The 72089-nt window shown below is 42.3% G+C and overlaps 2 protein-coding genes, 1 long non-coding RNA gene and 1 pseudogene across 3 annotated transcripts; 1 reads left to right on the forward strand and 3 right to left on the reverse strand.

Moving 5' to 3' along the window:
* Positions 1 to 8116: 8116 nt before the first annotated feature.
* LOC133274811 (uncharacterized) lies at positions 8117 to 9342 on the reverse strand. Its single transcript, XR_009745287.1, has 2 exons — positions 9266 to 9342; positions 8117 to 9136 (listed from the first exon to the last, which is right to left on the reverse strand). It is a non-coding gene; the product is annotated as an uncharacterized LOC133274811 (long non-coding RNA).
* A 1442-nt stretch (positions 9343 to 10784) lies between these two features.
* CLBA1 (clathrin binding box of aftiphilin containing 1) lies at positions 10785 to 21459 on the forward strand. Its single transcript, XM_061464158.1, has 5 exons — positions 10785 to 12159; positions 15634 to 15782; positions 17753 to 17882; positions 19155 to 19265; positions 20700 to 21459. Exons 1-5 carry the CDS (start codon positions 11755 to 11757, stop codon positions 20853 to 20855), a joined length of 951 nt encoding a protein of 316 aa, XP_061320142.1. The 5' UTR covers positions 10785 to 11754; the 3' UTR covers positions 20856 to 21459.
* Positions 21460 to 25911: 4452 nt separating this feature from the next.
* Positions 25912 to 39795, reverse strand: LOC133274652 (SERTA domain-containing protein 2-like; annotated as a pseudogene).
* Positions 39796 to 49638: 9843 nt separating this feature from the next.
* Positions 49639 to 54336, reverse strand: CDCA4 (cell division cycle associated 4). The gene is given in 4 exon segments (XM_061464165.1): positions 49639 to 51625; positions 51766 to 51866; positions 51869 to 52034; positions 53876 to 54336. Coding segments are annotated over 4 exon segments (1062 nt in total). The 5' UTR covers positions 53915 to 54336; the 3' UTR covers positions 49639 to 50869.
* Between the last annotated feature and the right edge of the window lie 17753 nt (positions 54337 to 72089).

The raw sequence follows: 72089 nt of genomic DNA on the forward strand, positions 1-72089 counted from the left end.
TTTTGTTTGTTTGTTTGTTTGTTTGTTTGTTTTTGTTTGAGATATAGCTAAAGAGAAGTGTAAAAATAATAGTAAAACCATGATAGAACAGATAACTTTCTTAATGGACTGCTCTGAATTTCAGACTGCTGTCTGGGGAATGAGGTACAAATTATCCATTTAATCCTTTGGCTGAACTACTCTCACGGACAGTTGAGCTTGAGAAGGGGAGCAAGTGACAGGGAATCATATTTTTATCCTCTGCCTATGTGTGAAAAAGGAAAGAACTTCTATTAGCCCACTTGATTGTACACCAACACATGAGGGACACTGGGCAAGGTTTGGGGGACAGAATGATTATGCATGTTCAAATTGAAGTAATCAGGCTGCCCAATACCAGCTGAAGTCTTGTTCAGTTTGTCAGTAGGATGGAGGGATGGCTGCAGGAGTTCTCCCAGCACTTTGGATGCCTGTGCAATGAGGCTGGCAAATCTAGGAATGTAGCTTATAGGACAAGCAGTTTAGCCCCTCTCACCTGCATTGCTAGCTGAAAACAGATCTGAGCCTGAACTCATCATGCCTGATCACTAACAAGAGTGGACAACATGAATGTCATCTTTGCCAGCAAACATCCTGAGACTTACAAAGCAGAGGGTGGACAGGAGCCCAACCAATCATTTGGGTGCACAGTGTGGTGTCGAGAGGACCTGTTCTGCGTGCCTGCTGCAAGAGGAGCAGCACTCATCCTGGCTATCTGCTTCCATGGTCATGACACAAAAGTTCACGGTGAAGCCATGGTGCAGCCCAAGAGCTGTCGGAACTTGGCAATGGCTCAGCTGCAGCCACTGCCAGTCAGAGAGCTGCCACTGCAGTGGCTCTCTGGCTAAGCTGGTGTTCCCTTGTCAGCACTGTGTCTAAAGATCATTTTCAACCTGTGGAACCACCTTGGCTGCTTTTTCCTATTATCATATTCTCTGCTTTGATGCTTTTCTCTTCCCACTTCACTAATGGCCTTTCAAATACTCAGCAGTCCTACAGTGAGACTTTCTAGGCATAAATTACCTCTTTGGGGGAGCAGAGTAAGCAGGATTCTGTAACACACACACAATACACCAGCAGCCTCAACTGAGGGCTTGCTTAGGAAGATTATATTGCTGTCCTCCATGAGGCTTCTGCCTGGAAAACAGCAGCTTGAACCTGACTGTGGCTCCAAAGAACCCCTTCAGCAAATGCTGTCATGATGTGCTGATCCAGATGTGTTGACTGCATGTTTTTGAGACCCAATGCCATTGACTTCCAAGCCACCTTTCAGGACTCACTGCAAGAAAGTGCTTTCTGCTGTTACAGCCCTTCATGAATATGCTGTCAAATATATTCATGGCTCTTACTTACTTGGTGGGGCTTGCATTAAATGGAACTAAATTTAGCTCAGTTATTCTGCATTGAAAGATGCAGTATAGAAATGCAAAATTAATACATTAAAAATTAAACAAGGCAAAGACCTAATATAGTAAATTTACCCCACCATATTCAGTTTAGTCCTCTTTGTATTCAGAATATTTTTGCCATATGAACTGATTTAAATCTAGAAACCTTGGTGTCATTATTTCAAAAGAGAGAACCCAATCTTCTGATGGGTAATCTTTAATTACAGTTAATGAAGCTGTCTTATTGACTGCAGGGAGAACAACATCCAGGTGTTAGCTATAAGCTCAAAACTATGAAGTTTTCAAGTCACCTTATTCTGCAAGGTTTTACTCCTAAACATCCTATAAAGCTTCAGTAGCTTGTAAGTGGAGAGCAACCAGTGAATAAACAGACTAGTAAATAGGTATTTTACAAAATCTAATATCTCAATAAATTTACTTTTAAAGAGGTATTTGGTTAACAAAATGCCTTTCTTTGACATGTTTGTATCTGTATAACTCATTTTTCCCTAACACATTCATGCATCTGTAAATCATGTCCGTATTCAAGTTAATAATAAAGTAGTGCCCTTTTATATAATATTTAAAATGGAAAATTAAAATAAGATGTGGCTGTACTTCTCAACAGGACCTTTTAGAAAAATAAACCATCAGTGTGTCTGTGCATCTGAAGTTTATATTTTGCTGTATTATTAATTTACACAAACTCCATGCTTTGATGTGGCCTCCATTGAAAAGCCTTTTACTGTAACTGTTTAATGTAAAATGTGTGTGGCATCATTCTTATCACTAATTGCGACCTTATGATATTATTCTGCAGAGCCCTGCTAACCTCATTTACAACAGCTTAGCAAGCCTAGGCCAGCTCCTAATAGATGCGTGCTAAGCTTTTTCTGTTTTGTTTTGGTATTTACCATAAATAGAAATGAATAAAATCTAAATCTTAAAAATTCAAGTCCTTAGGCATTTGTAGGAGAGTTTGGATCTAGACCCAAACTTTGAATTTCCAAGCCAGACCCAGCTGCCACAGCAGAGGTTCGCTGCTTTTACAGCTGATTTGTTTTGCTCTCAGAAATGCAACCTTAGCAATGGAGCAATACAAACCATTAAATAAAACACATGCTGCCCTCTTTCCGCTTCAGCGTCGTTAGCAAAGGAGGAATTGGTTGCGTGCTCTCGCCTGCCCTCTTTTGCTCTTTTCTGTAAATTGTCCAGTGCTAGATTTATGGTGTTGCATGGAGCTGGAGAGCAGCCTCCTTTGCCATCTAGCTCCTGATTGTTTGCTCTAACTTGTGGGTTTAAACAGTTTTCTCATTTTAAGAAAATGGCTATGTTGTGATGCATTTAGTTGTATTTAGTTTGCCACTTGCAATACGGCAAAATCATAGAATCCTAGATTGGCTTGTATTGGAAGAGACCTTAAAGGTCATCTAGTTTCAACTCCCCTGCCAGGGGCAGACACAGCTTCTGCTAGAATGGAAATTGAGGTTAAGGCCTGCCTTCTTACTAACTGCATGCTGCAAAGAGCATCTGGAAATACGGTTCAAGGAGGTGGTTGAATAAGGTTTAAATTCAATCCATATGCCATATGTACATTTTTAAAACATTTGACAGTGTGGTACACACTGTATTTTTAACTATGATGGGAAGGAACAAGCTGAGAGCACACGTAGGATGTTTGCCGTGAAGGTGGGAGAGAAGGGCTTGTTCCCTCAGACCCTTGCGCTGAGAGCCTGCCCTGCTGCTTTGGGCATGGCAAGGGTTTGAAGTTCAGTTTGCCGTTTACTTCAGCTTCAGAAACTGTCACCTATTTTATCCGATATCTGAGCTCTTGCCTGTTGTCTGTAACACAGTCATAATGCTCTGCCATGGCACTGTCCAGCAGGAAAGGCAGGTAAGTCCCTTGCACACATACTCAAAACACCCGAATTCTGCCTTTTTGCCATTTAATTACGTTTTTATTTTCTTGCAAGAATGGCATGTATTTTTCATTAATACTGCAGTGCTACAATTTAAGCAGTAGAATGACATCTTTACTGATCATTGATTTCATTTAAGGGGGCTTGGGATATGAAGACATCCAACAGGGCCTTGGTATCTTCTTTTGGGGGCAGATAACTTTAATTATGTTTCCACGGTGCAAGATGGAGTGGTGATGATTCCCCCTTGCAAAATGCAGTGGTGACCACTGCTCTGCCTACACTGGAGCCCTTGTGAAGCTCACTTGGAGAATGAAGAAGCAAGATCCTTGTAATTCAGGAGCTACAAAAGTGCTAATTATTATGATTCAGTGTTCTTTCAAATGCTGCTTGAAGAGGGGACTTGAGGCTTTAAAAATATTTTTATGCTAATGATTTATTTGATTTTTTTTTTCCTAGAGGTTTGTTAAGTCTCAAGTGCTGTGACTTAAAAATGAAGCACAACACTTCTAGTGGAGTGTCTGACCTCTCACTGAACAGCACTGGCAAAATTTCCAGACGAGCTAATTAATAAGACTTACACAGCATCAGTCGGGTGTACCTCTAGAAGCTTAGCTCTCAGCCAAGAGGACAAAATCTTCCTATCCTCCCCCACACCCACATCTCGCTAACAATGATGGATTTAGGACCTAATCAGCATTAAACTAGAGGATTAGTGAGCTGCAAACTGCAGCTATCACGACTCAGTTTACAGTGCATGCAGGGGAGTGGCAAAAATTACAAGGTATGGTTTCAGTAAATTAAAGTCTATGTATCTGAAAAACCCATGTGGGCAGCCGGAACTGTTGGACTTATATTCAATACATGTAAATGATGATTTTGAATGATCACCAGAAAAAGCAACACAGAACAGTAGCTTAATAGGAAATGATAATAGAGCAAGGAGCATGTATAAGTAGATGACCGTGAAACACCAAATACAATTCAGCTATGGTACCACACACACAACTGCCAAACAACTGCCTTTTTCAAGTTTTAGGATATGTTGCGTCCTTCTACAAGCTTTAGAAGGTCCAGGGAGCTCAGGGCCCACTTTCACCTGTGTTCAGAAGGGGTACCTTAGGGGAGACCTGCTCTGACTACACTCAGGGCAAGGAGAGATAAAAGTAGGAGAAGAAAACAGCAGCAAGAGAGTCAGGAGTTGGAGGTTTCAGAGATCAACAGATGTGTAATTGTCTGCCCTGAGGATCCTTTCATTGGCCAGATGGATCATGAGAAGCAAAATCTTCATATGGCCATTGGTTATGCCTACAGTAGCAAATAACTTGGTGCAAGACGGTCTCTCCCTCTCCAAGGTCTGGACTCGCATGTCAATTACTGGAAGGTGCTGAACTCCCTCCGTCTCCAGCTCCTGACACAGGCCCACCTGCAGGATGTGTGTGCAGCAACTGGGTAGCTCTGGAGGGAGACAGTGATGTGGGGCCATGACACCCCTCCAGAGCCTGTGTTTCCAAGCAGAAGTCTGCCATCTGGAATAGCTGTCAGCCCTGCTGAATGAATGAAGGAGCTGTTCTTCCATTTTTTTACACATACATTACTGTGGTTGTTGCACAGCTTTAAGGCAAAGTCATTCATACTGAGTCAGGACTGGGAGGGCAGCTTCCTATCATTGTTTATAGTTTCAGGTAGCTGCTGTGTGAATGATTTCTCCTGCAGCTCATAGCCCCTGTGTTTGTTTTTAGAGCTATGCCAGCTCTTCTGTGCAGCCTGGTGGTATTTATCACTTCCCTGCAGACCTGAGCACAAAGCTGTAATTCCACTTACAGAAAAGCAGTACTGTGCTGGAAACAAGAGTATGCATAGGGGGTGTTGATGCCAGCTACGATGTGGAGGAGGTAAAAAAGGTACCTTATGATACTTTGAAGGGATCTTTTTGGGGATACAAGAATAGGAACCCTGAAGCCATGTCAAAGCACTGCCATTTCTCCAGGCTTTCTACCATGATGAGAGAGCCCATGCGAGCAGCTGCTGCCATGTTGTACTCATGTAAGAGGTACATGTCTGCCATGCTCTCGGTGAAGTGTAATGGGACTTCAAGAGGATGACCTTTATTCTCCTGAAATCTGTGGATCACTGCTTGCCAGTGCTCTCATACCAAGAGCAGTCGTGTCATTAGCAACCTCCTGCTTCTGCCAGAAAATTACTCTTGCTACCCAGGAAACCTTTGTCCTTCTCTTCTGCCTCTCATGTTCTCGCAGAAAAACAAGCACTATTACTTCCACAAGGGGCCCAGGTTACAACTCTCTCAGTTTTGGGGAGGCTAAAGGCAGAGGAAAGAACAGTTGTCAAACAGATAGTAAGAAAAAGATCTGATAATAGAAATGAGGTGTTCAGCAAGTGAGACTATAACAGAAGGGAGAGCAGCTAAAGACAGGGAATTATTTCAAACTAGAAGTGTCTGTGGATGATGGAGTGGTGGTGAAGAGCTGAATGCTGGCAGAACCTGGCAAATAGGAAGGTGCTTATGGCACTTGGCCCTTTGCATTTAGCACAAGAACAATTTCAGGAACTTGTGGAAGCTCTGAGTGGTTTGAGAGTCTTTTTTAAGCTCATGTGCTATGTAACATGCTGGAGGATCTGAAAAGTAGTGCAGCCCATATAGGAACTTGGAAGATGATGTTTCCATGAAGTGCCAAAGTGGAATAGCATTTCACAGAAGACACCTCGTTTGTGCTCCTCAAAATCACTCTGAGAGCCAGGCTAGCCATAGACGCAAAAATGAGATTTGCTTCGAAACCACACTACTGGGCTAGAAAAAACTGCTAAATGTAGCCACTTAATCACAGAACCATAGAACAGTCTGGGTTGGAAGGGACCTCAAAGGTCATCTGGTTCCAACCCCACATGTTCCACTAGACCAGGTTGCTCAAAGCTCCATCCAACCCTTGTCTTGAACACTACCAGGGATGGGGCAGCCACAGCTTCTCTGGGCAGCCTGTGCCAGTGCCTCACCACCCTAATAGTGAAGAATTTCTTCCTAATGTCTAAACTAAATCTGCCCTCTGTCAGTTTAAAGCCATTCCCCCTTGTCCTGTCACTACATGCCCTTGTGGAAAGTCCCTCTCCAGATTTATTGTAGGCCCCTTTGGGTACTGGAAGCTGCTATAAGATTTCTCCAAGAGTATTCTCTTCTGCAGGTTGAACAACCCCAACTCTCTGAACAACCTCAACCTCAACTGAGCCAAGGGCACACACACCTCTTGCACATTAACTTTTTTGAGAGGTGGATTACAGCTTCCTTAAATTATACACCTGAGAGAAAAAAAGAAAGGCACCTAAAGTATATCTTCTGCCTCCTGGCAAAGGATATTGCCTTTTTATGGGTAGGTCTTTCTACACTGACAGCCCATCAATATAGGAGTCATGTGAAATGTCTTTTCTGTGGTCAGGTCATAGAGCAGGTGGTCCAATACCTTTTTAATGTAGTGTGTAGAAGGATTGAATCACTCCCCTGCTCAAGAGAACTGACAATATTGTGTTCACGGAAGAGACAAGGGAGAGCTGCCATCTGCTGTTGGGAAGATTCTGGTTCGCCTTTCATCCCAGGCACTGCCAGCTGCTGCAAGTGACTCATTAGCGCCGGTGATTCCCCTCACACTGCGTTAGCACGCAGAGCAATATTTCACGGGGGTCCTGGAAATCCACAGCTGCCACGTACTGAGGGGAACGAAAGTTTGCCCTGAAGTGCTGCTATTCTCGTAGCTAACTCAGGGAAAAGATGATTGATTTTACTGACCTTTCTTTCAAACCATCCGTACCAACAGCTAAGGAAAGCTGGAAGGTATGGTGAAAACCACTGTGTCTCCAGAAGGGAGTTTAATGGAATAATCAATGACATTTTCAAATTTAAGCCATAGGTAGTCACTTAAATCAGTGCTAAACCCGATATCTGCACTGGGTATTTTTTAAAAAAGCTGAGCATTATTACTGTGGAAATGAAAATATTGCTGATGTCCTGCACTTCTAAAATCTGGACACTCATGGTGAGAAAAAATTATTAATTATCCACTTAGAAGACAGCTCATCAAATGAAAAGTTGCTTTGAGTCAATCAAAATCATTTATCGACTCTGAAAACATGTTTATTCTCACTTTCTAAGTAGCATCTTAAGCCAGCTTAGCTAAATGTAATTATTTTTACAAGAAAAAGGCACCCAAATATTTAATATGAATCAAAGAAAATGTTTAATTTAAATAGGAAGCTGATCTTGCTTAATGTTTCAATTGAAAAACAACCTAAAAATTTTGTATAGAAAGGTACTGCTTGTTTATAATATTTTTCCAAGAAAGCAAATGAAGGAAATAAAAAGCCATCCATATTATTTACAGGGGAACCACAGAATTCCGTAATTGAGGACCAGATCTTTCACAAACATATAATTTATATTACAGCAGTGTGGTGGTGATTTGCTCTGAGAGTAAATACTTTTCAGTCATCCTGTTGAATATTTTAATTACAAATTGGAATTCTTCCAAAGGACAAAATGAAAAAAAAAAAAAAAGAGTAAATCTAGAGTATATGCACTCAAGTAACTTTCCAGTAGGAATGGTGGCAGGAGTAATAGCAGCTGCAGATGAGTGTTCAATCAATTCAGTTGCTTGTGTTGGTGAATTTTTGAGTAGTGAAGTTGCGTTCTAGTAGATGCATACATTTATAGTCCATATTTGAAGCTTTTAGCATATTTACCTTCGAAATAAAGACTGGGTTATTTTAGAAAAATAAAAGTCATAATTCACTAAAAAATATTGATTTAATGCTGTAATTATGGGGTAAATCCTAAGGCCTGGTATGTATCAAACAAAATTGTAAAGACATTGGGGATGGCCCCAAACAGATAATATTTTTTTTTTTTCCCCCAATATATTTCAGAGGCAAAAATCCTTAATCCAACTGTGATCATGCATTTAACATGCAGTCTATGGCAGGGTGTCATTTAAAACAGAAATTAGGGATCCCAGCAGTAGCTGTCACACTCACACTCACCTGATCTGAGTCACAAGAAGTGAATTCAGAGGAGGGCAGATGAGATCCAGTTTACAGGGAGACTGTACCTCATGCTGACTCCTTCTGATTTGAAAACCTGCACAAACCACACCAGTGCAGATTCTTCTGGAGCTGGTTCTGTGGGGTTTCAGCTACGTTTGCCTTAGAGTGGAAGCAGCAGTAGGTACATCTCACAGATAGTGCAGCCCATTGCCTCCTCAGCATGGACTTGGGGTTAGCAACTTGTTTTTCCCAACGTGGGTTATAGGGTGTGCTGGAGAGAGAAATAAACGCCATTATGTGGGAAGCCCTTAATAAAGTTACTGATGTTACCCTGGGAAGAATGCACTACAGTTTTGTTTTCCTGCACTGTGGTTTCTAAAGCCTGTGGCAGTTTCTGATGCTCTCTGCTTTCCCATCACTCTGCTTGCGCTACTGCAAAGACAGTTTGAACTTGGCAGGACAGAGACAGGTTTGCAAAACCCGCACAGCCTTTCCTCTCAGGATATAAAGCATGGTCTGGAGAGCTGCATCTCAGCCTTCGCGCAGTCTGTAGCCTTTTCCTTTGAGAAGACAAAGGTGAAAATGTGAAACAATGTCGGTAGCTGAAACAATGCTGAGCTCCCTTCACAACTGAAAAGAGAGCTGAAACCCCTGAGGTCCCCGCAGCGCCAACTGCGGGTGATGACGCTACCTCAACAAGTGTCAGATGCTTTGGGGCTGAATCACAGTCCCGCTGAGCTGGTCGGACATCCTCAGAGCTGCAGGCTGCCACAGGATAGCAGTAAGAAACTGCTCCAAAGAGAACGGAAACGAGTTGTAAAAATCTGTCAGAACTTGCCAGTGAAGTTTCTTTGGCTCTGCCCCTGGGTATGGCTCCCAAATTCAGCCTCTCACCCTCAGATAAAGCACTACAGCCTGGAATGAGAGTCAGATGTGTGGGAGTGCATGTATCTGTGCCTGGACTGGAAAACATGCGTCCTGTAAGTAATAGAAAAAACTTTTTTACTTCGGCCTTGCTCCAGAAAACTTCCCCTTGCTTTTACAACTGTCCCCGTTGCCAGGGGCTATCTGAATGTTTAACCGAGCCCTGAGGACAAGGAGGCTGAGGACATTTCTTTGACCTCTTTCGCTCTGCCCCCAGGGGCAGAAGCAGCCAGCCTCGGGCAAGCCACCTCCAGCCCACACCTGTGCTCCTCAAGAGGCGGGCAAGAAGCGATGCTCACCCCCAGCTGCGGGGTGACCCCAACACAGCGACCGGACACACAGCTCCTGCATCTACCTGCTACAAGTGCCTCAGCAGAGAGGGAGGAGGAGCAGCCAAACACCTTGGGGAGCAAAAGGAGGAAGAGAGGAAGAGGAAATCCTGAGCAGCTGTTGGTGGCGTGTTCCTACCGTTTTACCATGAGGTTATGTTACTGGTGGATTGATTGTTACTCTTTTTAAGTCCGTACCCTGGAATTTTTAATAATAGAATCATAGAATGGCTTGGGTAGGAAAGGCTCTTCAATTCATCCAGTTCCAACCCCTCCTGCCTTGGGCAGGGACGCTTCACCCTGGACTATGTCACCCGAGGCTGGAAAGAAGCAGCTGGAAAAACGTGAATACTGTTCACATCAGGGCTTTAAAATTAGTCTTTCCCTTCAGGGTGGCAGCTGACTTCTGGCTGAAGGCAACAGGGCAGTTTTAACCCACGGGAGGTGCGGGTGACAACAACCGTAATGACCGAAGCTCAAGGACAAGGCCGGAGAGCCGGGGAAGTACTTGACAAAACAGAGAGCGGAGCCATAACGGGGCTTCCGCCGGGGCCGCAGCCCCTGGCTGCTCCCCGGGCAGGGCGGAAGCCGAGCATGGCCGCGGAAGCCGGTCCCACACGGGGAGCTGTCCCCTCCACCCGCCAGCAGGGGCTGGGGGCGCTGCTCCGCCCCGGCCGGTAGCGGCCCCGCCGCCCTGCCCGGCACACCTAGGCCCCGCCCCTAGCGACCTGCCTGCGCGACGCGGCACGGCGCGGGCCGGGCCCGGATCGGCGGTAAGGCGGCTTCCTCACAGGCGGCGGCGCGGCCCAACGGCCGGAGTACCTTGGGCTCCGCGGGTGCTTCGGCGGCGGCTCAGCTTCCCCCTCACCCTGCCCGGGCCCCGTGGTGCGAGGGGCCCGCCGTGCCGCTGTGAGGAGCGCAGGTGGCAGCGCTCAGGCGGGCGGTGGGAAACCCGGGTGGAGGAGCCTCTTCCCTCGGGTGCAGTCTTGGCCGGGTTGGGGACGGGGCTCTCGACCCCCGTGGCCCCGTGCTCCCGTGCCCTGGCTGTTCGCTCCGAGCCCGGACCCCTCCAAAGCCCTAGCGCGTCGCGGCAGGGTGTGCCCGGCCGGCCCTGAGCCACCCTCGAGATGAACTTTGGAGAGAAAACCCCCAGATTAACTCGGTCTGTTAAACACGGAGAACACCTAATAGCAGACGGTCTTTCCGAAGTGGTTTTAGTGAAGCTACAAACCCTCCCCCAGAACAGCTTCTCAGTGCCTGAAGTGCTTGAGGAGACGTGATTAATCTCGTATGATAAATGCAGTATTGCCTGTATAATTTACAGATGTCAAACTGAATTTTTTAACTCTATCTGAATTGCTAAAGTAGTTGCGGCACTATGTTTTTCACAGGATTTAAACGGCCAGTGCCCGTGTCGCTGCAAGTCTCGTTCATCTTTTTAGTAATCGCTCGGACTGGAAAAGCCCTGGCAGGCAAAAGGAGCGCTGCTCGAGTATGCATGATGTGGATGAAATAGTTACAGTAAAAAGTAATAGTTACAAAAAATACTTAATATCTGTCAGATACTGCCTATAATTATTCTTGTTTCCTGTATACTCAATCAGTACTCAATTAATATCCAACAACTTCTGTTAAGTGTTTGCTGAATACTGTTCACCAATTCCATGGCTTGCTTGTGGTGTGGGCAGATAGCTCAGTGTGAATTTTAAATCATTTTGCCTACATCAATTTTCAGTTGTGTAATACTGGAATGTGTTTATTTTAACCTGAGCATTCTTTCTCCTTCCTCATCACATATCTTTCTTTATTCCGACACAGCCCTTATCACAGAAGTATTTATTTGTAATTCTTTCTTTGCAGGCTAATAACCTACATAGAAAATGAGACTGAATAACATGCACATGCTGATTACTGGAGGAGAGGCTGAAGGACGTCCTGTTTTAATTTAGCACTGTTATTGTTCTTTGGGGTGAAATGAGGAATTTGATTCTGTTTTGGAAATATTCATATATCTAATGCAACTGCACTTCAGTCGCCTTTTTTTGCAGTGCAGATATCAACAAATTAATTTTTCTTAAAGACACAGAACCTGTCACTAGGACAAAGTCTTACTGATACACATCGCACCAAATGTCTCTAAAAGACCTGGCAGTTGAAGTAGGTGGTACATCTCTGGGTGAAAGTGACTATAACTTGAATGGAAGGACAATTAATGAAGAAAGTACTAATCTTGAAGTCATGCAGCAAAGCCTTCCTGTAGTGAACAGCAAAAAGAGAAGTTGTGAGGGATTTTCTGAAAGCAGTTACAGTGCCTCAGAACCCAGTGGTTCCTGGGGTGATTTTGAAGGCTTTGGGGAGTCCTTGGGTGAGTCAGAGAGATTCAGTCAAAATCTTGACGTTTTGGTGAAGTCAACAGAAACTTCTGGAGTTGATAGAGACTTAAGCAGTGGACACTGTAGCACTGATGCTGATCACTTTTATTCTAAGCCATCTCTACACAGTGTGATACAGGAGGCTTCAAGCTCTCTAAATGAGGTACGTGTTAACAGTAAACCAAAGAACAGAAATGTTTGTGTTACTGCTTCCTACATCTCAAGATTTGTATCTGAATGTCTCCTCTGTAAAGAATAATGTTGCACAGGGAGAGAAACTGTCAAAGTACTTTGCAGCTAACTTGGGTGGAAGAAATGCAATTCCTTTATAGTGTTTGACAAATACTTAAGTTATCCTGCTGGAGAGCTTTAAAGAATGTAATGTACTATGTTGCTTCTAGGCACTAGGAATAAGTAAGCACACAGAAGCAATGAACTTTGCCCTGAAGCTCACACAATTTAAAAGCTAGATTAGAATGAGCATAGGAAACAAAAAAATCAGTGACAAAAAAAGGCAGGTCAAAAAGTGTATGACTTGCTTGCAAGCTGATTGAAGTAAAGCAACATAACACTGAGTTAGAAATTGGCAAAACCAATAACTTCTGTTACTTAATATACTGCCAGAATAATCTAGTGGAATTTTAGACTGATTGCAAGTGGAAGTTAATGACAAAAAGGTGAACAGAAGTTATTTAGTATAATTTTTATTTATTTTTTTTTTTTTTTTTTTAGCATAGGATGTTACATTCTCTTATACAATATTAGAACTAATAATCTGAATAAATACTATAATGTGTCCTTATCACAAAAAAAAAGGTTCAGGTTAAGGGTTAAAAGGTTAAGTGTTAAAAGATTAAGGTTAAGGGTTGCACCTTGTTGCAATTGATGTGTTTCCATGTTTGCCAAACATGCATCACCAAAGTGAAACAAAATAACAAAAGGAAAATACAAATATACAAAACTAAACACCCTCCTTCTACTTCTATCTTAAACTAAAACATTTGAAAAAGAGCAATGATTTAAGGCTTTCATGGGGTTCATGAGGAGCAATAATAGCTTACTACTTGTAGTCTGCAAGATGAGTTTTAGCATCTGTATGGAACTGAGAGTTTTCTGGGGAAGGGCTGTCTTGCTCTTGCTTGGGAACTTTACCTGTGGTAGAGGTGTTAATAGGGAAAGCACAAAGATGCACATGGGGTAAGCTGTCCAGCACTGGCAGAGTGGAGATCACAAGGTCACGAACAGAGAATTTAAATTATTTGTAATGCTGGAAACTGGTGTCAAGAAGTCTTATGTTGAAAAGAGAGCGTATGTAACAACTAGAGATGAAATAGAATTGCTTTCTTTCCAGGAGCCTTTGATTTATTTTTGCATGTATTAAAGGCAAAAGGAAATGTCCAGTATAAGCTAAGTAAGTTAACAGTGCCTAGAGTTTCAAGTTGGCTTTTCTTGTCTCAGGGTGGAAAAATATCTGCAGAGCTGTTGGAGATTTCTTTGGGTGTAGGATATAAGTGTAGCTTGTCCTTCATTCCTGTGCTTTCTGTATTGTTTATTTGAGGCCGTAAACTCTTAGGGTTGGTTAGGGCTCTGTTTTCTGTATGATCAATAGAAAAAAGTCCAGATAGGTTGGAAGAGACCTCTAGAGATAATTTGAGGTCAGAGATCTGACCTTCAATATGTAATGCTTTAGTTAATTAAATGTCAGTGTGGACCAGAATCATGTGTTTTAAGATGAAAACAACCACTAATTTCCCGGCAGTAGCTGCATATTTTGACTACATGGTCAAATAACTCTAAGGATTTTTCATGTGTTCTTTAAATACTGGCCTTTGTGAGACTGCACTTCCTTAAGCACTGGAGTATTCTGATACAATAGGATATGGAGGATTTAGTCAAAAAGCACCATTGTGAAATTTGTGCATTCCTGTTTTTATAATTAAAGCTACAAGGTAGATGGAAATATACCCAAATTTTGTTTTAGAAACACCTGCTGAAGTAGAAAGTAATAAAGATCATAAGAAACTTGCATATTTTATCTGGCTTGGCTAAACTGTAAGCCAGTGACTTGTATGCGTGTCAGAGTAGCATTACAGGCTCTAAGAAGACATTACAAATGAGGCAGACCTGTGCTTCCCCCAGTTCACACTTCCGTGACTGTAATTTCACTCACACACACCAAAGCCAAGAGCAGCTGCCTGATTTGTCCTTGGCTCCAATCCCATTCAGGTTTTGGTACCTACTTGGAAGCTGGTTTTGTTTTTCTTGACCATGACTCTCCATGTATGCTTTAGCAAGTGTGCTTCACAGAATTCTGCTTGTCAAGACATCTTTCTCTGCCATATAGTACCCCTGATGCAAGTTAAGTCTACTGAAATAATTTATAAATCAGTTTAAAGTATTAATAACATTTTGGGCAAGATTCAGAGGATTTTACCCAAGAGTCTATGAATGACCCAGCAGTTGCCCATCAGGGTAGGCAATTTAGCCAGGCCTTACTTGAGGAGGAAGCAGTGTGGAGCACCAATTCTATTTCTAGAAGCATGCTCAGAAGTACAGAAGCCTTCTACCAGCTCTGTTGATTTCGACCCCTTATCATTAGATTAAATCAATACCCTCTCAGTATTTACTGCACTTGTTTGAGTTCAGTATAATGAACTTGTGGAAATACCTCCACTTACTTCAGCTGTTTGAGTTACAATTAAATGAAATTGTCAAAATATGGAGCATCCATACTTATGTTTTTCAGTTTTAATTGTTGATTGCTAGATAAAGAAAGCAAACTGACTGGTTTTATTCTCTAGTTTTCACACAACATTGCTACTCTTGGGTTGCAGTCCCTCTGCAGGATGTTGAAGCCAATTAAGTCAATTCAGAAAATGACACTAATTTCTTCTTTGAAGAAATAGAAGGACAAATGTGCCATTCTGGACCAGATGGCATGATAACATTCCTTTAGGATAGGATGTAGATTATGCATGTTTTTCCTAGTATATGTATTTCTTACACTTCAGATAACCCTCTTACTTACCATAGGCCTGTTTGGATCACTCATGTGACTATGTTCAGTACTCCAAACATACTCCTCATCACTGCTGGAGGAGGAAAAAATATATAACTCTGTCTCTGATTTTTAGCATAGGCTAGAAAAAGTTTGCTGCAAATGCAAGTATGCAGAGACATACTCACCCCAGCCTCTCTGCAGACTTACACATTGGTAACTATAGCATTTAGTAATATGTTACATTTGACTGAATTAGGTGTATTTGAATACTAACTTAGCAAAACAAACTTTTGAATTTGTGTACGCATCAGTTTTGACCTGGACTGAAGTAGCTGAGCAGAAGAAGGAGTCTTGAGTGCCAGTAGGCAAACCAATGTACAACTTAGGAGCTGGGAAGCTGGAGACCAGGGTTCATTAGAAACTCTTGGACTCTTGCTTCTCCTCTTCTAGTTCTAATTAGAGGTAAATACTCAAAACAATGAACTATGGGCTAATTCTTTTTGTGCCATTAATAGCAATACAAACTTTAAAAACAATAATACAGTCTCTAGAAACATTGTAGCCTTTGGACTAAGTCCTTCATGAACTGTGCAGATGGCCTGTGTAACATATCTAATAAAACTCTGTTTTTTCTAGGCAAGCCAGAGCTATGAGGATATGTTTAAGTTGAGCTTTCCAGAAGTCTTTGTATCACAGTCCAGCGAGAGCATAAGAAGCTTAGATCAAGTACTTGACACAAATAATGAAGATGTTGGGATTCCTGAACTTACAAAGAATCAACTTTGGTAATGAGCTTAGATCAACAGTTAAAAAAATATTACTTACAAAGTTCCTCAGCAATTACACTGATTATTTCATACTTCAAAAATCAGTGGGACTTGCAGGTGAACTTAAAAATCTTTTTAATCGCTATGCGCTTCAGCAGATAGATCTTGGCAGTTCTGTATTGTATTTTTAAAGGAAAAGGATTGTGTTTAGTCATTGGAAAACAGGGAAGGGAATATATCAGAAATTAACAATTTCTGCTTAGTGTTTTTCCTGCTTGTGATGTGCCTCCTTATGACTAAGCCTTAGGAATGGCAGAACACCCAACAGGCAACCTGTTCTTCCTGTTTGCTTGTCCTTTCTTTACCACACATCTGACTTACTTCTCCATCATCTGAGGCAGGAGAATTGCTGCTGCTTCTACTGAAAACCCACTTGCTTTTTTTTTTCTAGACCCTGCCCAATTTTCCCTGGTGGTAGCTTCTTGTATTTAACCAGATGTGCTTCAGAATCTGTGGTGCATCTGGCTTCTTTCCTTGGGTTATGTTAGCAGCAATTAGTACCATTAACTTAGCTTTCTCTTAAGACTGCTGGAATCCTTTTAGATTTGTTATATCTTTTGGGAGGATCAGTAGCTTCTGAGCAGTATTATAATTGCTGAACAGTATTATAGTTATTTCTGTATACATATGAGGTTTTGTATCTAGAAAGCTGGGTCAAACTATACTTCAGAAATGTCGTAAGAATCACAAGAAATGTAGTTAAAACATTTAATGTGGGCATCCTTTCAGCAAGTTTCTTATATATGTGTTTTTTTAATTAGGCTCAGACTTGTGGAGAAATATATGTATGTAAAAGGTCTCTGGGGAGACCTTAGAGCAGCCTTCTAGTACCCAAAGCAGGGCTAAAAGAGCTGAAATTTTTACAAGGGCATGTAGTGATAGTACAAGAGGGAATGGCTTTAAGTTGAAAGAGGGTAGATTTAGTTTAGATATTACAAAGAAATTTTTCCCTGTGAGGGTTCTGAGGTGCTGGCACAGGTTGCCCAGAGAAGCTGTGGATGCTCCATCCCTGGCAGTGTTCATGACCAGGTTTCATGGGGCTTTGAGCAACCTGGTCTAGTGGAAGGTGTCCCTGACCATGGCAGGGGGGTGGAACTGGATGATCTTTAAGGTCCTTCCAACCCAAACCGGTCTATGTTCCAATGAAAAAGGACTGCAGTATTATAGCAGAGTACCAGCTACAGATACAAAAGCCTTGGTCTACTGTGGTGAATAATGAAGACTAGTCATAATTGCATCCTGTCCTAAGCAAAAAGCAAGTGGATTTATATGAGATGAATGCAATATAAGAATCCAAAGTACTGTGTAGTGAGAACTTCTTCCTGTTTCAGTAGCATGTGCCTTTGGCTTGTTTTGTAGTGCCTGCATGTTAAAAAGCAAGTGGATTTATATGAGATGAATGCAATATAAGAATCCAAAGTACTCTGTAGTGAGAACTTCTTCCTGTTTCAGTAGCATGTGCCTTTGGCTTGTTTTGTAGTGCCTGCATGTCCAGGGCAGATGCAGGTCACCCACCACTAGGCTGCTGCAGTGGAGAGGCATGACTGATAGGAAGAAGGAAGTTTTGAGAGACAGAAGGTGCAAAGTGCAGAAATAATAGGGCTGAATCCTACGCACATGTCACAGAAGAAACTGCATAATGCAAACTGCTGGCATGTAACAATCTCTTAAATATGCTTCTACTGAACTTCTTATCTGAGAAGAGCAAACGTACGGTTATGTTGACTTACTGTTTCTGTTAATTGTCACAAAAGCTTATTAGTGCATTGGGTAGGTAACTTAAATGGATGCAGAATGAGTTTTAAGAGAAGTTGCTTTTTAGATCAAGGTAAGCTAGTATGGCTGTATGTAGTGAAAATAATGAAGTTATATATGTTCACTGGAAACTTTGTACAACTTACAACCTCAAATGGTGTTTTCTTTCCTAGCACTGATTCTGGAAACATATGGAGAACACTTAGAGACTTTTATAATGCTCCCAGTTTGAGACATCCCTGGGGTAAATCTCATTGCCAAGAAAACCTCTTGAGTGTTCTCAGAATAGATGCAAATCAAAAGGTAATTGAACAATGGTTTTCTAGGATGCCAGGATAAACACTTTGTTATGAATCTTATCTTCTGTAAGCTATGCATGGGGATAAATGCATAAGAAACTAGATCTGGGTTGCAAGTTTTTTTAGAGAGAGCCTTTTAAAGTGATAGTCTAGTGTCTGTTCATCATTATGTGTAAGGAACTATGAAGTTGTGCAGGATCGAATTTTGATCATCTTTCCATTGAAGTCTCCACTATTTAGTACCCTGTTGCTGGGTGGTATGTTCAGCTTTAGTACAGATGTAGAATTAGCTTTCAGATATATGTGTGATGTTTTCTTTTTTGCTCAGAGGATGAAAAAATTGTTAGTCTCTAATATCTTTCCAGTAAGTGAAAATCTGATTTGAATCAGAGAGGGCATTAAAGTAATTACTGGATGTTTTTACTGTATGTGAACTGAAAGTGTGTTCCACGTCCCTTTTCCTCAGATTATTCTGTCTGGTTTTGCAAGGCTTGAGGGAAGGGTCTGTTTTAAATTGAATCAAGACCAAACCAACAGTACTGAAAATATCTCAAAAAAGAAATGTTTCTGTTTAATCTCCCTTTTCTGAGAAGATCAAGGTATCATACATGGTTTGGTATTCAACCTGGTTATTTAGTTGGGATGAATAAGTCATATATGGAAGTAACTGTCTCAATTGATAATTTGATTGCCGAAGCATGGGTCAGGAGTCCTGCATTAAATTCTGATTTTATGGACATACTTGATCTTTCATGCAAGTTATATGTAAACAGAATGACAGTACTGAAGGTGTAGAATCTATTCTGCACTTGAAAGCCACTTTTTTGGGACTGTTGCTTAGCAGGAGAGAATGGGAGACATTTCCCCAACATAGTTAAACACCCCTTCTGCTCCTTTCCCATAGATACACTGGCATTAAATTAATGTCCAGGCAGCTTAAACTGAGGTCATTACTTCTTTTCTGGTACAGGAAAATTATATTGCTTTTAACAGTACTGATGAAGATGTATTTCTCAGCTATTTTCTGGAGTAGTTTAAGGGTAATTTTATTTGGAAATGGCTTTTTTATTAATTTAAGTCAATTAAATTCATGTGTATAGAACTTACTCTGGCATAAAATTGTTTTAATGCAAGGAGGGCACATGATAAATCAAAACATAGCTTCAAAAGGTAAAATTTAGTGGTTATTCTTACTTTGAGGGGAACTTCTCTTTAGGTTATGTGCTTTGAGATTAGGTAGGAATTCATAAAGAAAATGTAAATTATGTTTTATTAGGACTTTTCAGAGAGCCAGGATATTGTTGAGGAATCAAATGTTAAAGATACTGAGGACTTCAGATTTGATGGATTCAGTGTTAATGACTGCAAAGCACTGATCCAGACCAAGGTAAGTATTGCTCTGAAAGTAAGTGCTTCAAAGAACCAGAGTGTATTTCATGTGTTCCTCTCTGCTGTTCTAGCCTGCTGTTCTAGCAAGTGTCCTAATGTAATTGTTTGGTCCCAATATAATTGTTTGGATGTGGAGTTGCTTTTTGCTCTTTGAAACGTGTCTGACAGCTTCAGAAGAGGTACAATATAATGTACCAAATGCAGAGCAACATAACATGGGTGATGCTGAAATACAAGATTATTTGTTTCATGAGCTGGACTTCAGGACAAATTATTTGTTGGTTGAGAGACAGCAGCAATATATAAAAAGTAGTCAGGATGCTCTGATGACAAAGGAAGATCAGCATGTGTATGGAAGTACCAACACATTGGTCACTGAGAATGATGGTTGTAACCTACTCCTAAAATACGTGGTAAGGGAGAAATCACATTCAAACTTGCAATTCAGATATTCAGAATGATTCAGATTTAGTTGGTTCACTCAGGGAGAAAACAGGAGTTACTTCAAGAGGAAGGCAAAATTGACGTTGTAACTATAAGGATTTGAGAACATTACTGTTTTGAAGCTGACTGTCACAAAACAGACAGAGAAATGAAATGCTTTGTCGTAGTGCATTTATATTGTTGGTCAAACAGGAAGTAATAAGCTTCATTTCTTTCTTGCTAAAGCAATGCAAGTTGGAAGGAATATTATCATTCCCTGTTGTGGTAAAAAAAGATAAAATCAGTTACATTCTGTTTTTAACAGAGTATTTTTGATGAATATTCTTAAGTCAAGGTCTCTTCTTCAGTTAAGGAAAATAGCCTAAAGCAACTGGTGTTGCTGTGGAGATGCATAGTTTGAGGTGCACTTCCATTGCTCTGTTTTATTCTGTTTACTGCATCAGACAATGAAGATGTGTAACCATTCTGGGAACCTTGTACATAAAAGATATTAGTCTGGAGACTTAGAAAGAAAGCTGAAAGAGACTGTCTAGCTTATTCCTTTGTAATTCAGTTCTGTTTTTTCAATGAGTACATGAGGATGGGATCCCAGTAGCTGACATACTTGAAATGTGTAAAATACAGAGGCAGGGTTTAGGCAAAGGAGAAGTGGTTCAAAGTAGATGAAGAAGGAGAAAGAGTAAAAAGATACATGATATAAAGTTGAGGTAAATGGACAGTATTTTCCTAGAGTAGCCTCTGAAGGGGAAGAACAAGCTCTGCAGCTTGGTGTCTCAAAGTTAAGCTCATCAGGAAGCATATGTTGCCATTTCTACTTCTAAGTAAGTGAAATCATTAGAACAATTTCTATTTATCTTCCTAGTTATGTCCTTTTTTAAATGCTAATTTTATTTTTATGAAAACTGTATAAAAATTAGATTGAAATATGAAAAGTGATTAATTTACTGTAGGATGGAAACAATTAACTTAGTTTTTCTTTTTCACTCAGCTTTCTGTATCACCAGATTCCAGACACAGTCATCTTTTCACCTGTGACCTCTTTTTGAAAACCATATCATCAAATGGAAACATGCAGTATATCACAACCCCAAGGAAGAAGCACATTTTTGCTGCATGCAACCTAAAAATGAAATTTTTTCAGTAGTTATGTTTGAACCAACTGCACTTTTTAATTATTTTGTTTTCTTTTTGAACTGAATGCAATTTACCTTTGTTTTGTTACTGGCGTTGTACTGTAGACTACATGTGTCCTTTAGGAAACTGACATATTACTGTATATGAGGTTCCTAAAGCCACGTTACTAGAAGATATTTAGTTGTGAAGTCAGAGGTGTAATTATGCCCTACTAAGTTTTGCTGCAGTCATGTCGCTTAGAGTAAATCCCACTGCAGTCATGCTTTAAGGGTACTGCAGTGGACCTGAACTACTGATCTTTCAGGCCTTAATGCCTCTGATCAAAAACCTCCTTTTCCTGCCAAAATCTGAAAGCAGCTCAGGTGCATTGTAAGGTGTGCCTTGTCATCATCACTCCTTTTATTTGGTCCAGTTTGGATCAGTGAAGATCTGTTACTTCTCCACTGCTTAACACAATAAGAGGAGCCATCTACATATGGTGGCTTTCACTGAGCTTTAGAACAAAACTGTTTTAACTTATGATAAAGCCTGCTGTGGTGATTTGGGTAGAGTCAGTGAAACGTTTTGCTCTGGCATAGGTTTCTAACTGAAATAAATTGCCTCTCTGAAGCTGACATTAACGGTACTTCTTGGATTCATTCAGGTACCACCCTACACAGCTACACTTGTTAAAGCCTAGCAGGGGTGTAGCTCAGAACTTGCACTGCACAAGGCTGCAAATTGCTGCCCTTTTAAAATTTTATAGTAACTATCAACTACATTGCCCATCTTCCTGCGTGCTTGGGTGCCAGAGGGGATGCACTTCACCTTCATCCATGTAATCTGTGGTGCTTCCTTGCCAACTGCACCACCTTTATTTATTCACTGGTAATAACTTTTACACAGGTTACTACCTATTTACTCCTTTGACCATTCTGAATGTGAGAGTTTTATGTGGCTTTTGAAGAGTTTTTAAATGGTATTTTATGTGTTAAAAGCAGGGAATAAACCTGGATATTCCAAAACTAAGTCAGTTAATTATTTAATGATGTGCCTATTCTGTACTTAGAATTAAAAATACTATAAAGCACTGGCAGACTCCAACCCTTAATCTAGTAAACTGTTCAGCAGTGAAATTACAGTTGCTATAATAATTTACGACTTCAGTAATGTTTGTGATGGCTCATGCAATTCGCATGGGATGAATGGTGTATTAGTTACTCAGTAAACTGAAACAAGCCATTTGGGAAAGCACTGTTTGAAAGTGTCTGAGCAGCTTCTCTGGCCCTAGGGGGAGTTCTGCAGTGCCAGACTGAAAATTCAGTGTGGTTGCAAGAGCAGAGTCAACTTTTTCACTTAATGCTGGATTTGAGTTCATTTTCAATTCATAGAATCACAGAATGGTTTGGGTTAGAAAGGACCTTAAGATTATTCAGTTCCAACTCCCCTGCCATGGGCAGGCACACCTTCCACTAGACCAAGTTGCTCAAAGCCCCGTCCAGCCTGGCCAACCTGAACACTCCCAGGGATGGGGCAGCCACAGCTTCTCTGGGCAACCTGTGCCAGTGCCTCACAGCAAAGAACTTCTTAATATCTAATCTCCCCTCTTTCAGTTTAAAGCCATTTCCCATGTCCTGTCACTACATGCCCTTGTAAAAAGCTGCTCTTCAACTTTCTTGTAGGCCCCATTTAGGTCTTTCAGAGCAGTTAAACATGTATTAAATAGGCTGTAGTCATGAACTTACAAAATAGTAAATGGCCAACTGATGAAGGGGTAGTTGAGGTTGCTAATAAACATTATTGAAATTGATTGTAAGAATAAAATCCCACATTTCTGCTTTCAGACAAGCAGGGTCCAAGGGAGTTGTTTGTGGCATATATGGCACCAGCTGAAGCACTGGGGCATGGAGGTCCTTCTTCTTCTGGGTGTTCAAGTTTGCTTTTGCTAACAGCAGATGAAGCTATTGAAGGGTGTTTTGCAACAGTACATCAAATTTTGCAAATACATCAGCTTTCCATGTAGCAGCAGGCTTTTCAGACCTGTTCAAGGTGCAGATTGAGGGGAAACAAGGGTTTCAGCCCTTTGTAATTCAGTAGGGGAAAAAAAAACAAAACAAACTGGGGTTACACAGGTGACAGGGTCCACAGTTCAGGTCCTTCTGTTTTGGACAGATGCTTTGGGCCACCTGAGCCCTTCCTGTCTGTGAGCACTGGCTGCACAAGGAGAGACCTCAGTCTGAGGTAAACTAGTTCAGCTCTTCAAAGAGACTAGCAGATCTAAATTACAAAGGAATTCAACTCGGCTTAATGGTTGCAGTACCCTGGCAGCCCTCCAGCCCTCACCTGAATTTGGGCACAATCTGTGTATTTGGGGGTACTCACGGAGGAAAAACTGCAGTTTCTTTTAAGGGACAAGAGAGCATGCTCAGGGGGACAAAACAAACCATAGCTGCCTGTCGTGGTTTAAACCCAGTCAGGTAATTCGTTCACTCACTTCCCCCCTTTCTTGCCCTCCCCCTGCTCCTGGAGGGACGGAGAGGAGAATCGAAAAGAATGCAACTCCCACGGGTTGAGATAAGAACAGTTTAGTAACTAAGGTATAACACAAATCACTACTGCTACCACCAATGATAATAATGTTAAAGGAAGTAACAAGGGAAGAGAATACAACACCTCAGCACCAGCCGACCGATAACTTGCCCCCCTCAGCCCAACCAAGCTCCGACCCATACCTCCTCCAACCCTGCAGACTCCCAGCCCTTCCGGCTAACTCCCAGTTACCTCCTGGGCATGACGTGCTGTGGTATGGAATACCTCTTTGGTCAGTTTGGGTCAGGTGTCCTGTCTCTGCTTCCTCCCGGCTTCCCCTCCTCCCTGGCAGAGCATGAGGCTCACAAAGTCCTTGGCCAAACCAAAACATCATTGTTATCAGCTCTGTTCCCGAGCTGAAAGTCAAAACACTGCACTGCACCAGCTACCAAGGAGGAGAAACATGACTGCTACTGCTGAACCCAGGACACTGCCCATTTTCAGGCATGTTGCACAGCATGAAGTAGCCTAGCCTTCTGCGGTTATCCTGGGAAACAAGGGGTGCCAGAAACCCCTCCGGAGCGTGTTGCACAAATGCTGGCTATTCATTTCCTTTAGTCACTTCCTTGTTCCTGCCTTCCCCGGCACCCAGGCCAAGCACACCAGCAACTGCAGCACGCCCACGCTCCTGCCACTCGAGAAGCAGCAGGTGCTTATCCCGTGAAAGCGGTGCATGGAGGAAATAAAACTTTGTACTTTAGTGTGTTTTAAGGTACAAATTTCATTATTTCTCACCTTAGTTGTGAGCTCTTCACTGTAGAACGCTGAGTTTTGATGAACTAAACTTGTTACTGTACTCCGTGTTTGCAGAAAGCAAATATCACAGACTTCTGACATTTGCTTGGGATTGGGAAAAGGTGAAAACTAAAGTAAGGTGAGAGTTTCAGACAGCACAGCTAAACAGAAATGCCTTTTTCGTCCACCAAGATTAGGGGTAAAATATACCCACAGAATAAAGTTTTAAGGAGTTCAGCAGTGTAATTACTGACATGTTTCTTTTGTAGAAATAATACTGTAATGCAAAAAAGCAGGACTACTCTGTGAAAGACTGAAAATACCTCAATGCATAATTCTGTCCAAAAGCATAACAAAGAAGTTTAAGAAACAGCATATTGCCAGTGTTTGTGGACTTACTAGTAAAAAGTCCAAGTAATATGTAGAATTTTATTAACAAAAGAAAAGAGGAGAAGGCATTCCAGAGCCTAGCATGATTTCTAAGTGGACCATAAGTCCACCATTGGTTTGAGATAAGCATAAGACTGATCTCTTTAATAGTGAAGATCTGTTGTAATAGTCATCCCATTAAAAAATGGGAGGACTCTCTGTAGCACTCCTACTCCAGTTAGGATGGCAGAGGGAGTTTGGCTGAAAATGAGTTGCATTAAAGTTAATTCTTAAACCTCAAACTTCTCTGTGGATCGAGTTTAACCTCCACTCTGAAGGGCTCACACACAACGCATTCCGGCAGCAGATGCAACAGGCTCACTTCAGCCACACAGAGTACCTTCTGCAGAAAGGTGGTGTAATCTGCTGGTGTAGCAGCAGCAAACACCCTTCCACTAGAACCAAGCAGCAGTATTTTTGTTCCAGACAGACAATTACATGAGTCTGAAGTGTCAGTGTTATCTGCAGCAAGGATACTTGCATCCACTACTTGGTTTCAAGCACAGCAACTCCTGAAACAATACCGTGAATGGCATGGGCTGGGAAGACTATGCAGGGCAGACAAGACAGCAACCGGAGGACAGGTTAAGTGCTAGCAAACATGGCATGTGTTCACAACAGGAATCCCCAACCCCACCAGCCACCCATTGTTCTATGGGGACAGGACACACAAAGGAATGCAATGTTGTAGAAAAAGTTAGTAGAAACTTAAGAGCTAACAGTAGTAACATTAGTAACAGCTAGAGTAGACACAGGAAGCAGCTTAAATACTAACAGGTGAAGTAGGCAAAACCTATAGATTGTGATATATGAACTGCAGCAACCATATCACAACATGCCAAATGGTAAAATACAGAACTGGCCAAAACCAACCCAGGAGGATGCTGACAGTGTGTAAGATGATGACAACTTGGCAGCTGCTTAGTAATGAGACAGCAAACAAATCAAACTAATAAAAAGCAAGAAGACTCCAGGCTGTATGTAATATTACTATCTGCCTGAAGGGTGGGGAACTTTGACTTAAGGGTGCAATTGCCCAGGGATTTCTTCGTTCAGTGTTACTCTTCAGAGGCACCAAGCTCAAGCTGCAGCACTACTAATATAAAGTACTTTCATAAAGGAGTATCTTTTGTCTTAGGTGGAAGGCACAAAGAAGCTGTGCAAGGTATCTACTCTTTTTGGCGAGAAATGAAGGGGGGTGTGGGTGTGTGTACAAGAGTAACAACCTAGGGAACACATTACATCTTCATGAATGAAAGACTAAATGAAGCGTGGCAAGGTACCATGTTTTCTGGTTTGGTTTTAAAATACAGAAGGCTTCAGAATATAAATGCTTAAACTGCAAAACTGTGGCTTTTATTTCCAAACATACAATAAATAGGTCCACCACAACTAGCCTCTAACTTCATTTTACATGGAAGAATTTTAAAATTAATTTGTGCATATTTAAAAATTAAACTTCCCTTTGCACATAATTCTGTACATAACTGAACTGCATTACACACCAATTTATGGTCTTGGCACTGTGATGCAAGCAACCAATTAGAAACAGAGCTCTGTAGCAAGCACTTCAACAACAAATGCATTCTGCATTGTTGATAAAACATTTACCAACAATTTATTCTTTTTCCAAAGTATACAAAAACCTTCAGCATGTGAATGCTGAAGAACAAGCTGTCTCCTCTCACGTTTCTGTAGGGGCTGCAAGGTGAGTCTGTGGATTTTTAGCAAGTGTTCACTATTTGCTACATGATACAATTTTCATACCAAAATATTTTTACTGCATAGTAACATTCCCTATTTTCAAATGCAAAAAGAAATTGGATGCTGTCTTTTTATCACTCATCACTAAATTTAAAGACATTTTTAACCACAACTCTGTTTCATCACAGTGCAGAAGGCCCTTAATATTTCAAGGATTTATTCAGTCATATCTTTAATACAAAAGAAGAGGCTGAGGAAAAGCCAGAGTAGTCTATACACAATGCACAATCTGTGTACATTCTGAAGCTGTACCTCTTCAAGAACTATTTATACACTCTTCAAACAAATCCCTTTATCCAGCAATTCAAAATACTTTAGATCAGAAGTTTTATATTAGAATCAATACATTATATGCATATAAATACATTTATACCCTTCGGTTGCTAAACAACCCAGATGGCTGCGAGGATGTGACCTGAACTGCTTCTCCATTGGTTTGGGATATCAAACTGTAATGGCAGCTAACTGTTAACCAAAATAGTCACAGTAAAAAAAAGATCTTTGCACAAGGTAGGTGTGCCACAGCATCAGTTAAGACTAGAAATAACTCTGTGACACCCTGGTCCCCTCAGCAGGGCCAGGATTTCAACTTCTGTGAGATGCAACACACAGGCAACGGTTTTTATCTCTGCCCATGCCCCATTCATGAAAAGTCTCAGCAGAATAACAGAAAAACAAACCCTAAACAACAAACCAAAGCAAAGCTTTTACAACTGCAAATTTTTCACAAGACAGATGCTGCAGCTTTCAAGAATGAAGTAAAGGTTTTAGAATTAAAAAATAAAATAAAATTAAAAAACAAACCCAAAAACTAATGTGCAAGTGTATAATTCAGAAGACAATAGCAAGGATCAATACAGACCTCTGTTCAAGCTGAAACATAGTATCCAAACTGCCTTACGGAAAAATAGTTCTCACTGCAAATCTCATCTTCAGTTGATGAATGTGCTTATATATACTTATATACACGCCTGCCATCCAACGCACCCTCCTTCCCTGGGCCAGGCTGCAGCAGCAGCAGCAGCTGCCACTATGATGTTCCAAAGCCCATGCAGGCCCCAGCCCCGGCGCTGTGCCTGAGCGGTCAGACCCTGAGCTCCGTGGTACCGACACAGCGGCACGATGATACTTAGTCATCAGCACTGACTCACCATGCATCCATGAGTATTTCAGGGGTATTCAAAGCAGTAAGCACTGGCGTAGTAAGAAGTGTTCTGAACTTTGTTTCTTAAAGGATACAGCAATGTTGACTCTCTTCAGTATCCTCCAAAGGTGCTAGAGGTTTTAAGTCTGAAGCGTTTCTCTCCACAATGCCAGGTTTACAAATGTGTATCTTTTTAAATAATATTGCACATAAAAATCATCTTAAACTTTGTAGTGAAAGCAGGTTGAAGGACAGTGTTTTCCAAAATAGATTTAAAAGCTACCTGTACATAATAAGTTTTAATTTAAAGAACGCCAAGATTATTCAAAATCTAAGCACGTAATACTGACGGAAAAATGTTAAATTGCACAATCTACATATAAATTACATTTGTAAATACTTAAAAGTTTTTAAACATTGAATACCCTTGATTTCACAAATCAGCTAGGTCATTGCCAAAAGATCAGCTTAATGAGTTAGAAGTACTTTCCCCCAGAAAAATATAGAAACAAAAAGATCTGCAGTCTTAGACGAAGCACTGGAAAGAGTTAAAGCATTTCAGCTCAGAGGTAGTGCTAAACACATCCAACTAGAAGTCCATTATATTTGAACTATGATGAAATAACGTAGTAAAATGTAGAAAGACTATAAAATTTACAAAAATAAATAGTTCTGAATGCTTTAGAAAATGCAAGAGACTTCGTTGATAAGTGCCTTGATCTGCTTTTCTGACCAAAAGAAAGCAGTTTGTCTCATTTTTAAAATATACCATCTCTAGTAACGCATCTGCAATCCACACAATCCAACTATGCAACTCGACAGATGCCAACTTGGCATAGACTCTGATATTAAAAATAAAGTGAGGCTTTGTAAAAGATCATCTCATATGAAATTCGTTTTGCATGTAAATTTCTTCTGACAAATTAAAAATTGCACATAAAAAAAGTTTATTGAAAGAGGCATGAGGGGTGATAAGGGTATGTGCCTATTGTTCCACATACCCCTGGAAGGAAAATGATGATTGCACAGTTGTGATAAATAAATATTTCTTTAAAAAAAAAATTAAATCTGCCACTCTTTTGGTTTTGAAGTTTTGGAATTACTTAGAAAATCCCACTATGGACAAATTATTTCAGTTTGTGTTCTAAAGAATTCTTTACAACTTTTCCAGTGGCTTTTATCCTGAAACCAAACGAAAAGTGGCAGTTGAAAAGTATCTTTGGGTAAAACAAGTATCAGGATCCAACGAGAATTTCCATGATGTGGTCCAACTCACTCAGATCTGTTCTACATATCTGAATGTTGCTTGCTGAAGAAGAATTACAAGATGGAAAGGTTTTCAACGGTTCTTCTGTAGCAAGAGATGGTGGTCTGGGCGGCATTAGTGGAGGGCAACAAAAGTCTGAGTCATACATTGAAGTGTCAATATCTTCAAAAATGTCATCTATCGCCAAATCCTTCAAGTAACTAGTTGAATTCGAAATCTCAAAGGAACCAAACACACATTCAGCTCCCTTCAAATCCTGTCTGTCATCTTCTAGTTTTAGACCAGTATTTTCTGGAAACTTTGGCTGGTCGTCTCCAGTAGGAACCAGACAAGTAGGTGGGCTTATATCTTCTACAAAGTCTAAATCTTTCAGAATAGATGAAATAGCAGATGACATATCATCATCTGAAACTATCAGCAGGCTATTTTCAATTGGGTCTTCTACAGACCGCAAGTCGCAACAGTTAGACTCTTGCTGACTAATACCTGAAGGCAACTGGAGAGAAATCCCAGATGATTCCATCCCTCCGTAGCTGTGAGAACTAGGAGTAATGCCAGGGCAGACATTAATTGGCTGCTGATTACTCTCCTGTCTCATTTCCTCTTGAATTTGCCGTACTGTGTTGGCTATGAGGACAGAGCGGTGCAAGTTTGGTTCCACCAGCATTTTGTATGTCTGTAACTTGGTGAGGCACATATTAAGCACCAACTGCCTCTTAAGCAGGTATGGCAGATTTCGACTGGAATCAAAGGCACTCGAGAGGCCAGCCATGTTCTCCTCATAGTCACTCAGCTTGCGTTTTAGACCTCTCCCCAACATGAACCTGAAAGACAAAAATTATGAATTAATCTTGAGCAAGACTATCGCTTCTGCAAGATCTCAACAGATACTTTTGAAAAGTCTGTGGTGTGCAATGTACAGATTAACTCTAATGCCACAGAATACTGAAAGAGTTTCATTGAGAAGATGCACTTTCCAGCTCTATTGTTTGGGAGCAATTTATTTTTTGTAAGAAAACCTGAAAATAAATATAGTAGCTGTTTTGTAAAAAAAGCTATATACTTTCATGGTTTAGGCTGCAGGTTTAATTTTAACTGTACTATGAGAAAATGAATTTAATTATTCAAAATCTTTAATAGGCGAGCTTTTTAGCCTCTTCTTTAAATTATATAGCAAACAAATTCATTAATGAGAAACATCTGAATGCCCACATGAAATAAACAAATGCTTATAGTAAGGATTATAATAACTGTACAGACTATTTCAATATTTTCATTTTAACATTCATTTCTAGGTCCAGTAGGTAAGACTTTAAAGCTAGTTTCAACACCCATTTTTATCTCTCTGAGGGTCTTGCCCAGTGTGTCTCTGAGAAACCTCTACAAAACAAATTTCTCTCCATTGCTGTTGTTTTACTACACTTGGAACTACACAGCCAGGCCAGCAAGAGGGCCTCCCATGGGATCCTTATATCCATTCCATAGCTTAGTAGTTTATCTAAATGGGGGAGGAAATTTGTCTGGGCCAGAGAGTTCCCAGAATGATGATCAGTGCTCACGGCTGCTGGTTCACAACCTGCTACTGACTTAATGCTAAGGATATCCCACAGCAGACTATCAAATGGCATTTTACAAGTGACCAATTCTGGTAAATAGCTAAAAGAAAAGAAATAGAATGCAGCTGCTTTCAGTCTGCTTTGTGTGCTTTTGCATTGAAATATGGTAAGTCTAGAACACTGGTACAAAAAACCTATATGCACGCACACCTAAAATACATGGAAAAAAAATGAAGGAGTCGTAACTCAGACACGCAATGGCAGATTAAGGGCAGATCCTTCACACACAATGATCCAGACCCTACATGCTGCAGAGGGCCTCCCAACTTCCTTTTCATGTGAGCACTGGATACTGCCAGCAATAGCTCAGCTGATTGCTGCAGCTGCCAGCTGCTAGCCTGTTGCTACACTTTTGGGGACAAGGAGGAGGCAGCAGGATAAAGCCTCTTTTGCTTTTGGGATTTCTCCAGATTTGCAGGAAGCACAGCAGGGCTCCATGGCTACATCCATCTGCCTAGACAAGACTGCTGGAGAACTCAGCTCCTCTGGAGGAAAAGTGCATACTGCTCCATAGAGTATTCAAGAAAAAACAGACACTTGCTAAAGAAGCTTAAGACTTCTTGAGCGTACCCACTTTCGGGGGGGGGGGGGAAGGGGGTGGAGAAAAGGGGAAATAAAGGGGGAGACAGACATAGCTGGATAAAATTAAATTTGTCATAAAAATGCATTTATATATAACAGGTAGTAGCAGTCTGGCCTATAGTTCAGTTTACCAGAGGTTCACTGTTAAAACAAAATAAAAAAGCTTTCATTGTAATTTTACCAGTGCTGCATTTTTAAACATCATAAGGTGGTGTCTGGGTGTGCCTATTTACCTGGATGATCTTACACCTACCACACACTGCTCCCCCATTCCAGCACCCCGTTCAGAGCAAACAGAACCAGACAGTACTGAGCACTCAAACAAAATCAGAAAGCTGAACACAAAGTTCAGACAACAAATATAATAACAGGAAGTATTTTGGGGGGCAGTGCGTGTCAGGCATGTCAGTCAAACTATTGACAACACTGTCAGCAACCGGTAATTTTAGAAACAATCTATGGAAAATCACAATTATGCAGGATTTTACAATAAAACTGTTGCTAAATATACTAACTCATATCATGAAGACAATTAGTGTCTGTAAATCACAGACAACAATAAAATCAACAACTCTCCATTTTCAGTAGCATTTAAATGTTGTGCACTACCCAAGGCACCACCCCATACCATTACTGTAACAAATAGAAACATACATCACAATGGCTATTTGGTCACTAAGCATCATTGCTCCCACATACTGCATTTGGCTTTTTCTATTTTAGCTTTTTGCTTTTTCCTCCACTACTTTAAGCAGACCAAAATTCAGACTCATAAGGGAACAAAATTAACACCGTACAGCAAAAAGCAATTCTGACATGTTATACATTCAGAATGCCTGGTTTTGACAATTCACTGCTTTTAATGTATTTTAAAATATATATTTACACTTCGTTAGACATATGAAATAACAGACTTATCTATGTTAATTATATAAATACTGTTAATTTCTAACATCCCAAAAATGTGCTAGTATTTAAATTCTTTACAGCAAGCTTATAAAGCAAGCAACTATGATATGCAAGGATATATAATTGCACAAAAACAACTTAAAATGAAATGCTTAACTTTTAAACTCATACAGCAGTCTAATCAAGCTAAACATTTCATCCTCACATATGCAGACACCCTCCTTTTCATTCCTTAGAGTTTCTTCATAAAATTTGTCCCAGAGCATTCTAGAAACATGTAACAAAGCCTGAGCATGACAGCACTTTGAACTATAAAAATGAAGTGCAAGAAACATTATTTGCTCCAACTTCAGATATTTTTTACTTAACAGACTTCCCACTCTAAATGTCAAAAGATATATTTTGTTTTAAATACACACAGTCCTAGCTTATGTTGTAAAAATTCTGCCTGTTTAGTATGATTTCTGCCTAATTGCAAGGATCCCTAAGTCTCCCTCCAGAAGCAAGATGACTTCAGAAGTTACGTAAAAATTTGGAACAGGCTAATGAAAGCCAGAGTACCACTGGTACAGTGCATTTAAAAATTACTAGTGTCATAGTTGCTACAGGAGACATTAAATTTCTGTTCTTGTCTAACACTCAGCTGCTGACCTACAAAAGATACAAAGCCCCTTTGTTACCAGCTAATCTACATTTTATCAGGCCTTTTGCTTTATTTTCTAACACGAGAATTTCTGACAGGGTCATATCCTTAACAATCTGCTCTATATTTTTTAAGTAACTTGTCATTTTGTAGCATTACATATTAACACACACATCCCAAATTGAAAATTCACACAGCAGTCAAATGCACTCTTCTGATAGCATTACTTTGCAATGTAGGATGTTGGTCACATTATTATAAAGTGCTTCTCCAATTTTTGGTACCAAGGAAAACAAAAGCAAGTCCACACAAAAATCCACAGTAGCATGCCCAGACAAAACGACTGCTGCACAGTGGTCAGTCCTTCCAATCAGCTGAGAGAACGGCACAGCCAGTTCAAAGAAGCATAAATTGGGCATAATAAAACACAAAGAGCATCTAGAAACTGCAATCTCCTTACTCCAGCCTAATTCCAGGAACCTACTCCAGAAAAAACTGGATCAAGTAACAGGATTTCAGAACATGCCAATCTGATAACTGCAATTTGTAAGTAAATAAACTCAATAAAAATTAAAAGTTTATGCCAACTTCAAATGTGAGGTCTATACACAGCTGTTCAATCATAAGCTGTAAGTCACCCTTCTCCTGAACTCTTTCGTAAAGTTCAACAACCAAATTTTTTTGAGTTCAGATGCTCTTATTTTAGAGTCTTTAGTCATTAAAAACCCAAGAACAAAGAGGAACACCACATATCCATAATTTTTTTCTGTCATTTTCTCATATTCTCTCGTTACAGTAATGCAAACTGAGCCACAAACCATTTATGGCAGAATACTTTTTTAATTACAATTATGTTGCAGATACAGAGAAAAGGAAGCAAAGTGAACTCAGCATTTAGGAGCACCAAATTCATGTAGTTCATGTCACTGAACTACAAAGCAGTCTGTGCGCAGAAATTCTGCCCGTGACACCATGTTCCTAGTTCCTTCCAGTTCTATGGAGGACATTTCACAGAAACTCCTCCCTGCTAAGATGGGAAGAAGCACCATGCACTGTAATCCTACACCGTACCAGGGTTTAAAAAAACTTGGAGGGAAGAGGCACGTCCCTGGGTTGGCAAATCCACGCACAATACCAAACAGGCCTGGTCAGAGCATGCAGTTACTCAGAAGAAACATTCCACGCTACCAAGAAGTGCATTATGGACAATACAGGACTCGTGCCACCATTTTAGAGGGGAAAAACACAGCTCCATCTGTCATAGGGCCTGAAAGTCCAGTGCAGCTGCCACTGACACATGGTTAGGAAGTACATCTGGAAACAGTCACAAAAAAGAATGCAGCATGTGAACCCCCTCACTTACTTCTATTTGGGCAAACTACTACTTATTTTCCTCTTCCTCACCTTCCAAAAAAGGTTTTAAGAGCAAATTAAACAATGTTTAGAACTCTGAACCACACAGAGCTTTAATTTTCAGTAGAGAAAAACTTCAAAAGTAATGAGTATAAAAAATTTAACTGGCACAGCACTGTCTGAAAGCGAACTTTTCGTGCACATAACAAGGCAGTCAACTACACAAGAGTGATTCATTTACCATTACAGAATATGTTTAAATAGCAAGATTATCAGTAAGGTACTTGGCCTGCACTACACAGGTCAAAATAATTTTACTGATAGTGGTCCATTCTGACTTTTCTGTTTAATATGTTATTAAATTCAGACTTGCTTGATCCTTTTCATACAGCCACACTGTTGCATTTTCCAGCCTAAGACTGCCTCAAAGTGAAAACTTACTTTCCCTGTACAACAGAAATACCGGATTTGAACAGGTGTAAGCACTTCATGAGTGAAAGCTGCCTGTCTAGTTTTCAGTAATGCAACTTCTGTATTAAAGACTCCTTGCTATTGTAATTTGGGTAATTCCCTTTCAAAGTTTCCTTTGGCTCCTAACTGTAGAAGCCACGTAACAGTAAAAGCAAACAGAAGTCTCTTCAGATTATACACTTGTGTTAGTGACTGACCAAAGCCTGCTGAAAACCTGATTTACTGCTCTCCTCTTTTCCACAGACACATTTCACAAGCATGCATCTATCTGTAGGAAGTGCAAAGGAAGACAAATGTCCTTATAGTTATCGTTATTTCTCAAAATTACCTGATGTATGTCATATACTATTTTTAATGATAATCTTTCCCCTACCTGACACAGATTTTGGTTTAGGCAGCACAACTTCTTTAGTATTTTTTATTAAGTTGTGGACAGGCTCTAGACTAGTATAAGGTATATAATATATTTTCCATGTATAAGCAGCTGCACGAGAAAAGGGTACAGCTGAAGGTATGGTTAGCAGAGACAGTATAAATCCCTTCCTCCCATCCAGACTTAGCACTGATCACTTAGATATGACTTACATAACACAGTAAGCTGTCAGACTGTACAGAACAGTGCATCTGATCTGGTGTCCTCAGCAAGTGCTGAGGATCCCCATATAACATCACATCTTGACATCGCAAATATTAAGAGGAAGTGAAAGAAGGAGGATTAAACACCTTAGAAAACACCACAGAAAAAAAAAAAAAAGGAAGTAAGGAAGTTGGGCCCGAAGGCACTTTAAAACACACCAAAAAGTGTTTAAGTCCACTGCCTCCCCATCCCCCTTCAGCCCTGCCCCAGTTTAGCCAAGATGAGTAACTGCTGAAGAAGGCATGAGTGACTAGAAGTGTGCACACAGGGAGGAGTGCAGTCCTACCAGCTTACTCCCATACCTAAACTCCTATGTAACAACTTCTTCTGGTCACAAATGACCAGAAAACAGCTGCACAAAGAAGGGAGAATTGACATTAACTTTTTGATCACCAAATCCCACCCTATAATACATATAACTCTGTTACTAATAAAGCAACTGGGACACAGAATCAAGATATGACACTGTTCAGACTTCACAGCAAAACAGAATAACCCACATATGCCCACAGAAAGCAAACCCCAAAACCACACAGAAAAAATCCCCACACCTATGGATGTACTCAACATGTAGGCTGAATAGTATTTGTTAAGTAGAGAAGCAGAATGAGAGGAAGAGTGAGTCTAGAACAGAATTAGTCAGGAATTCATAACCTTCCCACTGCCACTTCACTATTTGTGGAAGCAGAGAATAAGTATCACACAGCCCGGTATTGTAGGAGCTGAAATGATGTTTACAAAGCATTTGCAGTTTAAGTTTTACCTTGATTTAAAAGCTAGTTTGAAACCCCCCATTCCCAACCTGTTTATGTTATGTCTACTGGGATCTGGTAAATTCCTGCACTTAAAGGACATCTTCCTAAATTCCTTACTCCCATTTTACTTCATAAAGCACTGGTAGTAAGAGCTCTGCTTTACACACTAACGCAGCTAGATTTCAGACCGCAACATTTCAATCCGGAGAAGAAACTCCTCTTTTATGATGTGGAACTTCCACACACTAAAACAAGTGGATGTGGGCTCTTTACAACAGTAAACGAACCATATTCTCAGCACTAGTATCTATCACTAGCAGCTAATATAGACCACTGCTCAAGCAGCACCAGCCTTAGTTTTTTCCCTACTTAGGTAGAAAAAAAATTTCATCCTTGAAAGAAAACAAAATCACTATCACTCTTCTCTTTCCCCTCCCCCTCTACGCTTTCGTATTTAGTTCCACATTTACAAATAAAACTCACAGGTATATATTTTTAATGTGAGTTTGTTTAGCAGATTCTTTTTCTTCTTTTTTTTAGTGGAAGAAGGGACCAGAATCATTTAAACCAAGGTTCAACCGTAGTTAGCAAAAGCCAACACATGATGAAGAGTTGCTAAATCTAGGAACTCCCACAGTAAAACTAAACTGTAATTAAATGAGAACATGAAGGAACCCAAACAACAAGAACCAAACCACCACAGCTCCACTGAAGTATCTCACTGGAGAGAGAAATGATCACTAGAACTACAAACTACAAAAGTGATGATATGCCTCTTCAAAGCTTGTTCTACTCAACTGAACAGTTCTCAACCCTTTTTCTTAACAGTAGCTATTTACTTCAAATACAGAGATACTAGATGTATTCACCTACATAACAGTGACATGTGTTTTAGGGTTACAGTGATCTGAATAAAGATCCATTAATGATAAAACTTCTGACTTATTAACTTCATCAGATCAGTACGCCCATACTGTAACAGAAAAATCAGACCAGTAATTAAGGACTGTGCATTTACTCTAGCTCTCTGTATGGGATATTTAGGTAAATAATTTTCAACAGCCAAATCAGAAATCACTTTAAATTTTCTCTAACAAAGTAGCACACCACTTTTCTTCAGTATTCAAAGTGCTTTCTCCTTACAAGACAGGCCTGTAAACTCAATTTCAGCAACTGAGCAGTGGACTTCACTGTAAGACTGAGGCCTTGGATACCAAATTTCCAACAGATATGATATGATATGATGGCAATGTTATGCTCTTTGTGACACAATAGTACTTTATAATGGGGGGGGGGGAAAGGTAAATTCAGAATATACAAATCAAAGAGCTTATCCTATTCAGTAAGCCTAAAGCACTTTATATTACATACTCCATTTTTATTTTTCAGTTTACCATCCTAACCTACAAAAATAACATCTACAGCTGATTATCAGAACTTGCATTATGCACATAAGGTATTGTTTCATAAGAACATACAAGTAGTTACCCTTAGAAAACAGAAAGGAGTCCAGGCAGGAAGATTCCAGGTTTTGCATAAAGTGTAGTCATCCAATAGTCTTGAACTATCCACAAGGCCAAGCCACCTACCGAGGCAGGATGATGTGACTTAAGGGGAAAAAGAATAAAAAAAAACAGTATTTCATTACCATATGATTTATTTTTTTTTAATCAGAACTATTAAGCAAACTTTTAAAACAATTTGTGTTAAATCCTATTAAAACAGTTAAACTGTGTAAGAAAAAGTGAAGTTCATGAATACACAGAAATAAGAGGACCTAACAGTTTCACCTATGAACACAAACCATGGAAATTACCTTTCATAAATGAATACTACAGAATAGAATGCTCATCCTCTAAGTGTTAGGCTTTAGGATAAGAACTTGCATTGATACTTCTTCAGGTTACTGAACACCCATTTACTGTTGGAGTCATCTCAGTAATCACATACCAGTAGAGACAATACCATGAACTGTAAAGAAATACATCTTAGAATTACCCCCAACATTTACAGGCTGCAAAAGGAGTTTGATTTTTCTTAAATTCCCTAATTTTTCTAGTTTCAGCACACAAAGCTAATATAAGAAGACAGCTAGCAGGATATGCCATGATTGCATATAATATTGTCACGTAATTTTCATCAAAACCCTGATATAGCAGCATCTGCAGTTTGGGTAGAAACTGCATGGATTAGATCAAGGCACTGGAAATGCTAGAGAATGTGAAAAGGCTGAAGTGACAGTGAACTATGGACTTGACTACAAGATGCGGAGAGAATTGCATGATCCATGCTCTTGAGGTCTCAACTCCACCTAAAGAAGCAAAGTTTTTTAATTCCAAGAATTAAAGCCCTTATATAAACTAAGGGCCTACTGTCTGGACTATATGTAAGGTTTGTTTGTGTACAATACACACACACACAGACCCCTGCCCCTCAACTACCACAAACCAATTACTTCACTAATTTACCACAAGAGCAAGGATCATTACTTATCCAGATAAATACAGTCCTTCGCAATCAAGGATTAGGAGTTCCTAAGTTATTTTACAGATCATAACATAATACACAGTGAAAGGCGGTCTTACATTTGAATTGATGGACAAGTAAACGAACACAGTTCATCTTACATAGCAACTCATAGCCTGATGCTAGCAAAGGGTTCATCCGCTTACAGAATCTTGGAACTGTAAAGATGCAGTAAACAGCAGTAAAATGCCCATGACCTAAGAATGCCAAATCTAACCCACAGCAATAAACACGGTAATATCTCCCCCCCTCCTTCTAGAAGCTAACTTTTTTCCCATCATGAGGAGATCCATGTTATTTGTGAATGAAAAAATAAAACCAAATACACAAATGAAGATTCACAACCTATCTGCTTTGAAATAGCAGGACTTCAGAAGGTCACTACTGAGGTTTATTAAAGTGTACTTGTTAGGTCACGGGGGGAGGTGCACATTCACTGCATTTTCTACCCAATGAACATAAACCATCAAATGCTTTAGAATATTAATTCTCTTTAGTACTAAAGAATCCTGGAGAAGCTAACAAGCATTCTAATTGTGTTGACTGTGTTAGAAGTCCAACCTTTTGCTAGAAGTCCAAAAAGTTCCTGAATTTAATTCCTTTATTACATACTTTAAAGGACTCTTGCAAAATTAACTGTTGAGGTTATGATTTTTCCACTATGCTTTCACTCGTCCTGACATTAGGACGAGTGTCAGGAAGAGCTACAGATGTAAGGTTACAAGGTTTAGTTTTCACAATCTGATTAAAAAAACTCAAGCAAATCCAAACTACACAAGACACACGGTAGCTGCAAATGACTATAAACTGTATGTTCAGTAGATTCTTTTTTGTCTTTTTCTTTGAACATCTCCCCACAGAGTTTCTTACTACCTCTTTATGGGTCACTTCAGAAATCTGATATTATAGCATTTATTTCAATGTTAACGCTATTTTCCACATTGCAGTTCACTGTCTGAACTAAAGAATATTACCTGAATCAAAAACAAAACAGAAAACTACTGCTCAGGGCTCTTACCTCTGTTTCTGGAAATGAACTGTTCCAACACAGTTTGAAAAATTCCAGGCCTATCTAGGGCAGACATTATTAACTGCATCTATTAGTGAGATGAATTTACAACATGCATAGAAGAGGCCAAGCTTATGCACTTCCAGTCTTACCCACCTACTTGCAGGCCAGACTAACGTACACAGTCGAACAAAACCAGCTATTAAAAACCCGACGGCAGCGAATACACAAATCGTAGCTACCACAGAGGCAGCGGTCACGACTGCCAAAATTAAAAAGCTGCGATTCAAGGAAAGCCTCCTTCCTGCCACCCTTCCTGCAGCCACTCCTGCGAGTGCACACGTACTAATGAAGCCCAAGGGAGCCTGCCACCATTTGGCCTTTGTGGAAGGAGACTAGTTGGTACTTCCTGCAGCGGCCGCCCGCGCCTCCCCCCCCGCAGCAGCGGGCAGCAGTAACCAGAGACAACCTTGGGTTTCCCGAGCTGCGAAAAGTTACACTCCTCCCCCTTCCTCCTCCCCAGCTTACCAGAGACCCCGGCCAAGCTAATTATAACAACTTCTGCGGCAGTCCCCGCTCCCAACGTCCTGCTCCCCAGCCTCCCCAGCCCCGGCCGCGCTCCCCCCACACTTCTCACCCCGCCGCCCTCCTCCTCCTGGCCCGCCGTGCCACACTCCCTCTCTCGCCGTCCCTCCCCACCTGCCTCCGCTCCCCGTCCCCTCGCTCCTTCGGGCCCCCGCCCGCGCCCTGCCCCCACCCCGGGCAGGGCCCCCTGCCCCCTCAGGGGGCTCCCGACGCCCCCCGCCCCGCCCGCGCGCCCGGTCCAGCGGTCCCTCCTCGGCGGCTGCTGCCCTCCCCCGCACACCGTGCCGTCTCCCCGCACGCAGGCTCGCCGGCTCCACGGCCGCGGAGGGTCGTGACTTCCCTCCCGCCCCCTGACCCTCACGGCACCTCCTCCGGCGCCACCGCCCAGCCTGGCCCGACCCTGCCCGGCACCCCCACCTGGGAGCGGTGGAGCCCCCCCGTTCCTCCGCAGCCCGCTGCGCCCTCCTTAGCCAACCGGCCAAGCTCCCTTCGGCGGGGCTGGCACTCCGACCGGGAGGAGGCGGAGGCAACGCCACCCCCGCCGGGCCCCGGCAGCGTCCGCTCCGCCCGCGGAACCCACAGCGCCGGCAGGGGGCGGGGGGCAGGGGGCGCTGCGTGCACCGCGCCCGCCAGCTGGCCGCCTTCCCATTGGCCAGCGGCCCTTTCAACCTGCCCAGCAACCATTTTCTCACTGGCAGGCCAGCCGGGGAAGGGGGGTTGAGGTCCGACTGGCCCCGCGGCACTCCCCAATGAGAAAGCCGGGAGAGCCAGAGCGGGCGGGGCCGCACGCCGACTTCGCCCAATCGGAAGACGGGCACCGCTGTGGAGGTGCTCTGGCTCCGGGAGGGGGCCCCGCCCGCGCGGCGGGGGATGGGAGACGGTGTCCGCTGGACAGGGGCTGCTGCGAGCGGCGGGGGTCGCGTCCGGCTACCCCATTTCCTCGTTTTGGCTTAAACTCAGGGTCGATCTCTGACCGGAATTGCCGGATTTCAAACAGCGTGTCCCGTGAAGCGCCATCCCTGCTGCTGCCGTGTGCAGGGCGTTCGGGAAACGGCGCACGTACACGCCTGTCAGCCGGAGCTGGCTCACCTCAAACATTGCACAATCCTCCACGCTCACCAGAGCGCCTTTTCCTTTAAAGATGAGGCAGTCTGGGCCACGTTCAAACCTCCTGTGTTTGCTTTCCACGGGTATTTGCGTAAGCGAGTTACATCGGCACAAGTGCTTGTGCAAACGGATTTCAAAATCTGACACGAACCGTTTGTAAAGATCGATCCAGAGCCTTTGCCGGAGCCTGCCGCGGGCAGCCTGGTGCGTCCCGAAAACCCTGCGTGGCTCCCTGGGACGAGCTTAGATTAACCGGTAAAACAGTGAAAACAAAACGGGGGCACATTTGTGCAGGCACGTCCTTCCTACGCCTGATGTGAGCACAGGCCAAACGCACACACACAGATCGCACGCTGTTCTTGTAAGTACCACAGGAACACTTCAGTTGTTTGCTGGAGAGAAACTGCGACTTCAATGAAATACCACTTTGAAACCCTTCAGGTTCAACGGATTTCAACCGTTGTGTCCTGGTAGGAGAGGCTTGTGAAGATGTAGGAGCGTGTTCAGCCCACGGGACGAGGCGAAATGCAGAGGCGCAGAAAGCCGCAGCCGAGCCCGCAGGATCCGTAGCTGGAGGAAAGGGACCATCTCTGTGGGGCCTCCTTTCTGCTGCAGTGTGCCGCCCGCCGCCGGTTCCTGGCCACAGTTGTGCTTCGACCGCGCTGCCGGGGTCACAAAGCGCAGGAGGGGAGCGAGTGCTGCCATGAGAAGCATTAATGAATCCTTTTTGACGCGCTGCCGGGGCTGTGCCGGCGGGAAGGATGCCTCCCGGCACGGCTGAAGGATGACACCCCTATCCCCACGGTCCATCTGCTCAGCAAATGTGAGCAGGGGACCGGTGGCAGCGCTACGGGGGAAGAGTGAATCGAATATCCCTACCCTTGTACCCCTTCCCTTCCCACCATGTGCTGTGGTGCAGGTGGAAGAGTAACTCCAAGATGTTCAGGATTCTCTCTGCTCAAGCCAAGCAGGGCCAAACAGGAGGAATGCAATAGGACCGACCCCTGCCATATGCTAGGGATTATCTCCAAAGAACAGACAGGAGAGGCATACAAAGGGAGCTGGTGTTGAAGGGAGAGATGGAATGATTATGTCTAATGCAGTATATAAAGTGGTAATTTAACCAGCAGCACCAACAAAGTATTTTAGTAACTTGAGCAAAAATTGGGTTTTCTAGAGTTGATCCCTGCTGGACAAAAGCACGCAATTTCCAATCAACCCCATAGTGCTGGTACAGGGGCAATTAGTTCCTCTGTACAGCCTCAGTGTGGGTTAATGCAGTACCAGAGCCACCATGCTGTTCTCCCCCTGTTCAGCTGACCTCACAGAAAGACACCAACACCAATCACCCTGCTTTCCCTGCCCTTCCTTAAGTTACTAACCTAACGTGGTCAGCTGTTCTGTAACCAATTTTTTGTTTGTGTAGTAGAAATCGGGGCTTTTCTCTTCTACAGCAGGGATTTCTAGAAATGTTAGTTCTATTTCACAGATGCTCTGACAAGATGTATGGAAAAAACACTGACTTGTTTAAATACACACATCAGAACATAGGATTTATGGCTTAACATTTTGAGAAGTTAACAGAAGGTATACTGGCTATTTGCAAAGGTTTTTGTCACTTTTTTTGCTCGTGTCAATGGTGGGATTCATAGAATCATAGAATAGAATTGCATAATTGACTAGGTTGGAAAAGACCTTAAAGATCATCAAGTCCAACCATTACCCCAACACTGCCAAGACCACCACTAAACCATATTGCTTAGGGCCTCATCTACATGCTGGAGGGAAGGAATGCCATCCTGAGGGACGTGACATGCTTGTGAGGTTGGCTGATGCCAACCTTATGAAGTTAAACCACACTAAGCGCAAGGTCCTGTACCTGGGTTGGAGCAATCCCAGGCACAGCTACAGGTTGGGCAAAGAAGAGATTCAGAAAAGCCCTGCGGAGAAGGACTTGGGGGTGTTGGTTGATGAGAAGATGAACATGAGCTGTCAGTGTGCGCTTGCAGCCCAGAAAGCCAACCGTATCCTGGGCTGCATCAAAAGGAGTGTGACCAGGAGGTCGAAGGAGGTGATCCTGCCCCTCTACTCTGCTCTTGTGAGACCTCACTTGGAGTATGGTGTGCAGTTCCGGTGTCCTCAACATAAAAAGGACATGGAACTGTTGGAACAAGTCCAGAGGAGGGCCACGAGGATGATCAGGGGACTGGAGCACCTCCCATACGAAGACAGGCTGAGGAAGTTGGGGCTGTTCAGCCTGGAGAAGAGAAGGCTGTGTGGAGACCTCAAAGCAGCCTTCCAGTAGCTGAAGGGGGCCTATAGGGATGCTGGGGAAGGACTCTTCATTAGGGACTGTAGTGACAGGACAAGGGGTAACAGGTTAAAACTTACATAGGGGAAGTTTAGATTGGATATAAGGAAGAAGTTCTTTACTGTAAGGGTGGTGAGGCACTGGAATGGGTTGCCCAGGGAAGTTGTGAATGCTCCATCCCTGGCAGTGTTCAAGGCCAGGTTGGACAGAGCCTTGGGTGAGATGGTTTAGTGTGAGGTGTCCCTACCCACGGCAGGGGGGTTGGAACTAGATGATCTTAAGGTCCTTTCCAACCCTAACTGTTCTGTGATTCTATGATTCTGCATGGCTTCTGAACACTTCCAGATTCCACCACTTCCTTTGGAAAACTGTTCCAAAGCCTGATCACCCTGTCTGTGAAGATAACTGGAATCTAGTTCTGTTTAGCAATGTTTATGTCCCATGCAACTCGCATCTTAAGCTACAGGAGCCACATTCTGTCTCACAGGCTTAATAATTCAGAGGTTTGAGCTCGCATATAAGGTCTTCCCTGACAAAAACTTGCTTTAAAAGGCCCTTACTTTCTCAAATGCGGTCATGTTCCAGGAGTCTTTCATGCTTTCTCATTTTGTCTGAAACTAACCTGGAGGCAAATAGCAGACTTGACAATATGATTTTTTTTATCATTTAAACATGGTCTTTCAGTATGACAATACTTGCCACAGCAGGCCAGCATACCATTCTCATGAGCAGCATTTTTTGCTTTTGCAGCAAATTTCACATGAACCAGAAAAAAATGAACCCCCAAACCAATCAGGGTCTCTATATAGCTCATTGAAAGGGTTACTAGAGGTCTCTTACTTCCACTTACCTTGATAGCAGGCATCTATTTAAAAACACAGTTCCAGGAACACAGGAACTAGTGAATACTTCTTTCCTATGGATTTATGCCTGTGATTAATTGCCTCTGTGTCTAAGGTATGAGCTCTAATTGAAGCTGGTCTCATGCCTGGAAACTTAAGAGATGTCTCTCTCTTATCTGGATTACTGGATATCAGTACAGAATGCAGTTTTCTTCTATCTCCACACTTAAACAAACAAAAAAATAGCTAAAAATGTAGTTGCTGTGAGATCTGCCAGATTTGGTTGCGATTAGCTACTTTGAAGCTGGATGACAGAACGATCATGTATGCCATACTTTGACAGCGAAGTCAAAAGGGGTAGCACCTGCTGCACTAAAGCATGGGTAGTTTTTCCACCTCTTTTTGGTGGTGAAGCTTTTGTGAACTACTAACTAATCCTACATTTACTCAAGTTTAAAAAAAGCTATGACTCAAGATGGTAATTTGAAAAGAAACAAGCCCACATTACTGGATATTTCTCAGGACACTAAATAAGCCATTATTCTATTTTGTCAAAAGAATTGCAATTTACAAGAAAAAGAACTTTCTCCCTATACCTTTCAAGCAAACCAAATGTTACTAGGCTTCAATTAAAACAAATAACCATTCAGCCATTTTATCTTAAACTTCAGTGAGCTCACAGGTCAACAAAAAAAAATCCCAACATCCAGTACTTTTTATATGCAGCACATCTCTCGGTGATGATCTCTGACTCTGAAAAGCAACTTTGTTGTAAGTACTGTTTTTCTGTTTTTCTCCTCTGAGTATTAAAACTTTTGGGGTTTTGGGGGACTGTTTCAGGTTTTTTGTTTGGCGCTTTTTTTTTTTTGGCAACATACCTGCTTTTCCCTTCAGAAGTCCTGCTTTGGAAACTTTCACAACCTGAGGTTAGAGTTACATTACACTGTCTTGATCTCCAAAACTTATCTGTAATTGGCACAAGAAAAATACAATATACTGCTTCTTTGTTGTGGGATTTTACTATTGCAGTATGTACTTGCCACTTCCCACATACTCTTAGGGGACTTCCAAACACAGCACATATGTGGATACCATTTCTTTTTATTTCTGTTTTTGCAAGAAGTCACGTAATTACCTGCATCTTTAATTGTTCTTCCCTAAAAAGATAACCACTGAAATTACTGAATGTTCTCCTTGCAATGGAAAGTTGCCTCTACCTTTATATTTTCCTGCTGACAACGCTGGTTGTGCATCAACACAGTAACTCTTCAGGTCATAAACCACTAATTTTGGGGGAATCTTAGTTAAGCAAAGGAGTAATTTTTTTTTTTTTAAATCTACCATACAAAATTACGAAAACCATGTCAGATAATGAAATTTTTAGTACTTTTCACTGGCTTAAAGAAACCCTCAAATCACTGCATCTGAAGTAAATCTCTTTTCTGACAATTTAAATAATTCAGCAGGATTTCATCTCTTTGTGTAAGTTCCTTGAAAAAACAGGAAAATTTATCTTAACTGTCAACTTTGCAAGAGAAACCAAAGGAGTTTAGACAGTCCTTGTGAAAGCTTATAGCTGAATAAGCCAAATTAACAAAAATACATATGTTCCTAAAATGTGTATTTCATTTCTTTGGAACTCGGTGGTTTTGTATGTTTAGTATTAGTCACACAGTGTGAAATCACACTCATTTGAGTTGATGAGCAATCAAACTTTGTCATGATCAGTCATGATTTTTTGCATAAGGGACTATACACCATAGGCCTGAGACATAATCATACTTCCACTTTGAACAGAAGTCACTTTTGAAAGCATTTTTATTTGTCTTGTCCTATATGTCAGTAAATAAATAGATTCTTTTTTTCATCCTAGCTTTTTACACAAGTTTGTTTAGTTAGATGGGTACATGTAGTAAGTTGCATAACTGTAAAGCAGTCATACCCTCAAATCAATAATCTGACGCAAAAGACATCTGTAGTAGTTGGATAATTATAATATAAAACTATACTATCAGTCAATTTGGAATAGTGTTTTTTAAAATGCTTACTAAAGAAGTCCAGACATACCTGAGACTTCAGAAATAGTCTACAGCTTTGAAAACAGGTAATTCCTGGCTTGGGTGAAGGCTCACACATGAATCCCTAACCTGCTCAAGGCTGGACCCTCTCACTGCTGTACCTCTGAGGCAGTCTGGAATGGAGCTTTTCATCCAGAGAAAGAACTCCCTCTTCTTGTTTACCAAATCTGTCCTTTAAGCAAATAAGGCTACATTCATAGACACAGGCAACATCTGCTAGATAAACTCACAGAGCTATGGAAGAGAGTGGGGATTAAAAGAAGCCAACCAGCAAACACCAAAGAAACAGGGGAGCAATAAGCAGATAAGCTTTCATGTGCACAAGCGTTAATGCAGCCTGGTTCTCACGGTTTTTGCATTTGCAGAAAGCCCAAGCTTTAGAAGCTTGATGTGTTCTGCATATTCTGGCAAAGGAGAAGGGGAACTAAACCCACAGGCACAGAGGCAGAAGGGACAAATATTCAAGGTCACCTGAAAAGGAAGCAGATTTGATGTTAGCTATTTGCTTGAAAGTACTTTCTTTTGTGCAAGTCTGCAGCTGAGTTACGTCATTCAGACCAACAGCCTTGTTTCAGACACAGTGCCAAGTGCCCTGCAAGTTTCATGATTCTTTTCTCTAGGAGCACATAAAAGAAAAAAGGATACTAGAAGTGGTAGCAAAATCTGACAGAAGCCTTTCCTAATTTAGCAGAGGTTAGATTATTGCCCATTTATATGTAGAAATTAATTATATCACCACCAGCAAGTATAATCTCTCACCATCTGTAGTAACAGTTCACAAAATAAGTAATTTAAAATTCACCATCTTACAGACATCCTGTTATTTCTGATGTCTTTCAGCATCTTAGAGGAATACATAGATGGGAAGTGTAGTATATTAACCTTTAAGCGATGCATATGTAACTAAGACCTCTTTGGACTAGCAAAAAAATGACAATGCAAGGTAGAAAAATAAAGTGTTTTTTTTTTTTTTTTTTTTTTAAATAAACAAATATCCTACTCCCTCCTCCCCCTCCCCCAAAAAACCCCAAACAACCCACACAAAGCACACACAAAACCCCAAACCGACACAGAAGTGCAGTTACCTAGCATGAACAGCTGAATTAGACTGAAGCATGCCAAGAAAGCTGTAGGGAGACTAGCCGATTTTAAACTGACCAGTCCTTGCAAAGTCAGACCAGTTCCAGGCACACATGAGTTCTGAACAGTGACAGTGCAAGTTCCAGCAATACAAATTATTATACCTGCTGAAGGCCTGAGCCAAGATACCAGGCATGTGAAAGCACATAAGGTTTGGCGTAAGTTTTAAGAACGTAATAAAACAGGATATATATTTCTGTTTAAATGCTTAACTACATAAATGCATACTTACCTAATCCTTTTCCTGTTAAGCCAAGTAGTCTCTACAAATTGCCCTAACCAGGCACAGCTTCCTCAGCAAAGAAATGCATCTGGCTAGATGCTTCATACAGCAAGATACAAGATACATACACACACCCCCACATGCATTTCCCACATAATTTAAAAGTCATAAACAAATTCCTACTTGTAACATGAAATTAATGCATGCTAAGAAAGCAGGGGAGAGCACCTTTTAAATACCTTAACATGCAATTGCTCATTGAATGAAAATGGAGGGTGAGGAGGGGCAGAGAGCAACACCACAGCTGTTCAGACCTGTGCATTTTCAACCACATTTCAGAGTGGATTTTGGGAACTTTCCCAGAGTGACAAGATACTTAGTTATTCAACTCAACACTGATGTTCCCTTTATAAACCTTGAAACTGCCTGGCTTTCTGCTTTACCTTAAGGCATCTGCTGCCTAATTCAAAGGACCTATTCACACACAGAGAAGCATCAAGAAAAGTATTTTGAAGGAATATCTGTTGCTGCCACAAACACTGCCAAATAAAAGACTGTTATTTTCCCGTGAGATATGACAGTTCACATTAATATTTGTGTCCTCCTGAAGCAGGATGCATGATTGCAGCACCTTTCAGTTATGTGGTACCTCTATTAATTAAAACATGTAATATAGTCTTGTTTCTTTGGTCCCAGCCACATCATATGGACTGAACTGGCAAGTGTCTATATGGTATTTCATCCTTTAATATGAAGTTATTAATCAAGCTTTAATTGAGGAAGCAACACTCAACTACTACAGCAACTATGGATGACCTGATGTAACACAAGAAACATGTTCAAATTCACTGAAGACTCACACCAGTTGCGTGGTGTCATTCGACTGAGTCAATATGCATCCAACTAGCGAGTTTGAAACATTTAGCAAAATTATACCATTTTTTCCCAAACCAGATGCTTCTGAAGTTCTTGTTGAAACTCTTAAGTTCAGCAGTCTCCTTTTGTGGAGGTGACAGTGAAATGTCACAGTCATAGAATGGTCCGAGTTGGAAGGGACCTTAAGATCATCTAGTTCCAACCCACCATGTTCCATTACACCAGGTTGCTCAAAGCCCTGTCCAACCTGGCCTTGAACACTGCCAGGGATGGAGCATTTATTTCTTTGAGCAACAGATTCCAGTGTCTCACCACCCTCACAATAAAGAATTTCTTTCTTATATCCAACCTAATCTTCCCCCCGTTTAAGTTTGAACCTGTTACCCCTTGTCCTGTCACTACAGTCCCTAATGAAGAGTCCCTCCCCAGCATCCCTAAAGCCCTCCTTCAGCTACTGGAAGGCTGCTATGAGGTCTCCACGCAGCCTTCTCTTCTCCAGGCTGATCAGCCCCAACTTTCTCAGCCTGTCTTCATACGGGAGGTGCTCCAGTCCCCGATCATGCTTGTGGCCCTCTTCTGGACTTGCTCCAACAGCTCCATGTCCTTCTTAGGTTGAGTACTGTGTAGAACTGTACACAGTACTCCAAGTGGGGGGCTCATGAGAGCACAGGGGCAGGATTACCTCCTTGGACCTGCTGGTCACACTTTGTCTGATGCAGCCCAGTATACTATATATATCTCACATTTTTATGACCACCCTTTGGAGATGCTCCAACAGGTCTACATCCTTCTTATGCTGGGGGTCCCAAATGTCCTTAATGCCCCCTTGTCCCCACCCTTCCCTTTTTAGGGGTTTGAGAATCAGAAGAGGATCATGGGTAGGAGGTAAGGTCACTTGTGAGAAGGAAAAGCCTGTCAGATGCAGAAAGGTACTCTCCATGTTCTGCAACTTGCTTGGTTCAAGACTACAGAAAACAACTAAATTACTAGCAGTTGTCTTCCCCTGTATTAGCACAGTGAACGCTAACGCGTTCCAGAAAAAAAGAATCCTTTTCCCCCTTCTTGTCTACCTCACTTTTATTTTGGGGCTCTGCCCCAGTACCAATTTGCAAAGGTAAACATTTGTCATTCTAGAACAAAACCATACACTGTGAATGACCTATCCCTTTCCCCTGAAAAGGTCTCATAAGCTTTAGCTTAATTATATACACTTTACAATGAACGAAGAAAAGAACACCAGCCCATGTTGTATTATCTTTTGTTATTAAAATAAGGCAAGAGGAAACCCTTGGTAAGAGTGAAGCATATTAATTATGACAAGACATCATGACATATCAGTTGAGATCTAAAGGCCATTAGTAATACTTTTTGTAGTAAGTAGTGCAAGAGAGCTAACCCATGAGCAAGTATTTGATGGTAGACCTCAGTGCTAAAACAATTCACTTGATGACATTTACATGTAAATATACATAAAAAAAACCTATGTAATTTAGGTTTATAGTTAACAAAAAGTATGGTCTGAAGTGAATTAACTGTATCTAGCTGGATCAAAGCTCTTCTAACGATACTGACACATACGGGGTGTCAAAAGCATAATTGTACAATTCTCAATTTAGTAAAGTACTACTCTATAAAACAGAATAATGAAAACAGCTCTTACATTTTAATGTAAAGTATAAAATCATGTATTTACAGCTATATACACTTTACTGAACTACACTGGGTAGTTCACAGTAAAAAAAAAAATCCCTTTTTGAAAACCTTTCAAAAAATACATCAACTGCAGGTATGATCAAAAGTTACTAAGTTAGCAGCTGACATAACATCTGTAGTAAAAATATATTTTAGGAAAATACCTGAAAAAATCTAAACACCAATAAACACTTTAAAACTATTCCTGAAGTAAAAATTGTAGCAAAAAACAGAGTAAACTAGCTAGGATAACAGGAACTATTGCATACTGCTCTTTAAGAGCCATGTAGCGACTTAGAACAGAAGCAGCAGATACGGTAGGAGTTTTGTGATATAACAAAGTGGAAACTGGCAGAAAATAGGAAACCAGTTATCCAACTTGTCTCTATTTATTACCATTTTTACTGAACGAAGTGTAAGAAAAAGATGAGAGAATCCCTCTCACTGAGCATATCCTCCATCAAAGGCTAAAACAATTGGTAGAAGGATCCCAATTTCAAGAGCCTCGGACCAAAAACTTAAAACCACATTTACCGTATGTACTTACGGTTCAATGGACAATAGATTGGCTTATTACACTACAAGTTGCAAGTTAACTTTAAGAGTTAACACTATTTTGCAATATGAAGTGCTTTTTAATATATGTATCTATATAATATATAGATATTTGTAAAATACATGTGCAGATCTGACAGAACTGTGGAAACAGCTTTTGAGTCTTTTCTTCCCATTAACAAACCTTTATATCCTAGATAAGGAGTTTCAGGATTCAACAAGGATTTCCACAATATGATCAAGCTCATTAAGATCAGATTTACAATTAGAGTTAGAAGCCGTAGTTGTTGGAGAAGAAAATGTTTCCAGCCCATCACAATGTCCCATTTTTGTGTTGCTCATCATGCCTGTTAACACAGTATCAAGATCATAGTAAGAATTGTCAACTTCTGAAAACAGATCTTCAACAGAATTAGGATTTTTATTCTCCAGTGTCTCAAATATTTGATCTAATGATTTTTGAAAGTTTCCTTTATTTTCTTGTGGGTTCTCCATTTCCCACACATTGCTTTGCAAGTTTCTTGGAGCTTGCACTGAAGAGACTGTTGACATAGTTTCTGAATTATCTTGTGCCTGATCACCTTCAAAGTCCTTACTGAAAGTACTATAGCCTGGAACATGCTTTCCCTCAGCTTGTTCCCTAGATGAACGACAAAGGATATCTGTTGAAACAAGACGATCCAGGGATGCCTGCCCTGTACTCTGTGTGTTTATCATCTGCCAAGTCCCATCTTGAGTCATTTCCTCTTGGATCTGCCGTACCGTGTTGGCTATAAGTACCGAACGACAAAGGTTAGGTTCAACCAGCATGTGACACAGCTGAAGTTTAACCAAGGACATATCTAAAAGTGACTGCCGCTGAAGATTATATGAAGGAATAGCCTTAATACCAGCCAGAGTTCCTTCAATGTCTTCTTCGCCATCAAAACATTTTCTCTTTAATCCTCGCACAAACATTGTGTCCTGTTTAAAAAAAAAATAAAAAATTTATTGTACAAAGCCAACAGCTCAAGAGGGGGTAAGGAAGGACTGAAAAACAAAACATAAAAATCTTATCTTAAACAGCAAATTTCTTAAAGATAGAAACATCAGAATTGTCATACCAGGTTACAGAATGGCCAGTGTGGTACAACAGGGGTCAAGACTGGGTCCCAAAGACGGCACTCGGGAACCAAGGGTGAGCAGGTCCATAAGTCATGGCATCAGAGAGTGGCAAGGGCTCCCAGCTCCTGGCTCCCATTAAGCTCCACACTTGATGGAAGTCAGGAGCCACTGCTTCGCACAGAAGCAAACATCTCAACAGCTGTATTTCACTTACTGGAGAGGCAGCTTCTCCTTCCTCCTCCTGAGTTTCTACTGGCATGCTTAACCGCTAATTTTGGAAATAAAAATATAGCCTGGCACACGATCTTCAAAAGATTTGACCTCTCCAGAACATCAACATGCCTAACAGAGGAACATGAAAAAAACAGCATGTGCAGCATACTTGAAAAGGTTAGCTTATTTTCTCTACAGAGAGAGTAAGATTGAGATTTGTTCCATAGAACTTGAGACATTCAACTGAGGTGCCTAAAGCAGTCCTTCCGGTTCCCTTACTCAGGCGAGTAAATTAACTGTGTAATTCGAACATGAATTGTGCAAGTGCGTAGAGATAGGCACAGCCATCCTCTCTATGGGCTTCTGTACTTCTTTCACAGTTGACTATAATAAAGCAAAAATCCTGTAATCCTGGTTTTAAGTTCATCAGCTAGAAGGTGGGGTGCATGCAGGCTTCTCATTATTTACACCTCACCTAAAAATCACTTGCTGAATTGCCCAAGGTATGACTGTGAAGCAATAGCCTCCAAGTCTTGTTCTGATCTGCACTAACTTTGACAACACTGCCCCATGCACATACAGCAGATGATGTCTTGAAATAGAGCAAGTTCCATTTTTTTTTTTTATGTAGTAGACCTCACTTCTTTTAGTCTTCTAAAAATTAGGCGGAAAATGAAGCTAGGAGTTGATCTTTACATTTTCTCACCTTTGTTATGTCCCTTGTAAGTCTTCCCTGCTTAGAATTCCTCTTTGGCCAGTATTTGGGGATTTATTTTTTTTTTAAATGCAGTGACCCAAACAAAACAAAGTTTTTCAACTAAAAGCTGATAAACCCAAAATACTATTGCAGTGTCTTTCTGTATAATTTTCCATTTCCCTCGGTAAGCCCTAACCTCTGCTTTGCTTTTCTGGTTGCTATGGTATGTTCCACATATTTTCAGAGAGCTTTTTCAGTCACTGAAAATCCAGCAAAGTGCAACAACATCGTTCCTTTCAAAATATATTACATATCTACTCTGAAAACCTGGTGATAGCACAGCAGCTAGATAAACATTTGGTTTGACTCTGTACAATGCTTCTTATATTGCTGTATATATCCATGGATAAACCTTTGTTTGGATTTTCTGACTCTTGAAGATTCTTTCTACTAAAGGTACAAAACTCCTTAGAAATCATAATATGCAGACATTGTAATATGCAGATACTACAATACAGACTTGGTCTTATGGTCATTTTTCATAGACTTTTCAAAACCTATCCCTGATTTACCAATATATTAAATGCTTTGGATGTTTCTTTTCATTTTTTCTTCTGTAACCTAACCTATTTGCATTACTCCCATTAAATACAACCCAAATTAGTGCCTTTTCCAGCTAACCTCCTACTAGAGGACATCCCATTTAATTTTCCCAAAGTCATACATACAGTAATTTCTAAACACACAGACCTTCCCCCATGTAAAACTTTAGAGACATCTTTTGGCACTACTAATTGACTGTGCATGATTATATCATCAAAAATTAAACACTTTGTGCAGAGTTCGAAGCTTCTTTTATTGTAACTTACATTCTTGTGAAGAATAATTAGCACTTTGAATGTTAAGCTGATTCTCATACATCTACTATTTGGCATTTAAATGCCTTCTAAGACACACCAACAGAAGAACAGAACACAGCAGAAAATTTAAAAACCTAACACATAACACACATTTGGGTGTGTACGAGGAGGGAAAAAATGTTTATGGATTCTGAAAGATACTCCTGCCACAGGACTCACTGGATTTTTTTTGCTGTAACACTTGCAGTCAATAACTCACATCATAAAAACAGCTGTCACCCTGTTCCTAAGACCACACAAAATATTACAGCTTCATTTAAGAAGCAAAGTATTACATACCAGTAATTGCGTTTGATGTAGTCCTTCCTCTTCTCCCATGCTACTGAGCAAGAGTCCATACAGTAAAAGTTAGAGCACCACCTACCAAGTACCGGGAAGCAAGATGTCAGGCAAGTACAGGAGATGCAGGACAAAATAGTTTCCCATTTCCAGATCTTACACACCTTCCTTCAACAGCTCTATCTTCACAACACTCCTATAAACTTGAATAGTACTATTAAACCAAATTTACAGCTAGAGCACAGAGGTGGTTTGCCCAACAATATTCCAAAAATTTGCAATAGGAGAAGGAAACTGCTTGTCTAGTCCCAGGTTATTACCCTGACCTTCGGACTGGCCTCTCCCTTATCCCTACACCTTTGCTATTTAAAGAGCAAACAAAATCTTGAGAGATCATCTGAAAAATTGAAACACGCTCAAAAGCATACTTGAAAGCAAGTCCTCATTACTTTCATCACAAAACTATAGAATCATAGAATAGTTAGGGTTGGAAAGGACCTTAAGATCATCTAGTTCCAACCCCCCTGCCATGGGCAGGGACACCTTACACTAAATCATATCACCCAAGGCATGCAGGATTCATCTCTGTTGTACAAAACCATGTCTCTCTGTTGCATCTAAAGAAAAACAGCAAGCACGCACAAATACAAAACTGAAACAGAGTAAAACCAGGGAGAATTTTCCTTTACCAGCACAGAAACTTTATGACTAAGATTTACTTTGCAGGATGACAATAATGAAAGTAATGACAGTAATTAAAATATTGTAACTATGAAGGCTGAGTTTTTAAAACACATTTAAGATAAAATAAGATTTGATATACCAACTAAAACTACCAAACACATGCAACAATTCCTTTAAATACTGAAACAAACAAAAAAAAGCTGTTTCAACAGGCTACAAAAGCTTATACAATAAAATATAACAATTTAGATACTTTTCTAGGTGTGTCTGCACAGTACAAGACAGTTCAGCATCTGCAACTGAAGTACATACCTAGAAAAAAAAAAAGAGGATGCATATAGACATAGACTCTTAGAACAGTTAGGGGTGGAAAGGACCTTAAGATTATCCAGTTCCAACCCCCCTACCATGGGCAGGGACACCTCACACTTAACCATCTCACCCAAGGCTCTGTCCAGCCTGGCCTTGAACACTGCCAGGGTTGGAGCATTCACAACTTCCCTGGGCAACCCATTCCAGTGCCTCACCACCCTTACAGTAAAGAGCTTCTTCCTTATATCCAATCTAAATTTGCCCTGTTTAAGTTTGAACCCGTTACCCCTTGTCCTGTCACAACAGTCCTAATGAATAGTCCCTCCCCAGCATCCTTATAGGCCCTCTTCAGATACTGGAAGGCTGCTATGAGGACTCCACACAGCCTTCTCTTCTCCAGGCTGAACAGCCCCAACTTTCTCAGCCTGTCTTCATACAGGAGGTGCTCCAGTCCCCTGATCATCCTCGTGGCCCTCCTCTGGACTTGTTCCAACAGTTCCATGTCCTTCTTCTGTTGAGGACACCAGAACTGTACACAATACTCCAAGTGAGGTCTCACAAGAGCAGAGTAGAGGGGCAGGATCACCTCCTTGGACCTGCTGGTCACACTCCTTTTGATGCCGCCCAGGATATGGCTGGTTTTCTGGGCTGCGAGCATACACTGCTGACTCATGTTCATTTTCTCATCCACCAATACCCCTAAGTCCTTCTCTGCAGGGTTGCTGAGTCTTTTTTCTGCCCAACTGTAGCTGTGCCTGGGATTGCCCCAACCCAGGTGTAGGGCCTTGCACTTCTTTTTCTATTGTGGCTAGTAGTAAATTGTGGGATTGCCCCAACCCAGGTGTAGGGCCTTGCACTTCTTTTTCTATTGTGGCTAGTAGTAAATTGTTTTTGAAGAGTGAGTGCTCTCAGATCTGAGTGGAGTAAAAGGTTGACAAAGGACGGGGCAGGGGGGTGGGCAGGCACAGAAAACGTGTTTTTTTTTCAAGAAGCTGCACACTTGTTAAAATACCACAACAACACCACCTGCCACAAAACAAACAAATGAAAAACCCCTCATAAAATAAAAAAAACAAACCAGCCAAAATATTTTTATTTAATCCCAAAATATTCAGACTGAAATGCTGTTATGTCATGGAAACTGTATTTTAACCAACCCATAGTCTCATCCTCATTTGCAAAGAAACTCACAGCAATATTCAAGACAGAGTCATGAGGCATCTGAACCACCACTCTCTAGTGAGACACCAAGATATCAAAGCAATAAAGTATTTCACCTTGATGACGTTATAAAAGTTCTGGTTATGCTTTCAGAACATCCTATACCTGAAGGGCAATCTCTTTGAGAGCCTCTACACTGTAACTGAATCCCCATTTTCTACTTTAGGGTAGGTGACATGGGAATAAGCTTTGCTTAAAAAAGCTCAACCCAACAACCTCCTCTCCCTCCCACAAGTACAGATAAAGATGATGCAGTCATGAGAAAAATAACTTAAAAATATCTTCTGATGCTATTTTGTATATCTGATGATTTTAGAGGAAGAGGCTTTAGCTGTTCGCCTCCCAGAATAGCAGACTGAGACAGGTGGGGACTGCTGATGGAACACAGGAGTTATTGGTAAAAGAGCCATTATCACATCCACAAACTTGAAGACATAGTGGATGTTGGCAGTCCAGATCAGTTTGTAGTCTATTAACACACTAAAGGAGGAAACGGTTTTCCCATGGAATTAAATAACATGTAAGGCCTGCTGCATGTGATTCGAGGTTCATCCCTAGAGCAATAAATGAACCATGTGGAATTCTGTTAGCATAAAGAATATTCCCATCACAGCAATTATCTCCTCAGATTCTATTAACTGGCATACCAGTGTACCTCAGAACCTACGTTCACAGTTAAAAAAAAATAATATTAACTTCATAGCCATTATAAGATGTAATTAAAACCTTGCAAATAAATGACCTCCCCCGGACATTGCTGCACTATCGCCAACAAGCACTCATCTCAAGAGAATGCTAAATTTAAAGCCTAATTAATTAGAATTTAAGTACATTTCTCTATTGATTTATATATTAACATACTCAAAAAGGCATTAGCTATTGTGTAAAGCTTCTTGGTACATGCCAGCAAGACCGCTGCTGCTTTAGAGTCACAGTATTCAAAATCAACTGCTAATTTCAAGCAGCATCTGTCTCTGTCCAAGAGGCACTTGGACACTCTGTCTAGACTAGCTATATCATCTCCCTTCTTCCACTATTATCAGAATGTCAAGAGCCCAAATCAAGTGTGTTAAACTTGACCACTGTTTGAAATATCTGTACAAAAAAAAAAGCTGTCAAGGAGACAACAGCTATCCAAAGCATAATAAGGTAGGAAAAATGAGTTTTGGGAGCATAGTATTATGGAATTCACTAAAAGCACTGCTTTTTGGAATTGACAATTTCCCAGTCTGCTTTACAAAGAAGCTGCTTGAAATTTGATCCAATTCTTACTAAAGCATCAACTTAAACATTCCAGATTTGCACTCAATTCAGAGTCATGTGGTAATATGCTGCCAAAGACATACTTGAGTGTTGAATGGAAAAAGTAACTTTCCAATAGTGGGGGTAACAGGAAATTTTACACTGTTCATCTTTATGAGAAAGCAGACAAGAGCTACCTTGGCTAGTGCTGGAGGCTCACTTAAGCAGAGTGCTGTTTCTTTTTGTACAGCCATAAATACCATGATGGTAGTTAACAAGGGAACACAAGGTGTTCCATCTCCTGTCTACCACTCTAATCCTAGTCCAAAACTGAGCCTTTATAACAATTTTAGGAAAAAGTCAAAGCTACATGGAATAGCAAAAAGAAGATGGAAGGCCAGGTACTCCTCTTTAGGCATGTGTATGTACAGTGATGTTCAGCTCTAAGTTAGGCTACAGACACAGCAGAGGGCTGATAGGGCCAGAAACATCCCTATTCGGGCCTGGACAAAAGCACCTATAGCTCCTATAAGGCACGGGGCTTGGGTGTCTCTCTCCAACCCCAGTACAGGGGGCTAGCAGGTACCTATGCAGGACCCAAGGGCTTCGGGAAGGAGCACTAGCTCCAGAGGAAGGGCAGGCTAGGAAGCTGGGGCAACGGCAGACGGTGCGCCGGGCAGAAACCTCGTGGAAATGCAGGCGCCCGAGGCCGTGGCGGCTGAGCGGCGGGGGGGGGGGAGGACTGCTCGCCAGAGCCGGAGGGGAGAGGCGTGACCGGCGGGCGCAGCCGAGACGGGGAGCGAGCCCCAGCGCACACAGGCTGGGGAGGGGACGCAGCAGAGGCCGTGGCGGGATGAAGATGCGATGCGGTCGCCCAGGATGCTGAGGGAAGTCCGCAGTCACAGCACACCAGCGGTGGGCGGGCAGCGGCGCCGGGCGGGCACCCGAACGTGGAGGCGCGGGCTGTGCGGATGCAGCGGCTTAGGAAGAGTCCGAGTAGAGAAGAGGGGTGCCCAGCGCCCGAGAGGAGACAGGCTCCCTTGGCCCACCAGCCCCGGCCGCGAACGGCCACAGGTGGCGGTTACTCATCGTCCCGCGCTCCCGGCAAACGGCCCGCCGCCATTTTGAATCGACTCCCTCCTCCGCGGGTTCCGTCGGCACCGGCTCCCCATCCGCGAAGGCCCCACACCGAGCCCTGGGAAAGGCGGGCAGGCCGAGGGCACCGCGCCGCACCCTACCCAGCCCAGTCTATTCTACTCACCTCCTTGCCACTGCTGTCGCCGTCGCCTACCAGCGCAGAAACCCCCTCTCCCGCCGCTCCGCGCTTCGGGGGGGAAAGGCGGGGCCAACCGTGGAGATCCGCCCCGCCTCCCCCCGCCCGCCATTTTATTGTCGAAGCCCACAAAGGAACTCGTTTCTTCCCCCGTCCACCCGCTGGGGGGCGGGCCTTCCCCGGAAGCCACGCCTGCAAGGAAACGGCGGTTCCTATTGGCTGTCGCCAAACCACGCAGCCGCCGTTCGGCACTGCGATTGGCGAAGCGGTTGCCATGGCTCCCGGGCTTTCCCGCCCCCAGGCCCCGCCTACGGGAGGTTGCGGGTTGCCATGGCGCCCGAGCTCTTCCCCTCGGCCGTGAGAGGCTGGCGGCAGGCGGAGGCGGGGAGTGAGGCAGAACCGCCTCGATTTCAAACGGCGCCCAAGGGCCTGCGGCGTGTCTGGGCTCCAGGCCACGGGCTTCGGCGGGAACAGGTTCAGGCCTGGCTCTGCTGCAGCCCACGGGGCGCCCAGGGAGCTGCAGGCGTGACGCGAAGGCGGGGGGGGGCCGTCTTACCCGCTGGGCCCGGCTGCCTTCTGCTGTCGGGCGCCGCTTCCTTCCAGGGCGGGAGCCCCCAGCTCCAACCGCGGCCGCCTCCGCCCCTGGAGCTCCCGCCCTGCGGGGGGTGCCAAGCCTCATGACTCCATTAGCAAGGCTTGTGGCATTTCCTGTTTGGGCCTGGCCTCCCAGACTCAGGTCTCGGGGCCAGAGCACGGGGAAGCGCTTCCTTGGGGCAAAGGGAAAGGCTAAGGCTTCGCACCCTTCAGGAAGCTGTTCTTTCAACCGCTCTGCTGAACGAAAAAAACCCAATCAAACATAACAAACCAAATCAAAACCAAACCGAAAAAAAAAACCCCAGAACATCCCCTCCACCCCTCAAATGCTTTGGACACTGCTGTGACCTCCAGCTCGCGGCTGCTGCATATCTGCAAGTACTTAGTCTGAGCGAGCGTTTCTCCGTCACATTCGCGGTCTTGCAGCTACGTGCCGCTGTCTCCGAAGTAGCCAGAAAGGAGGGGGACCGGGAGATAGTCGCAGGAACACGGCAGCTGCTGCAGCAGCCTCAGGCCAGGGGGGCTGCTGCCCGCGGTGGGCGGGGAGAGAAAGAAAATGGGGAAAAAGGAGGGCAGGTAGTCTGTGTCCGTGTGTGTGTGTGTCATCAACTGGTCCTGGGGGTGAGGTTCAGTAGGAAAGGCTGTAAACAGCAGTAGCGTGATACGGGATAGCAGGAGGAGATTAACCCTTCCATAGCAAAGCGAGATCTGCTTTTGGGACAATAACAGGTTATGAAGTGCAGTGTTTTCCCCTTGGGTAAGTTCCCCTCACGGTTTCTTGCAGTGGGCTTATGGCGTCATGGTGTAAAAATATGAGTCAAAACTTTGAAAGAACAATACCACAAAGAGATGTTCCCATGCTCTATTCAGCTTGATACTGGCTTCTAGTTTCGTTGCAAGATACAGAGAGATAATACAAAGAGGTAATCCCACAACAAATCCTGCAAGGACCTTTAGCCTTTCTGGACTTCCCTTTTGAGGTAGTGTGGGGGGTGTTCACTGGAGGTGCTCAGCTAGAATAATTCATTGGTATTGCTCTTTCTAGTGATAGCATCATCTATATAGTAAGGTATATAATTACCCTTTCTTTATATATATATGTATATATATATATAAACACACACAGTGAGGGGGTCTTGTAATTTTTGTGTTGTGGGTTGTTGTTTTTTTTTTCTTCCAATAAATTCTCCAGTGAAACAAGAGGATCTCTGATTGCTTAAAACCTGTATCATCTATGTTTCTGATTAAACCACTGAAAGAAAAATTGTGAAAGGTTCTCAGCACTCTGTCTTCTTTGAAAAGCTGCAGAACTGTCTTGTCGAGGTATGATTTGATTATTCTCAGGAGGAAAAAACTCCCACATATCACATGTGACAAACAAAACTTGCAAAGTCAAAATGGAAAAATCTGGGCAGACCTATGCAAAACAATGCAGCCCTAGAAAGCAAACAATCCCTGGTAAGACTAAAAGTGTTATAAATAATTTAATCTAATTGTAAACACAATGTGACAAAGATCAAATTTTAGCTATGCACTAAAATTTTTCATCCTCCTACTGGTTTTGGTAAACGGTTCTAACACCAGAGTTAAAACAGGTGAAAACCTGGTAATTTCCTAAACATTTATATTTTGACAAAGCTACCTCAGTGCATGAAACTCACTGCAAGCAAAAGCAGAACCAATGCCTGTGTTGAAGTTCTAGAGACAAAGCATGGAGCAGAACTGAAAAGAAACGTCTGCCAAGCAACTTTATAGGGGAAACTGAAATGAAGACAATAGCTGCATACACACACACACACACAAGAAGGGAAATTACTGGTCAGAAATGGCAGGAGACTTTTAAATCGAAAAGTGATTCCAAATGTGTATTCAAAGCTTCTAGACAACTGAGAAGCACTGTACCTAGTAAGACAGTGCAGAGCAACCTGCTTGCTGATGAAATGAGTAATACAGGTGACGGGGAAGAAAATGATGTAAATCAGCTCAGCAGATCTCATAGGAAGATGGGTCACTAGTGGGCACCTAGCAAAACCTCCAGAGCAAGTGGCAATCCCAAGGGGATTCAGAAGGACTGGCAGCCTTTATAAAGGTGTGATTGTCAAAGAGGGGTGAATGGGATGTCTTTGTTGTCTGAAAACAGGAGGTACAGGGCTAGTTTAACAGGAGCAGACATTGCCTTGACCTCTCTGAGAGGGTCCGAGGTGCAGCTCCATCCTTAGCACACGGTGGGGCTTATTTGAGCTGGAGCCGCTGCTGCATAGCTAGAGGACTGATTGAAGTGGAACAGCTACCCCGAGCCCTTTCTCTTGGCAGGCCGTGGTTAGCTTGTGCTCGGGGTGGATGAGGGACAGATCCAGCTTCAATCTGTGAGAGCTGCATGTGCACACGGGCTCCGTGCAAGCTGTGGTGGCAGCCAGCTCGGGCTCTCCCCATCCCACAGCCCGCCTGTGCCGGCAGAGCCTCCTCGCCGGGAGTCCCTGACTGCCTCTTCGTCCAGCAGTGGCTGGTACTGGGTGGTGTGACCTGCGTGCCATGCTCATTGGAAAGCAGCCAGTCCTCCCAGCCCCCTTCCTTCCCTTCTGGCGCAAGCCTGTGCTGGGCTGTGCTTGATGCCTTTGGAGCTTTGCTGCTCCTTTCTCAGAGCTGCTCAGCCCCCGCTGAGCTGGCCAGACTTTCGCACATCGGCAGTGTCGGGAAGGCTGGTTCAGAGTTGGACAGTGTTTATAAATCCACAGAAATGAATACAAACTCGATGGCCAGGAGCAGGGCTGGAACTATTCTTTTGAAAGACAGAAATAACCAGACATGACTCAGCCCTGAACTGGAAGCCATGAGCTGTCGTCAGTGCAGTGCTGTACTCTGGGTAGCGAGTCTTACTGAAAGGCAAGGTGTGTTAGCTCAAGCTCTGTGCTGTACCGGCGTGACTGCATGAGATTTGGAAGTTTTGGCTCTGATCCCGCTGGTTCAGAGCAGGAACAGAGCTTGCTTGCCTCTGCCTGCTAAAGACAATGTGGACTTGCTCTGAGTCTGTATTGTTTCTCTCATAATTACAGTTTGATTAAAGCACTTAAGATATGTTTGTCTTTTTAATTTGGCTCCAGAGTAGGGCAGGAGGCCCACTCATAATGTACCATTTCCTTTGAGCCCAACCTGGCAAATTCTGATTACTTGTGAGATAGGCAGCATTATGAAACAGGCCTGAGTGCTTCTGCAGACAAGCACATTCCTGCAAGCAGAGCTAGCCTAAAAAATCCAGGAGCAGATGGAAGAAAGGCTAAGGAGGGTAATTAAATGTGGCTGTTCCCTAAGAAGTAAGCCTGTTGTAGCAGCTCAGGTGGGCCCTGTAAGGCAGGTACAGGATACAACTTAATTGTGTGAGGTCTGCAGTCATGGTGCATTGGGTTTAAGTGAGTTTATATTACAGCTTGTTAATGTGTGGACCACCAAAGATAGCTGGAAGTTCTGCTCAGCATTCAGTGAGGATAAGCTTCTCCTTCACTGTTCTGAGCCTGGGAAGGCTGTTGCTCTACCTGTAGGAGGGGGTTGGACAAAGAACAGCAGGCATCTGGTGCCTGTAAAACAAACCAAAGCATTCATACTAAGAGTGAGCATTTGTGGGCTAACTGTAGCTTGATGTTGGATGAGAATGATGCTGGCATCAGATGTTAATGGCTTGCAAAATGAGAATAGCATAGTCAGAGCAGTCATTACTCCAACTAATCCACACACCAGATAATACATGTCTGAATGTGGCAGCAGTTGGCTGGCTGTGTTGGCTGAGCTGGGTGTTTGTGCTAGTGAAAAACCTAAGAGCAGCAGTAAAGAGGTGATGGAGGGAGTGTGTGTGGCTGTCAGTACAGCAGTGGCAAAGAAAATCTGTTCTTAGGCAGAAATCTGTCTGCCTCAGGCCACCAGCCTCAGGCCCTAGGTTTTATGGCTGTGGTTATCTGAATTATCTGGTAGGAGGCCAAAGGGATTGAAAGTGACATGAGCTAAGAAACAAGTTTTCTTTAAGAACTTGTACAGATCAAGAAACTCTGTGAGCTAAAACCACCAACACTGTGTTTGTCTAAGTCAGCTACTAACTTTATGGAACCGATAATAAATTGCTAAGAAGTATTAATACGTTTTGACTAGAGGAAATAGAGTGGAAAAACGACACAGGAAAGCTATTAGACTTGTACTAGTCTGAAAAATTTTAGCCTGCCTGGCTAAAGTGGATGTGTTGGAGTTAAGGACCCTTCACAGGCAGCTGTAGAAGCTGCTGACCATATTTCCTCTTATGGTGGCAAGAACTGGAAAGAAAGAGTGCCCTCATATTACAATATTTATTTATGCTCCTCAACCACTGAGATGTGCAAAATAAAAATAGAAGGAGCATTTTCAGCAAGATTTACGGTTGCCAGATAAATTGAAGTAAGTGTTCTGCATGGTAGCTGATACACAAGCCAAAGGGGCACAAAGCATCCTTGAGAAATTCCAGCCATGAAACCACATAATGTGTATGTGCACTGGCAGGCAGGGGCCAACAGCCAGTACGTGCATTTGTGTTGGTAGTGAACATCTGCGGTAGTAACAAAGCCCAGATGAGAGGAAGACTTTCCAAGTGGACCTAGTGAGATGCTAAACTACAATAGAAATCTCCAGTGGCAAAGCACCATGCACTGTACTAGACAGGAGGAGTCTTCAGATTATGCAGTAGCGGTCAGCAAAGGGATTTTAAAGCGCTGAATGTTGTTTGGGGGTTTATTTTAAGGCTTCTAAGCCCTCTTCTGGATCATCATGGTAGTTCTGTTTATGTTTATAAGGGGCAGGATTGTTTTGTTGTTGCAAAAGTGTTGCATTATTATAATGGTTTTCTAATAACTAGAGGAACACACCTACTTCCTTCATAACAAGGATTTTCTTTTAAACATACATTTTGGACACTTGAATGCCATGTTGTCTGATGCTGCTTAAAATACGTGTTCCATATCTAAGCATAAATACCATAGGGTATGACAGTTGCTATAGCAACTAAGCATCTACTGTTAAATAGCACCCACAAGCTCAAAAAACATGTGCACCCTGTCACTACACAAGGTATTCCTTTCTTTGCAGCAAGCTAAGTACCATATTTTCATCTCAGCATAGTCTGTTTCTGATGAATATGTTTGTGCTGTGCATGTGAAGATCCTTTCCCCCCCACCACCTCTGCCTTTCTTTGAAAACTGCAGATACTGGAAGAACAAAATAGCCTGAAGCAGTTGCAAGCTGAAGAGGTTAATGAATAATTCCTGTTTCGTATATCCTTGAACATACATTAGAGTGTGGCTTTCAGATTTTTTAGGCCAGATTTGAGGCTTACACCTTTGCTGTTTTGCATCTTTTCATATTGCAGTGTTTGACTCTTAAAATCAGCCTTTTGGAAGGCACTGTGCTTTTTCGAGAAGCTGTGTTGCTGAAAATTACAATAGCAGTGGGAAACAAATCTCTGCTGTAGTGGCAAACTGGAGAGTTATAATTCAAAAGCACAGTTAAAGCTAACAAAACTTTTAGGAGTATGTAGGTCAGTTACTTATTTTTAGGTTTGCCTTAATCATTTGGACCATGAAAAATAGAAGGAAAAAGTAGAAAAATAAAAACACTGAGTATGCAGTAGTTTAATCCTGGTGGTTGTGACTTTAGTAACAGCTGTTGACAGCGTTAGTTGTTCTACACTTTCCAAAACAGAAATGTGATTTTCTATTGAATAAAATTGAGCATTAGTAAGAGAAATATGCTGGTTATAGAAGTTAACTCTTTATCTGCAAGTTAAAATGACCCTCTGTGCTCCATGGAAGAATAAGTGAAGGCTGTGATGGCTTGTTGGAGTGTTTGGATTGTTTCCAAATTATGTTTTAGAGTCTGGTGAATTGATAGGTTAAACTGGAAAACGTCCAAAAATTATTGCTGTCTTTCATTTCATGGTGGCTTATCTGAATTACACATTCCTTAAGAAAAGAAGTCATAAATTATAGTAGGAACATCACAATTATAGTTTAATGAGGGTATAAAAAAGTGAGCTTAATTGGGTAAACAAGATGCAAAAAAGAATATTAAAAATGTGATTTTTTTACCCTATTTTTTCCTAAGAGGATGATTGCTAATGGTTGCCTACCTGATCTGGTTAAAGGGTTAGCCCAATTAAAAGCATGAATATGAACATACATAACAGACTGTGAGCTGATCTTGTTCTCGTTCTCATCCTGTCCCATGATGGGAATGACAGCTTTGACTTTTATAGCAATAAATGAATGTTAACTCATGTCTCCTGGTGCTCTGTCAGTAGCCAGTGGTTTCCCAGCAATCATTTCGACATGTCTAATGTTAATGGAATAATAAATGTTTAATTTGCCTTACTTAATCTGGCTAACAAATAGCACTAAATGCCAATAGACTTGGGAGAAAGTCACCTGTGCTGCAGTGAGCAGTGTTGTAGCACCATGTGGAGAGTGGTTAGCTGAGACAGGGAGGCAAAGTGGGACTCCTGAAAGAATTGTTTAGAATTTGCTGGGTGTTTAGTTACTGCAGGGGCTGAATGCCTTCGGTGTTATGTTTATGCAGTCCTGGCACTTGCATCCTCTCCAGGGAATCATGGACAGATCCCTGCAAGTTCCATCATCCTCTATTTTTTATTATGTAATGCAAGGGTATTCTCTCTCTCTTTTTCTTTCCATGATTCTTCTTGCTTGCTTTCACTTCTGTTTTTTGCTTCTTGTTTTTCTGTGTTTGTAGCTGCCTTTTGAAAAAAGTTGCATATTTCTTTCACAGTTGGATAGATATTATAACCCAACCTTGTGTCTGCCTCAGCAGCTGTCTGTATGGTAAGCATGAGCATAAATACACACAAATCATCCGTACGGACTGATTTACCTAGCAGCACAATGTCTTACAAATTTATGATTACAGGCTGTGCACTTAAGAGATACAAGAGATACTGTTTTTTTTTTCTTCCATTGTGAAGTCCATTGGCAGCAGGAGAAATACGGTAGAGTCTGGTGCCCTCTTGTGACTACATTAAACTCGTGGAGAAAACATCATCCCCTGAATTAAATGTGATCGAGATTGAATTACACTGGAAAGCACAAAGAAATTTATCCAAAACAAAAGCTGGAAGTATAGCAAAAGGGAATTGATCTCTCAGGATAATTTCTGAAATGAAACTTCTGCTGCATGATTCAGAATAGAGGCAGAAGACTCACAACCCATAGTTGACTGATGTGTTGAATGTTTCATTGATTTGTTGCTTTCGTGAAAGCTTTTCTTCATGCTAGTCAATTAGACATGATACTGAAGCATGGACAAATCAGGATGATACATTAGGATTGCTTTACATCATGGAAGAATATGTCCAAGCTACACTTCTACATAAAAATAAAAGAGATTTTTTTCTCCAAACTGTGGAGGTTTGAAGTCATTATGATCTGAAACTATGGAACAGCAAAAAAAATTCAGATTCATATTTCATTTTCCACAGCTAGTTTCACAGCTCTGGTTTAACTTCATGTAGATTTATTTGTAATGGTATTCAGTAACTCCAGGGAGTTTTTTATCCTTGCAGAGTGTTATTTTTAATCTTGGAATTTGACTAAGAAACTGTTCTAGTATCTGAAATTGAATGCTAAGAAACAAAAAGACAAATATTTAATATAATTTCCAGCTTTCCCCCTCTCATTAGAGGGGATCGTTTCTGGTCAGAAGAGGGAGTGAATCATCCTTGGATGAAGCATGCAGAGTCCACTCAGCCTCCTATTAGGGAAAGCCCCTTGCTGAGTTGTAAAATCACACATGCCTTTGAATTCTGCTTTTGTGGATACTGAAGTTACCTGCTGACCTTTAGTTTCCCTTTCTATTATTACGTTACAGACTGTCAGTATCTGCTTCATACTGGTGTGTACAAAGGAAGTTCCACATTTGCCCTCTTTTTACTTGTTTCTGATAGAAACTTCAGATTTGTACTTGGCCTGTGTGGAATCTCCTGCCTTTTGTTGACAGGCCATTCCCACAGTAATAATCAAGACAGCAAGAAGTCAGCCATACTCCTGAGTTCCCTTGTTATTTAATGTACATTTTCCTTCTATTTTGCATATTGCCGCATCTAGTCTTGAGTTTAGTTTGAGGGTTGTGCATTTGTTATCTTCCAGACACAGCTATTACTGCAAACAGTGCAGTTAAGTGCACCATTTCACTGACAGCTATAGACTGGCTGTTTTCCTAAGCGTTATTTTAGGAAAGATTTGAATGAAAGAGGTAGGCAGGAACCATACATGCAGCTAAACAGAAAATTACAGGATTTTTTTTTTTATTACCTCATTAAATGTCCTTTACCCAGCATTTTGTCAAGTCACCTATAAATGTCAAACATACAATAATAAAAACTACCTGTAGTGGGTAGTGTGAGCCTACTCTTCTAGACTACATTTAAGAAAGGCCCCCTACCCCCTGAAATTAATCAAATAAGTAAGCAATAGTGCTGTTGCCTCAAGCCTATCAGGCTCAGACTGTCAGAAAACCATTCCAGAAACCTGGTGCTAAGAAAGTGCTTCCCAGCACATGTAAATAGTGCCAGGAAGGGAGGAGCCTGAGAGGCAGTGTCTGCATGGTTACATCTCAAAGCACTAAGGATTTTAGAGATTATTACCGATGGCTTACTGTGTACCCAAGTTGCAACAACAAATGCTATTAGTGTTACTAACTGTAACCTCTCCTGTACCTGGAGAGGTCCTATGAACCTTGTGTGCACTTGACCCTGAGCGTTTCTAAGTATGAATCGCTGTTACTTTTACCTTTTGTGAGCAACAAAACACCTCCAAACACCAAAATATCCCAGTGAGGAAAAATCCCAGTGAAGTCCACAGAGGCTTAGAGCTCATGTTAACAAAAGGAGACCCAAAGTTAAAATGAAAACTTGCCTTTTTTTTCTTTTCTTTTTTTTTTTTTTTTTTTCTTTGTGATACCTCAGGGTAAAGGGGAAAAAATTAAAGTACTTTGAATCTGCCCCTGAAAGTGCAGACGCATTAGAATTTGAGGTTTAGTACTATTTGCCTCCATGCCATTCATTGCTCCATTGCAGTAAGCTCTGAATATGCACATGACACACCTGCTCACTCTTTCTAGTATCTTCTGCAAAGGCTTGTATTTTAAACCGAGAAGACAGACAATGCTCAAGGGAGGAAGTGTCCCATTTTACAGATGGGGAACTGTGATACAGCTGGGGCATTTCTAAGTAACTTTCTGAACACTCGAATATTTGCACACTCATTCAGAACATCTGCAACTTAGTGTTTACAAGGCTTTTCAGAACTTTGTGTATCATACAACATGCTTTTCCCACAGTACCTCTCTTCAATTTGATTCTTCACCTCCCTCATCAAAATATTTCAAGACAGACCTTTGAACATGCAGGGGATTCTCTGTGATCATGGGCTGAAATGCATGGGCCCTGTCACAGACTGAGGCTGTGGAACAGGATGGATCATTTCTTGGCGTACCGAGAAGGCTTATTTTGAGGCTGCTCATGTAGATGATTTTCATGTGATGTTTCGTGAATTTCTTACCACATAGCTTATCATCTCTCCTCAGCAGACTTTCCATCTGTCTGCAAGGCTGGTTTTTGATTTGTTATCTCTGAGCATTTCTTACAGGAATAGGAGGGTTAAAACCCTAAAAGTTTTTTCAGTGATCTGAATTACTGATGAGACAGTGAATTTAGAGTCCTACTTTTTCTTACCAATGGCTCATAATGACAGCAACTAACATCTGTTATTAATAATAGTCTAATCTGGGGTAACAGATTTCTCTTTTTTATGGTTCATTTTCCTTTCACTTGAAGATTGCATGATTAGGCCATGCGTCACCCCTGGTGGAAATAGATCGTGAGAAGCGCCCTCTCCTGTGGAAAGGTTAATTGTGCAGGAGAAAAGGAGCACCGCGGGATGAGATGGAGAGAGCACTGGTAGGTATCACATCCTCTAGACACTAGTTGCAGAAGGCATGCTGGAAGATCCATCTCTGGGGATGCTGCCACCTGTATGCTTGCCTGCGCAGCAAAGAGGTTAAAAACATGATTTCACCTCTCTGATGCAATCCCCCCTACCCTTATTTGCTACCTTTGGCTTGTGCTGGTTTGAAAACAGGACAGGTATTCTGGCCTGTGAGACAACTTTGGCATAATTTCATTATATAAAGGATGTTTCCTAAAAGATTATTTCCCAGGGTGACCTGTAGGATGGCAGCATGCTCACAAAGAAAAGCCTTTAGACTGTGGATGTTTTTGAAAGCCTCATTCTGAGTTAGGTTTCATCACTCACCAGCCAACAGAAATTTGGCATGGGGTTGTACACGATATCAGAGAATAAACAAGATCAGCTACAGGGCCACCAACTGTAGAAGAAACTTTGTCATGCATAGAGAGCCTTAGTTCATTTGTATCTGGTTTTGCCTGTTTTGTGTAACTATCCTCCTTAAGTAGAATTCAGTGCTGAACACGAAAACATTTCTTAGGCAGGAATAGAGTTTTATAAGTGAGTTATTCAAAACAATTACTTAAAAAATGGATTCTTTAGAAATAATATAAAATTGATGAATAAACAAATAAAGCAGATATATTGTCTGCAAAACCTAGTTTGGCCAGCTGTAGTTCATTGGCAGAAATTATTCACTTCATGCTTCATAGTCACACTTAAAATAACCAGCAATCCAGTTATCTCCCAGGTATGTTATGAATGTCTGACACAACTCTTCTGCCTAAAACTACAACTATTCTACCTAAAAGAACAACTCTTATTCCTAAAACTACACCTATTCTACCTAAACCTACAACTCCTAATGGAAAACGAACAATCTTCTTAAAAAACAGCAATCTTCAAGGAAAACAGGAACTCTTTGAAGGAAAACTTCAAACAGCATGAAAACTCCCCTGTCAGCCAGCCCTGGAAACAAGCAGCACAAGGTCATTTCAGTGAGGCTACTGATGGTCATTGTGTTTGCCACGCGCTGGGGAGAGCGGGACTCTGCCGCGGGGGGCTGGGAGCCAGCCCCTACGTGATCACACTCGGCTCCAGTGTCCCGAAGGCAGCGCAGGGCAGCGCGGTGGTGGCGCTTGTGCCGCCAGGATGAGGCCACCGGGCACCGTGTCCCTGCGGCGGGGACGTCACACACAGCCCCAGCCCCAGCGCGGCAGCAGCCAGCCCACCCTGACTGCCAGCAGTGGATGGGGGGCACGTGCTGCCTTGCCACTCGTCAGCTGGTATCCATCCCCTCCACATCCACCTCCATCAGTTCGTCCACCTCCATCAGTTTGTCCTCCTCCACCTTCATGTCCACATCCATTGGTTCCTCCCCTTCATGTCCACATCCATTGCCTCCTCGCCCAGCCCCACTTGGGTCTGCATTTGCTGGCTCAGATACAGTGCCCGAGGGGCAGGGAACAGGGCAGTAGGGATGGGAACAAATGAAAAGGGCTGGGAGTAGGGCAGAAGGGCAGAGCAGGAACAGGGCAGAAGGGATGGAGCGCGCAGGGGAAAAGTGTGGGGTCAGGGGTGAAGGTTTGTGCTGTTGTCTGGACACGGGCAGTTGCCGCTGTGACGTGGGCTGTGACATCACCCCAGAATTCCAGGACTGCTGTGAGCAGGGGATGGGGACGAGCCCTGAAGGGGCTGCAGCTTCACGGGGGACATTGGGCAATCGTTACGTGACCCCCTGAGACGACAGAGACACACTTTGGTGCTTAAATAATCAATAAAATGTTTGAATGCTGCGCTGGCCAACTCCAGATGTGCCAGGGCCATCTCCTGTGCTCCCTCCCTGTCGCACAAGCAGTCAGTGAGCGACCTGAGCAGTGCTCATGTGCTGCAGTTGGGATGTGTCCATGGGGCTGGGATTCAGCCCTGCCCAGCCACGTCCTCCAGCCGTGCCCATCACGGGTGAGCCCGTGCGAGAACCTGCGCCCCATGCGCAGCGAAGGCTGCGAGGGCAGCACAAGATGTGGTGCCAGCAGCGTGTGTCCAGGGCTGCCTGCTTCAGGAGGGGTCTGCAACAGCTCCGCACCTTGATTGCAGCGATCACGAGATGATCGAATTCGAGATCCTCAGGACGGTGAGAAGAGCGTGCAGCAAGCTCACTGCCCTGGGCTTCAAGAGAGCAGACTTTGGCCTCTTCAGGAACCTGCTTAGGAAGGTTCCATGGGATATAGCCCTAGAGGGCAGGGGGGCCCAAGAATGTTTTCTGATACTCAGGGATCACCTACTGCAAGCTCAGGAGTGTCGCATCCCAACCAGAAGGAAGTGCAGCAGGAGGGCCAGGAGACCTCCCTGGGTGGATAAGGAGCTGCTGAGGAAAATTTGAAGGAAAAAAGAGGCTTATAAAAGGTGGAAGTAAGGACAGGTGGCTTGGGAAGAATAAAGGGATGTTGTTCGGGAAGCTAGGGACCAGATTAGGAAAGCTAAGGCTGTGCCTGATTGCAGCACCAGACCAGGTGCCCTGCAGCCACCGAGGGGCTCATAGCAGCCTTCCAGTATCTGAAGGGGGTTTATAGGGACGCTGGGGAAGGACTCTTCATTAGGGACTGTAGTGATAGGACAAGGGGTAACGGGTTAAAACTTAAACAGGGGAAGTTTAGATTGGACATAATGAGGAAATTCTTTACTGTAAGGGTGGCGAGGCACTGGAATAGGTTGCCCAGGGAGGTTGTGAATGCTCCATCCCTGGTGGTATTCCGGACCAGTTTGGACAGAGCCTCGGGTAGCAGGGTGCAGTGGGAGGTGTCTCTACCCATGGCAGGGGGGTTGGAACTGGATGATGGTAAGGCCCTTTCCAACCCTAACTATTCTTTGATTCTATGAGTAAGTCAGGGGACAGATCCAAGTA

The sequence above is a fragment of the Pezoporus flaviventris genome, unplaced genomic scaffold (assembly GCF_033815535.1).
Source record: "Pezoporus flaviventris isolate CSIRO_AGI_PZ_B2104156 unplaced genomic scaffold, CSIRO_AGI_Pfla_v1 ptg000036l, whole genome shotgun sequence".
Lineage (NCBI taxonomy): Eukaryota > Metazoa > Chordata > Aves > Psittaciformes > Psittacidae > Pezoporus > Pezoporus flaviventris.

Coding starts and splice junctions, on each gene's coding strand:
- CLBA1 (XM_061464158.1), top strand. CDS start 11,755: ATGTCTCTAAAAGACCTGGCAGTTGAAGTAGGTGGTACATCTCTGGGT. Junction 12,160..15,633: donor CTTCAAGCTCTCTAAATGAG/GTACGTGTTAAC, acceptor TGTTTTTTCTAG/GCAAGCCAGAGCTATGAGGA. Junction 17,883..19,154: donor GAATAGATGCAAATCAAAAG/GTAATTGAACAA, acceptor ATGTTTTATTAG/GACTTTTCAGAGAGCCAGGA.